The following is a 69,929-nucleotide window of genomic DNA, read 5'->3' as shown; positions in this document are numbered from 1 at the left end:
ATGAAGCAGATGGCGGCCCATGACGTGGGTGGACCGCATCCAATCAGTCGAAGGCAGACCGACCTCCCCGCGAGCGAGAGGAGGTTCTGCCGGCGTGTGGATGGTCTCTGGAGCCTGTCTGCAGCATTGGCTTCTACTGCTTCGCCAGAAGACTGACCTCAAACTAAAACTGCAACCCTGTCCTGAGTCTCTGCGCCCGCTGCCCCCTTTCGACTCTGGACCTGCCAAGCCGCCATGATGGCCCGACTCAGTGCCTTAAGGTAAGTGTCTTTCTGCAGATGCGTATCCTGTCGGCTCTGTCGCTCTGCGCACGCTGACCGCCGGCTGCGGGGACGCTGCCCGCAGGTGCTCGTCCACACCTGGTAGTTCCAGGCCCTGCCCAGCCTCTTCCGCACGATGCCATTTAGGACAGAGCCCAGAATTCAGAGAAGCCCTCAATTAACCCATCCTGGGAAGATACCTCGCCATCAGAAAGGCTCCAGCATGGAGCCCAAGCAAGTCCACACACGTCCTGGCCCCATGCCGGGGTCTGGGCCGGCCGTTGCTCCGTGTGTGTTGGCTTCCTTCTGTGAGGACCCGGCCGCCCACCCTGGGTGGGGGGGGCGTCATAGAGGCCATAAAACAGTAGAAAACCCACGTGAGCCGCTGCCCGCCGCCCGCCACGACAGGGCAGGATGGGGCGGGGTGGCTGGGAGGGGGTGAGGGCCCCCCCCGCCTTCAGCATCCTGGCTCCTGCGCGCGCTCACCTGGCCGGGAGCCAGTCCTGTGGAGTCCGAGGGGGCGGCCCCTGCCGGCTCTCACCTGATGAGATGTGTGGTTTCTGACCTTGAATTCATCCTCGGGGGCCTTCCAGCTCCAGACACGCGAGGAGGTGCATGACCCGGGAAATCCCTCCGGCTGAAAAGGAATGGAATTACTGGGTAAAAGAGGGAAAGTCCTTTTCAATCTGTAGCTGACTCATAAACACCAGGCCGGCTGTCACAGGACTAGTGAGGGGCCCTGGTGACGGCTGTGAAGGGCAATGGTCAGGGCTGCACCACCCTTGACCCCAGACTCCCAGCAGCTGTTTCTCCTTCCCGGGACACGTCGCACTGAAAGAAAACCACAGGAAAGCGGACACGCGTGCACATAGACCTCAGTAACGGCACAAGCCGACCACCCTGCTACAACTAGCCCTCAGATCGAGACATAGAACATTCGGCACCAGAGGAACGCCCGCTTCTAGTTGCTGTCCCTCGCCGCCCCTGAGGCCCCGCTCTCCCCATTTCTCCAACCGAATGAGTCCTGTTGCCAAGGGTCACACGAACGCCCTCACACACTATGTATCTCTTGTGTCCTTTTGCTCCAGGGTCCTTTCCATCCGAGTGGGTTCCACCCACATTGTGCAGGTGACAGGGGTCCACTCACGGCTCTGCCACACCGCATCCCATTGGGTGGATGTACCACCGTGTCCTCGTGCATTCTGGGACTTTGGTTCTACGAGCTAAGTGGGAGGTGGGGCCGCATGGTGGGTGGTTAGAGCCGAGCCTCCTAAAGGCTGCATCCCCTCAGTGAGGGGGGTCCAGGGAAGCCCCCCCATCGTCTGAAGGAGGGAGCAAGGAAACATTCTTCCTGAGTCTGAGCAGTGGGTGATTAGAATGTCTCCCCTGGAATTCCCTGGCGGTCCAGTGGTTAGGACTCTGCGCGTCCACTGCAGAGGGTGCCGGTTCGATCCCTGGTCAGGGAAGTTCCACATGCCACAAGGTGAGGCCAGAAAAAAAAAGAGAATGTCTCCCCTGACAAGTGACAATCCAGCCCCCCCACCCCTTACAGAGTTGGAAGCTCAAATTGACATTAATTTTATGGTCCAGAAAACCACAGGCTGAGAAAGTCATGGGGAGCGGCCTTGGATGGGGAACAGACAGGCGAGGCAAAGAGAGACTTCAGAGAGGACACGGCCTCTTCCGGGCCTTCAGGGCTCCTGCCGGAGTCCAGGTGACCCCAGTCCACGGCACAAAACCACAACACACGCGAGGAAGAGGCACCACAAGTGAGGAGCAGCAGACACACCCGACGGAGGCTCCCGGGAGGTCCCAAGAGAAAACACCACTGGAACAGCTCACGCACGGGGGCTTTACCCACAGGTCTTCCGCCGGCGGGGGGGGGGGGGCGCCTCCTTCCCTCAGGGTTTCAGGTAGACCCGGCAACACAGCTGCCTCTCTGCCCACAGGTACCTTCAACAGCTAAGATGAAGTGGACCGGTTTCTGGATGGGTGACCCACCAAGCTCACTGGGGAAGAAATAGATCATCTGAAGAGTCTTACATTTATCAAAGAAATTGAAATCGTAGTGAAAAAAAACCTGCCCTCACGTGCGAAAATACTCCACTCCAGATGGCGTCACGGGTGAATGAGACAAAAGCTTTAAGGGAGAAGTCGTGCAAATTTCATACACTAGTTTCCAAAAAAATATAAGAGGACAGGGCACTTCCCAACTCGTTTGGGAGACCGGCATTCTACTGATACCAAAACACATTTCAAGAAGAAAACCACAGAGCTGTGTTCATCACCTCAAAGTCAACCAAGTATTAGCGCATCAAATCCAGCTGTTTTATACATATAAATATATATGTAAGTATATGATTTATATTTTAGACACTATATATAATTATATGTATTGTAAATATAAAAATATGTGAGTTGGTGTGTGTGTTTTGTGGTAGAACAGAGAGAGGGAAGTAGAGAGTTTCACAGAAACTGAGTTAAAGATTAAATACAAGAAGCCCCGTCAAATATATATATATACACATACATACATATATATATAAATACGTATTATGTATAATATTTAAAATATATAAATATATTTATGTATAAAACATATATTTTAAGATTAAATACAGGGAATCCCCTTCAAATATATATATAAAATATACTATATATAATATTTAAAATCTAACATGTAAATACATTTATGTGTAAAACATACACTTTAAGATTAAATACAGGGAATCCCCTTCAAATATATATATAAAATATATGTTATGTATAATATTTAAAATCTAACATAAATATATTGATGTGTAAAACATACACTTCATATCTCTCATCCATCTATATCTGTGAACCTGCGTATCTATCTGTCGGTCCGTCCTCCAGCTACACCTGTCTATCTACCTGTCAGTCATCTACCTCCCGCCGGCCACCCGCATCCGCCTCCCGGTTCCCCCACACCAGGGCAGCCCGCCCACCCAACAGCCCGCCAACCAGAGCCGCAGTCCCACCACTGTCAACCAGGTGGCGTCTGAGGGCCGGCCACCGTCCCTCTTCCTTAAGGCCACTGTTCCACTTTTCCTTCTGCTATGTGACTCACCTTGTGGAGATTGTGGGGCATTTGAGGTTTTTCTCTAATGCACATTTTGTTTCATGCCCACGCCGGGCACTGGGAACACCAGCAATCAGACTGGAGTGAAGCTTTGGGGGAAAATCCAAGAGGCACCGGGGCTGCCTCGCTCTGTTCCCTGGCTTTGGGGATGGTGCCCCGAGGGTGTTCACGTCCCTCAGGACAGGAGTGCGGGGGGAGGGGGGCGGGGGGGGCGCACCCCACCAGTGACTTCCTAAGAGCTCCCCGCATGCTGGAAGGAGGGGACAGGCCCCCGCCCACCCTCAATCTTCCTCCTGGGATGAGAAGCTGGCATGGGGGACAGAACCAGCCTTGGGAATGAGCTGCTCCTGGCTCGACCCTCAGAAGTGCCGGGGCTGGCGAAAACCTAGTTCCTTCAACAGGAGAATTTTATCCTGTTTCTTTTGGTCGGTTGTTCGGAGACATTCTTGGATGTGGTTTTGTCAGTTACAATTAAAAGCTACTTTTTTTTTTTTTTTTTTTTCAGAAAACAAAACCAAAAACAAAGCATACAACACCAAGAGTGAACCCTAATGTACACTACGGACCTCGGGTCATGGTGCCATGTGCATGAAGGTCCATCAGTTGTAACAAACACACCATCCGGTGAGGGTGTCAGTCGTGGGAGCCTGTACACATCGGGGGAGAGGGTCTATAGGGAGTCTCTGCACTTTCCACCCAGTTTTGCTGTGAACTTAAAACTGCTCTAAAAAATAAAGTCTATTTTAGGGCTTCCCTGGTGGCGCAGTGGTTGAGAATCTGCCTGCCAATGCGGGGGGCACAGGTTCGAACCCTGGTCTAGGAAGATCCCACATGCCACGGAGCAACTAGGCCCGTGAGCCACAACTACTGAGCCTGCGCGTCTGGAGCCTGTGCTCCGCAACAGGAGAGGCCGCGATAGTGAGAGGCCCACATATCGCGATGAAGAGCGGCCCCCCCTTGCCACAACTAGAGAAAGCCCTCGCACAGAAACGAAGACCCAACACAGCCAAAAATAATAAATTAATTAATTTTAAAAAAATAAAGGCTATTTTAAAACAAATAAATAAATCAAGGCTATTTTTTAAAAAATAGCCTCAGAAAATGAAATGTTTAGGAATAAGTTGAATAAAACGCATACGGAACCTGTGTGCCAAAGCATTGATGAAGAAAACCAAGGAAGACTCAGTAAACACAGAGACGGCACTCATGGATTGAAGAGTAAAACAGCAAAGACATCAACTCTCCCCAAACTCATTTGCAAATTTAATGGGGTTCCATTAAAAATCTTAGCAGGATTTTTTGATAGAAACAAAATGAAATTTTGTCTGTTTGTGAAATTAGAAAGGCAAAAACATTAAAATTGCTGAAACAAATTTGAAAAAGAGAAATAAAGTTCGAGGCATGGTATTCCCTGACTTGAAGACTTATTGGCCTATTATGTGACTTTTACCACAATAAAAAAAAAAAAAAAAAAAAAAAAAAAAGACTTATTGGAAGGCTCCTGTCGTCTGGACAGTGTGTTGTCAGCAGAGGGCAGACATGTAGCTCTGTGGAAAAGCAGTGCCTCTGGACATAGGTGAATACAAATAAGACCAACTGATTTCTGTGAAGGTGCAAAGGTAACTAACTAGACAAGGGAGAGTCTTTTAAAATCACCAAAAATTCAAACATCACCAAAATTCAAAGACACTATTTAAACATCCACAAATAAAATATTTTATTTCTTTTTCAACAAATGGTGTTGGAACAATTGAAGAGCCATAGTTAAAAAAAAAAAAAAGAACCTTCACCTAATCCTCATACTTTGTACAAAATTAACTCTGGATCAATCACAAATCAAAATAACATTTAGAATAAAGCATAGGAGAAAGTCTCTGTGACCTTGAGTAATACAAACAAGTATATATTAGAGGTAAATAATAATGTATTTATTACAGTTTGGTGCAGGGTAAGGTCATAAAATCCTGTTAAACTTGCCAAGGAAGAAGGGAAAGCTTGACAGTGGGTGATGGTCGGTGGAGGAGAAGCAAGTGGAGGATCCCTTTGGAAGGGGCGTTTTTTTTTCTTGCGCCATTTTTCATCAAGTGTTTAGCCTTTGCGGGGTTTGTGATCATCTTTATTCAAATTTCGCTGCATTATAAAGCCACAGGGACATCCTGCTCTCAGCATGACAGCCAAGGGAGCTCTGCAGACCCACTCAAATGTGAGGCTGGAGAAAATGGGTTTTTAAAAACTGCAAATAGCCCTTCTCTGGAAATGACCCTGAGCCATTTCACTGAAGAAACATTTATTCCGTAGAATCTACCAGAACTAGGTAAGAGCTATGAGCGTCTGTGGCCTTTGAACGAAGGTGTGTGTCCTCCCTCCCCGCTCTGGCTCAGTAGGGCAGAAGCCCACCCCAGGCTGGGGAGCCACGCACACAGGGACCCCCGCTCCCGGCATCCAGCTGCCGGGCTATCTTCCCGGGAGGGCAGCGTGTCAGCGTCTGTCATCCTCCTCCCCAGAGATCTGTGTTTGGGGCTAAATACTGAGTGAGTGTGGCTGAGAGGTGGGGGCTCCCTGCTCTGGCTCAGACCCCCTCGTGGGAGCAGGCTGCACGTTGGGCTTAGAACACTGAGGATGCTGGTTCCCTGTTTCCCTTGCTCTGGCTTGTGGCAGGTGGGGTGGTCCACGCAGAGACCCGGAGCTGCTGTCCCCCAACCCACCGATCACGCATCTTCTAAAGTGGGGGTGAGACGCTGCGAGCCCTGGTTCCTGCCCCCAGCATCGGAACTGTGGCTCCGAGAGCTTTCCTGGGGGAGAAGCAGGCTGTAGAACCTGGGGCTCCCCATCCTCCTGCGAAGGAACTGACTTCTTTCACAGCAGAGTGTAGTCAAGCCCAAGGGTGCTCTCAGGACCCGTGGGAGGAGACTGATGGATTCTTTAGAGACATAGAGTAAGAGATCCAGAAAGAGAGGCAGCTGTTACGAACCTTCCTGGGGTCAGAACAAATCTCAGACACCTGTCCCAGCAGCAGAGAATAATCAGTCCTGCACTCAGCATCTTCCCTTGGTGACTGAGAGGACATGGACAGAAGCTAAGCAAGGATGTAGAAGACTTAGGGTCCAAGGGCACCCGTGACACATACACATTCGTTTTAAGTACACATGGACCGTTGACAAACCAAGACCACTTTCTGGGCCAGAACACAAGTGTCAACCAATTTTTAACGTTTCAAGTCATACAAAGTATGTTATCTGACCAGACGGAATTAAATTAGATATTAATAGTAGAAAGAAATCTTTACGATACCCATGTATTTGGAAACAAAATACCAAACTGCTAAACAATCCACAGATCAAAAGGGAAGTTGGAAGGTAAATTAGAAATTATTCCCAAAGAAAGAAAGTGAAGCATGTCACTTTTTGAATTTGTGTTTTCACAATTTAGAACGGTAATGTCCATATTAGAAAAGAAGTTCTCAGTGAAGGACCTCAGGGTCCACCTTAAGTAAGTAGAGAAAGAAGGAGTTAAAAACAGAAGAAAAATGTAAAAGATCATAGTGGAAATCAGTGAAAGAGAAAATAGAAAAGCAATAGGGAAAATCAATGAGAACAAAAGATGGTTCTTTGAGAAGAGGAACAGAATTGACAAACACTTGGGGTCTTCCCTGGTGGCGCAGTGGTTGAGAGTCTGCCTGCCGATGCAGGGGACACGGGCTCGTGCCCCGGTCCGGGAAGATCCCACATGCCGCGGGAGCGGCTGGGCCCGTGAGCCGTGGCCGCTGAGCCTGCGCGTCCGGAGCCTGTGCTCCGCAACGGGAGAGGCCACAACAGTGAGAGGCCCGCGTACTGCAAAAAAAAAAAAGAATTGACAAACACTTAGCCAGACTGACAAGAAAAAGAGAGAAAACAGAAATTACCAGGATCACACATGACAAAACCATAATCACTACATATTCCACAGATGTTAAAAGAACCGGAAGGGGATAATATGAACAGCTTTATGTCAAAACATTTGATAGTTTAGATAAAATGGACAAAATCTATGAATTACACAACCTTCCACAGCGCACTCAAGAAGAAATAGAGAATTAAATAACTTTGTATTTATTAAAGAAGTTAAATTTTGGCTTCAAAATAAAACAAAACGAATCAAAACAAAAAACTTCCCACAAAGAAAACTCCAGGCCCAGATGGCTTCATGGGTGAATTCTACCAAACACACAGAAAAGAAATAGTACGAATTCTACACAGATACTTCCAGAAAATTGAAGAGGAAGGAAATACTAAAATATACACAGAAATGTAAAAGACCTGGATTAAACAAAACAACTTAGGAAAAGAAGAGGACTTATACCACCTGACTTCAAGGCTTATTATAAATCTACAGAAATCACGATAAACCTGTGGTTCTCTGCTGGGCATGACGTTTTCACGAGGGACGTTTGCATTTGGCTGAACTGTGTCCCAAATCCCTGTGCTAGAGTCCTGACCCCCAGTACCCCAGAATGTGGCTGCGTTTGGAGGTGGGGCCTTTAAAGAGGAAATGAAGGTAAAATGAGGTCACTAGGGTGGGCCCTAACCCCACAGGACTGGTGTCCTTGTAAGAAGAGGAGGTCAGGACACAGACACACACAGAGGGACGACCCTGTGAGGACACAGGGACACAGGGAGGAGACGGCCGTCTACACGCCGAGGAGAGAGGCCTCAGGAGGGACCAACCCTGCCCACACCTGAATCTTGGATTCCAGCCTCCAGGACTGGAGACAGTGACTGTCTGCTGTTTAAGCCCCCTGGTCTGTGGGCCTTTGTTATGCCGGCCCTAGAAAATGAAGACAGCAATGTCTCAAGATGTTTTTGGTTGTTACATGGGGGTGTGGGTGGGGTTACGGGTCTTTGGCACCCAGTGGTCTGAAGCAAGGATGCTGCTAACACTTTACAATGCACAGGGAGCCCCCACGACAAAGAATTGTCTGGCCCAAATGATAATGGTGTCAAGGCTGAGAAACCGTGAGATTGATAAATAAATCAGGGAAAAGAAGTAGAGAGTCTAGAAATAGACCCACATACAAGTGGACAACTAATCTTACTTACCGTACACAGCAATTACTTCCAAATGAATCTTAGATCTAAATGTAAGATATAAGCGAAAATCTTTGTGACTTTGGGTTGGGCAAAAATGTCTTAGATATGACAGCAGTAAAAGAAAAAAAAATTGATAAGTTGGATTCCCTCAAAATTAAGAGATTCTGTATACAGAAAGTCATTGTTAAGAGAATAAATGAGAAGATAATCCAAGGATGGGAAGAAAATATTTGAACGCACATGTCTGATCAATGACTAGTATCCCGAATGTATCAAGAATTCTCAAAGCTGAGAAAAGAGCTAAATATCAAAAATGGACAAAAGATTGAAACAGACACTTCACCAAAGGATATATACAGACAGCAAGTAAGCACATGAAAAGATGCTCCACATCACACGTCATCAGGGAAATGCAAATTAAAACCTCAGTGAGATAACACTACGTACTTTTCAGAGTGGCTAGAATAAAAAAAATAACAGACCATCTCAGGTGCTGACAAAAATGGTAGCGACGGAAGCTTATACACTACTGGTTGCAATGCACAATGGGGCAGGCCCTTGGGGAGTGAGTTTGGTGGTTTCTTTTTCTTTTTTTAAATTAATTAATTTATTTTTGGCTGTGTTGGGTCTTTGTTGCTACGCACAGGCTTTCTCTACTTGCAGCAAGTGGGGGCTATTCTTCCTTGCGGTGCGCGGGCTTCTCACTGTGGTGGCTTCTCTTGTTGTGGAGCACGGGCTCTAGGTGTGTGGGCTTCAGTAGTTGTGGCACGTGGGCTCAGTAGTTGTGGCTCGCAGGCTGTAGAGCGCAGGCTCAGTAGTTGTGGCGCACAGGCTTAGTTGCTCTGCGGCATGTGGGATTTTCCCGGACCAGGGCTCGAACCCGTGTCCCTGCATTGACAGGCTGATTCTTAACCACTGTGCCACCAGGGAAGTCCCCGGTGATTTCTTATAAATTAAGCATGAACTTACCATACAACTCAGCAATTCTACTCAAAGTCATCTACTCAAGTGAAATAAAAAATCTGTGTTCACACAGAAACCTGTAGGTAAATGTTTTTGCTTTTTGGTTTACCTGGCCACGCGGCTTGTGGGATCTTAGTTCCCCATCCAGGGATTGAACCGGGGCCCCAGCGATGAACGTGCCGAGCGCTAACCACTGGATCACCAGGGAATTCCCTAAATGTTTTTTTGTAATCATGAAAAGCCAGAAACAGCCTAAACTGACCCTCATCTTGGGACTGGGCAAATGGGTATATCTCCATATTGGAACACGGCTTAACAACACAAAGAAGCAAACTCCCGTACGTGGAACAGTGTGAATGAATCTCAGGTGCGTCATTACCACTGAAAGAAGGTAGACTTGAAAGCATACATGTTGTGTGATTCCATGTATGTGGCATTCTGGAAATAGCAATATCATGGGAACAGAAAAAAGATCAGTGGTTGCCAGGGCTCGGCGGCTGAAGAGAGAGTTTGACTGCAAAATCGCATGGGGGAATTTTACTGTGATGGTGGAACTGTTCTATATCTTGATCTTGGTGGAGGTTATATGACGATACGTTTGTCAAAATTCAAAGAACTGTGAATTTTACTGCATCTTACTTATACCTCAACTTTTTGTTAATGGGGAAAAAAAAGTCCAATCCCAAGGGCACTCCCCTGGCTCCTGCCAGGACCTGCCAGCTGGTTCTTGAGATTCTGTAGGTGTGCAGTGTCTTTCCTGCCTTGGGCCCCATGTGTCCCAACTGGACTAGGTTGGGCAAGGCCTTGGGGGAACCCTTCTGCCGCCTTCTCCTGTGGGAGGAGAGCCAGGCCTCCCAGGACCTAGCCTGCCTGGGAATCCCAGTCATGGCGGAAGGCAGCCTGTAGCTTCAGGGCAAATGGGGTGTTGGATTTCAGAGCACAGCTGCTGGGGCCTTTGATCAATTACAGTCCCCCAAAGGAAGCCAACAAGTACACACAGGATTTGACATCACAATGAAGAAATTTTACCTAGAAGTCATATAAAGAGCCGGACACCGAATCGGTAAAATAAGTATTTTTTCAAGGACATATGATACATTAACAAAAGAGTGACCATAAAGTAAGTATGTAAACACTTCCAAAGGTTGAAATCATATACAGAATATTCTCTGCCCACAGTTCAATTATGCTAGAACTCCATGAAAGAAATTTAATTAGAATATTCAACTGATAGGATATTGAGAAACGTATTATAAACATAGTATGGTGGTTAAGATACAATGTTATAGGGGAAGTATTTTTATCTGAAGCTAATAGTGTCACTAATCCATTCGTAGGCTGAAAGTAGGAAATCGCTAATATTTAGCTGTTTTTACCATGAAAGCAGCAATTTCAAATGGTTCAATGAAATAAAATGAAAACAAGACAAGGAGATCAGTAAAGCAACGAAAGGAAAAAAAGTATGATTTAAATGCAAGGGTACCTGACCCAAGGCATTTTTTCCTGAAAATTCTGCCACTCGTGCAAAATCAGTAGACAAGATATTTCCATTAACTTTAATGTGAAAAACTATGATGTGTTTGGGTGTGGTATCATCACCCAAGATACCAAAACTACTTTAGGAAACTTGGTTTAATTGAACAATGAAGACAACTGGAAATGAATTCAGTTTGTGCATGAAATGTGACAAGGTTCATGTTTTCCTGTATTTTTTCTGCACCGTTTTCTTCAGCAATGTTTCAACCAATTTGTCACAGTTATCCTGCACTCAAACTGCTATTAAAAATAAAATGAGGGGGCTTCCCTGGTGGCGCCGTGGCTGAGAGGCCGCCTGCCGATGCGGGGGACGCGGGTTCGTACCCCGGTCCGGGAAGATCCCACATGACGCGGAGCGGCTGGGCCCGTGAGCCGTGGCCGCTGAGCCTGTGCGTCCGGAGCCTGCGCTCCGCAGCGGGAGAGGCCACAACAGCGAGAGGGAAGCGTATCGCATAAATAAATAAATAAATAAATAAATAAATAAAATGATAGCCCAGGAAGACAGCTGAAGGGCAAAATAGGAACTAAACATGAGAACATCTTTGAACACGTATATAATAGACGCGAGAGGTATAGAGCCTGCACCCTACCCTGTACCTCCCTCCTGCCTGGTGATTTGTGCCCAAAACAAAACATCGTGGGTTCATCCAAATGTGGTACACACTTCAAATTGTATGGTAATATTCTCTGATTAACACTGTGTGTGAGAGTTAAAAAAAAAGTGTCTTCATCTGAAACCGTAATGACGAAATATCGCTTCTCATATTTATTTATTTAGCATATTTGGGGAAGAAGAAGGTCAATACACTGAATGAAAAGAAAAGGTTGTTCTAAAGGTCGTACACACTCTCCATAGCCTTTATGGCAAAGCGTCATAAACCGAACAGTGGTTACATCTGTATTTGAAAACGAGAAAAGATAAAATAATAATAATTAAAAAGAGAAACGAGGAAAGATAAAAATGAACAAGTTAACACAGACACAGAAACGAACTTATGGCTACCAAAGGGGAAAGGGGGAGAGGGATTAATTAGGAGTTTGAGATCAACAGATACACGTTACTGTATGTAAAATAGATAAACAGGACCTACTGTATAGCACAGGGAACTATATTCAGTACTTATAATAGCCTATAATGGAAAAGAATTTGAAAAAGAATATATGTAAGTGAATCACTTTGCTTGGCACGACATTGCAAATCAACTATACTTCAGTAAAAAAAATCGAAACTAAAATTAACAAGTTAAGCATTTAGTGTGAGATACTGGAGATAGGAACAAATAAATAAGACAACAGGGCTTCCCTGGTGGCGCAGTGGTTGAGCGTCCGCCTGCCAATGCAGGGGACACAGGTTCGTGCCCCGGTCTGGGAAGATCCCACATGCCGCGGAGCGGCTGGGCCTGTGAGCCATGGCCGCTGAGCCTGTGCGTCCGGAGCCTGTGCAACGGGAGAGGCCCCAGCAGTGAGAGGCCCGCGTACCACAAAAAAAAAAAAATAAAAAAAAAAAAATAAAAAAAATAAGACAACAAATAAAATAGTAACTATTAAAGGAATTGAAAGGAAGCCTTCCTACTTAAAAAACTCTAGGGCCATGTGGCTTCACCAGCTGCCATGCCACAAAGACGACACAAATAAAAAAACTCTTGAAATAATTCAAGACTAACAGAACTTTGCCACCCAAACCTAATAAGGATGGTGGAGAAGGAGAACTTGCAAGTCTGTCACCCTCCTGAACATAAAGGCAAGGGAAAAAAATCACGGCAAGCAAAGCAGCGTTTTAAAGTAATAACACAGAATGGACATCTTAGATTTATTCCAGGTAGGCAAGGCTGCTTTACTATTGGCGGGAAACATCAAATAAAGTAATTTGCAACATTAAGGTATTAAAGGAGGAAAATCACATAATCAAGTCAAAGGAGAGGGCTTCTCTGGTGGTGCAGTGGTTAAGAATCCGCCTGCCGATGCAGGGGACACGGGTTTGAACCCTGGTCCGGGAAGATCCCACATGCCGCGGAGCAACTAAGCCCGTCCGCCACAACTACTGAGCCTGTGCTGTAGAGCCCGCGAGCCGCAACTATTGAGCCCACGTGCCGCAACTATTGGAGCCTGCACTCCTAGAGCCTGTGCTCCGCAACAAGAGAAGCCACCGCAATGAGAAACCCACGCACTGCAACGAAGAGTAGCCCCCGCTCGCCACAACTAGAGAAAACCCGTGCACAGCAATGAAGACCCAACGCAGCCAAAAAAACATCAAAGGAGAAACATTACTCAATAACATTCAATATCAATGTCATAAATTTGAGCCATTTCTGTTACAATGTGGGTTCATAAAATGCAAATCAGCTCAAAAGCAATTAGTAAATAAAGAAATGTCAGTGTGGCACAAGAATAGTGCCTGTTTAAAAGCCGCATGGCACAGGGAGATGAGCTCGGTGCTTTGTGACCTCCTGGAGGGTGGGAGGGAGGGAGACGCAAGAGGGAGGAGATATGGGGACATATGTGTATGTATAACTGATTCACTTTGTTATACAGCAGAAACCAACACACCATTGTAAAGCAATTATACCCCAATAAAGATGTTAAAAAAAAAAAGAATAATGCTTATTTAGACCCATTTTCCCCAGCATAGTAACGATTTTAAATGATTGAGGTGGGCATTTCTGTTACTGACCAAGGTTCTTGGCCTCCTTAATCAATAGAAATTGATCAGAGGCCAGACAAGAAATTCAGGCAAGGCTGTACTGGGGTCCCTGCTGCAGCAGTGTGGAGAGAAAACAAGTAACAGCTTCCCTTGCTGGCTCACTCCCCTAGGTGGGGCAAGCTGGCTCCTCATATGGGAGGCGGGTAGGGGTGTGCCCTGGGGTCGGGCTGGAGGGGTGACTTAGGGGGTTCGCCCAGTCTTTTGGTGGTGTTGTGTGCAGGGGGCATGCGCAGAACCCTGCTTCTGCTCCGGGCTCTTCAGAAGTGGCAGTTGGGGCCTTTGGTCTTTTTGTGTCTTGTTGTCCAGAATATGCCCCAGCTGTACATGCACGCAGTTATTTTTGGTCTCTTAGAGTTTCTTTGTATTCTGTCGCTCAAGGAGACATTTGTCCAGGTGCAAGCACGGCAGCAAATGGTCCCAGATCCCAGCTTGTCTCATTTTCACAGTCATAGAGGAAGTCTCGGGAAATATGAAGGCCTGAAGGAAAAGCTGACAGCCCTGGAGGAGATTCTCCTAACACAGGAGCTGACTGCCGAGAGCCAGGGCAGCGTCCACAGTGCTAAACTCTCTGGAGGAGCCAAAGCACAATGAAAACTCTGGGAAGACGCTTTCCCCCGTGTTGAAAAAAGGCTGAAAACGCCTGTGCTTTGGACCAGGTGTTAGAATTTGGTGAGCTCTGGAGTGAACGCCTTTAAGGACCCAGCTGTGGAACTAAGTATACTGGGCCAGAGCTGACGGCTTCCAGGGGATAAGCAGCTGAGGTGCTGGGTGACAGTGACGGTGGGCACTGGGCTTCGTGTTGTTCGGTCTTTGCTCGGGTCACAAGGCCGCATAGGTTTTGAGTTGTCTGCCCCCAGAATCCACTTTCCTGTTGGCTCGGTTATTCTAAAAAATATGCTTTGGCAGAGGGCAAAGTTGTTCATATTTATGGCATTATGGCCAAAATGTCAATATTAGCATATTATGAATCCCAGGGAAGCTCCTTAAACTAATGAAAGATTTCTACAAATACTGAGAGCAAATGTCATCCAAAATTATACAGCCGGAAAGATTTATCTTTGAGATGAGGATTACAGAAGGAAATCCTGCCCTCAGAGCCCCTATTTCACATTGTAACTGAAGTCCCAGAAAAATGTAGTTAAGTCAAGAAAAACAAATAAAATGTATGCGGATTAGAAAGGAAGAATTAAACCTGTAATTATTCAAATGATCACATGCTATGATTGTGTATGTGGAAAATCCAGAACTTAACAAAAATATCATGAAAATAAAAACACTTATGGTAAAAGGACGCCCATCCGTCTTTAAAAGTTAATTGCAAAAACAAAAACACAAAAAACAAAAGTCAACTGCATTTCTTTACATCAGCAATAAACATTTAGAAAAGAAACGATTTCAAACTGTAACATATACAACAAAAATCAGTGATCTGGAAATAAATCTAAGAAATTCTGTGTAAGACCTCTACACAGAAAACTATGGAGTCGGAGGCTTCCCTGGTGGCGCAGTGGTTAAGAGTCTGCCTGCCAATGCAGGGGACACAGGTTCGAGCCCTGGTCCGGGAAGATCCCACATGCCTCAGAGCAGCTAAGCCCGTGTGCCACAGCTACTGAGCCTGTGCTCTAGAGCCCGTGAGCCACGACTACTGAGTCTGCGTGCCACAACTACTGAAGCTCGCGTGCCTGGAGCCTGTGCTCCACAGCAAGAGAAGCCACCGCAATGAGAAGCCTTCACACTGCAACGAAGAGTAGCCCCTGCTCGCTGCAACTAGCAAAAGAAAGCCCATGTGCAGCAACGAAGATCCAACACAGCCAAATATAAATAAATATATTTTAAAAAAAAACAAAGAGCAAAGGCGCCCCAAAATCAAGCGATGATGGGCCAGGCACTGAAGCCAGGGCACTGGGAATGAACTAGGTGGGATCGCAGACACGTGTTAAAACAACTGCTGTAAACATGTGAGAGAGAACAGAGGAGGACATGACGAAATGGACGAGAAGACAAAGAATCTCCCCAGAAAGCTGGAATCTACAAAAAATCCAATAAACCTTCTTGAACTGAAAATACTATAACTGAAACAAAAAAAATGCATCATATGTGCTGAATCCCAGCCTGGACACAACAGAAGACAGAGTTCGTGAATTCCAAAAAGGTGAATAGAATATAGAAAAACAAGGCACCGAGAGAAAAATGTAAAAGTCAGAAAAGAGCAGACTGTAGAATTGGGAAGAAATCCGATGTTTAACATGCACGAGATTGAAGTCCCAGAACAGAGGGGAGTGAGACTGGGGCAGAGGCGAGATGGAGAGGAGGCGGTGGGTCTTTTCCAAAACGGATGAAAGACCTCAAACCACAGTGTCGAGACCCAAGAGGGAACCCAGGACCACGAATTTAGAGTCACAGCGGCAGCACCTCTGACAGCCAGAGCCTCAGGGTCAAACTGCTGAAAACCAGAACCTTAAATGTAGCCAGAAAAAAGGACATTCTTTCTGTATGGGAAGAAATGCTCCCTTTGCCCCTGATGCAAGGGTGTCAGGGGAGGATCTCCAGGGAGTCCCATGACCCCAGCCTCACACTGTCCACAGAGATTAATTCAAGATTAATTCAATTGATTCAAGATCCTAGACCCACAAGCAAAAGAAGAACAAGAAGCTATTACAGCAAAACAAAGAGAAAAACTTCAGGACTTTGGAGTGAAGAAAAAGTTAAAAATCGGCAGGACGTTCATCACAGTGACAAAAACATTAATCCTACAAGAAAAAAATGATAAACGGGACTTGAAAAATAATAACTTAGGTTTATCAAAGATCATGTTCAGAGGTTGACAAGGCAAGCTGCAAAGTGCAAATATTTGTATCTGTTCCTTCGTTCTCCCGGCTCCTCAGTCTTCTGTTACTCCCATGACCTTGATACTTCTGAAGGTCACAGGACAGCTACATTTTTAATGTCCCTCAATCTGGGTCTGCCTGGTGCTCGGTTATGTGTTTCTGGCGGTGTTTCAGTCAGCTCGGGCTGGCCCAGAGCTTCTGAAGCCCTTGTGATTTCCTAAGAGATACAAGCCCAGGAGCTTCTTTTGTTCTAACATGTGGTTTTGACCCCATTACCAAGCTTCTAAATCCCTTGGGATTTCCTGGGGGCGATAGGAGTGTCCTTTGTTGTAACAGGTGACTCTGGGTGGGCTTCTGGGTGGCGCTGGTCACCAAAAGACCAAGCAGTGATTAGAAGCTTGGAATTTTAAGAGGGGAGCAGTCTGGAGACTGAGTTAATGATTGATCATGCCATGTGGTGAAGCCTCCCTAAAATCCCAGAAGTATGAGGTTTGGAGAGCTGCTGGGTTGGTGAACAGGTGGAGGTGCTCGTTGGGAGGTGCACACACAGAGGGCATGGGAGCGCCACGACTCTTCCCCACACCTTGCCTCGCGCAGCCCTCCATGAGGAGGTTGGCCTGTATCCTTTATCACACCCTTTCATAATAAACTGGTAAGCAGAAAACTGGTTTCTTGGGTTACGACGTGAGCTGCTCTAGCAAACTAACCGAACCCAAGGAGGGGGTTCATAGGAACCTCTGATTTGTAGCCAGTCGGTCAGAGGCAGAGACGACACCTGGAGTTTGCCATGGGTGTCTGAAGTGGGACAGTCTTGCGGGACCGAGCCCTTCATCCGTGGGATCGGTGCTGTCTCTGTGTAGACAGTGTCAGAAGTGAGTTAAAGTGTCGGAACCCCAGCCGGTGCCACGCAATTGCTTCACGTGGGAAAAACGCCCACATGTCCCATGTCAGGAGTGTTGTGAGTGTGGGAATCGTATGAAAGCAAAGGGGACTCACAGGACAAGTGCAGGTTTTCTTTCCAGGCTGCAGTAGAAGAACACTGCAGACCGGGCAGCTCAAACAGCGGACAATTATTCTCACGGTTCTGGAGGCTGGTGGTCTGGGATCAAGGTGCCGCCAGTTTGGTTCCTGATGAGACCCTGTCCCACTGTGTCCTCACATGGAGGAGAGGGGGCCCTGCTCTCTTCCTTTTCTCATAAGGGCACTAGTCCCCCACGGGGTCCCACCCTCGGGACCTCATCTGACTCTCATCACGTCGGGGCATTGGAATTTGGGAGGCACAGGCAGACAGTCCACAGCAGGAGGGATACACACGAGTGAGGCTGAGTTAGGCTGTTCCTCGTGCATCCTCTCGGGTGGTAGACAATTCTGATATATCCCCTTCCCAATGATGTCCACTGGGTCATTAGATCGAGTAGGACCTGCAGAGTTCTCCACCCGTGACATTACTCAGTTTTCCCTCTGTAATTATAATTATTCTTCAGGATGGTTCTTTGAAACCAAAGATCCCAGTGTCCATTGAACCTCCAGCTGATTTATTTACTAATCTCAGTACGGACTCATGGTTTCCTATTTTATTCAAAGGATTATAATTGTTACTAATATTGTCTACTTTGATCCTCAAATTGTCCTGGATTTGGGAGGGGGTCCTGCACACTTTGGACACATCCTCCTCAATCCTTTAGCCCTTCTTGCTTCCTGGCGCAAGCTGGTCCAGGTCAGCCCTGGGCGTTCCCTGGAATCAGCCGTTTCCCAGGGAGCCCTGGGTCTTGTAGGTCAGCGGTCCCCAACCTTTTCGGCACCAGGGACTGGTTTCGTGGCAGACAATTTTTCCACAGGCTGGGGGTGGAGGTGTTTTCGGGATGATTCGAGCACATTACATGTATAGTGCACTTTATCTCTATTATTATTACATTGGGATATATAATGAAATAATTACACAACTCACCACAATGCAGAATCAGCGGGAGCCCTGAGCTTGTTTTCACTTGCCGCTCACTGATAGGGTTTCGATGGGAGTCTGCAAGCAGTGGATTTATTACGGTCTCTGTGCAGCCACACCTCTCTGCTGATGATGATCTGTATCTGCAGCCGCTCCCCAGCGCCAGCGTCAGCACCTCAGCTGGTTCTCACAAGGAGCGCGCAACCTGGATCCCTCGCATGCGCTGTTCACAGTAGGGCTCGCGCTCCTGTGAGAATCTAACGCCGCCGCTGATCTGACAGGAGGCGGAGCTCAGGCGGTGATGTGAGCGATGGGGAGCGGCTGTAAGTACACATGGAGCTTCGCTCGCTCGCCTGCCGTGCGGCCTGGCTCCTAACAGGCCACGGACTGGTACCGGTCTGTGGCCCGGGGGTTGGGGACCCCTGTTGTAGGTGGTGAAGTGTCACTGGGCACTGGATGAGCTTTTGCTACTGGGATGTTGCAGACCCTCTCAGCGGAGAGAGCCAGAGGACACGCATCCTCCTCCAATGCCACCGAGCACCCCGGGTGCACCCCCATTTTATCCCTTTCCACATTTCCCACCCTCCTCACCAACACCTGACTCCGGTCCGCTGTGATATATTTGCTAATCTGACCAGTTCCCTTGTCTGTCACCAACCTCCCGTCATCACTACTGTCCCTCCGCATGAAGATGCCCTTCTCAACCCCCCACGTGGTCCCTTCCTCACCCACCTTGGAGCTGGCCCCCCTCCTCCCCAACACCCCCAGCTGGGTGCCCCTCTTACTTCTCTCTGTGTGTTTTCATTCACAGTAAAAATGAACCATCTCCTGCTCACCTGTTTCGCTTCCCGCTAGCATCTTCCTTCCAGAGACACTCTATTCTGTGCATTGCGGTTATTTATGAATAAATACCAGGATAAACTCCCCAGGGGAATTACTTGAGTCCAAACAGAACTGTGCACATTTACCCTTTTTATTTTCATATGTATATGAAAATATATGTTAATAGACATTTATTTCCCACTGATGACGTTTATGAATAATACTGCTATAAATATACATTTGTATAAACACATATATACGTATATTTATACAGAAAAAAATTATGTATACTTATAAATAAATATATATATCATACAGAAAACTTCATAAGGCATAGTTGTACCATCTTTTATAAAGCATATACTTGTGTACCCACCACCACCATCAAGAAATAGAACCTTAGGGGCTTCCCTGGTGGCGCAGTGGTTGAGAGTCCGCCTGCCGATGCAGGGGACGCGGGTTTGTGCCCCGGTCCAGGAAGATCCCACATGGCGCGGAGCGGCTGGGCCCGTGAGCCACGGCCGCTGAGCCTGCGGGTCAGGAGCCTGTGCTCCGCAACAGGAGAGGCCACAACAGTGAGAGGCCCGCGTACCACAAAAAAAAAAAAAAAAAAAAAAAAAAAGCACTAGAAGCTTCTCAGCGCAGGTGTCACCCATGTGTGCCTTGACTTGTCAAATGTATCAAAGCGTTTTTTTTTCAAGTTTTATTGACACATAATTGCATACAGCACTCTATAATTTTAAGATGGACACTGTAAAGATTTGACTTACATACATCATGAAATGATGACCGCAAAAGTTTAGTCAACATCCGTCATCTCATGTAGATGCAGCATTAAAGAAATAGAAAAAGAAATTTTTCCTTGTGATGAGAACTCTTAGGATTTACTTCTTAACTTTTGTATATGAAGTACAGCAGTGTTCATTATCTTTTGTTTTTTGTGGGTTTTTTTGTTGTTTTTGCGGTACGCGGGCCTCTCACAGTTGTGGCCTCTCCCGTTGCGGAGCACAAGCTCAGCGGCCATGGCTCACGGGCCCAGCCGCTCCGCGGCATGTGGGGTCTTCCCGGACCGGGGCACGGACCCGCGTCCCCTGCATCGGCAGGCGGGCTCTCAACCACTGCGCCACCAGGGAAGCCCCGGTGTTCATTATCTTTACCATGTACATTACATCCCTAGGACTTATCTGTTTTATCACGGGAAGTTTGTACCTTTTGATTTGCCAGCATCCAATTCCCCTCCCCCTTCCCCTGCCTCTGGTAGCCAATACCTGATCTCTTTTTCTATGAGTTTGTTTTTGAAGTATAATTGATTTACAACACTCTATTAGTTCTTTTTTTTTTTTTTAACATCTTTATTGGAGTATAATTGCTTTACAATGGTGTGTTAGTTTCTGCTTTATAACAAAGTGAATCAGTTATACATATACCTATGTCCCCATATCTCTTCCCTCTTGCGTCTCCCTCCCTCCCACCCTCCCTATCCCACCCCTTTAGGTGGTCACAAAGCACCGAGCTGATCTCCCTGTGCTATGCGGCTGCTTCCCACTAGCTATCTATTTTACGTTTGGTAGTGTATATATGTCCATGCCACTCTCTCACTTTGTCCCAGTTTACCCTTCCCCCTCCCGGTATCCTCAAGTCCATTCTCTAGTAGGTCTGTGTCTTTATTCCTGTCTTGCCCCTAGGTTCTTCAGAACTTTTTTTCCCCCCATATATGTGTGTTAGCATACGGTATTTGATTTTTTCTTTCTGACTTACTTCACTCTGTATGACAGACTCTAGGTCCATCCACCTCACTACAAATAACTCAATTCCATTTCTTTTTATGGCTGAGTAATATTCCATTGTATATATATGACACATCTTTATCCATTCACCTGTTGATGGACACTTAGGTTGCTTCCATGTCCTTGCTATTGTAAATGGAGCTGCAGTGAACATTTTGGTACATGACTCTTTTTGAATTATGGTTTTCTCAGGGTATACGCCCAGTAGTGGGATTGCTGGGTCATATGGTAGTTCTATTTTTAGTTTTTTAAGGAACTTCCATACTGTTCTCCATAGTGGCTGTATCAATTTACATTCCCACCAGCAGTGTATAAAGTTTCCCTTTTCTCCATGTCCTCACCAACACTTGTTATTTGTAGACTTTCTGATGATGGCCATACTGACGGGTGTGAGGTGATGTCTCATTGTGGTTTTAATTTGCATTTCTCTAATAATTAATAATGTTGAGCATCTTTTTATGTGCCTGCTGGCCATCTGTATCTTCTTTGGAAAAATCAAGTTTTCTGCCCGTTTTCTGATTGGATTGTTTTTTTTCTTTTTCTTTTTTTTTTTGATATTGAGTTGTGTTGGCTGTTTATATATTTTGGATATTAACCTCTTGTTGGTCACATCATTTGTAAATATTTTTTCCCAGTCTGTAGGCTGTCTTTTTGTTCTGTCAATGGTTTCCTTTATTGTACAAAAGCCCTTATGTTTAATTAGGTTCCATTTGTTTATTTTTGCTTTTGTTTCCCTTGTCTGAGGAGACAGATCCAAAAAAATATTGCTACAATTTATATCAAAGAGTGTTCTGCCTATGTTTTCTTCTAGGTGTTTTATGGTTTCTGGTCTTACATTTAGGTCCTTAATCCATTTTGAATGTATTTTTGTATATGGTGTAAGAAAATGTTCTAATTTCATTCTTTTGCATGAAGTTGTCCAGTTTTCCCAACACCATTTATTGAAGAGACTATCTTTTCTGCATTGTATATTCTTGCCTCCTTTGTCATAGATTAGTTGACTATGCAAGTGTAGGTTTATTTGGGGGCTCTTTATTCTGTTCCACTGATTTATGTGTCTGTTTTTGTGTCAGTACCACATTGTTTTGATGACTATAGCTTTGTACTATAGTCTGAAGTCAGGGAGTGTGATTCCTCCAGCTCTGTTCTTTCTCAAGATTGTTTTGGCTATTCAGAGTCTTTTGTGTTTCCATACAAAATTTAAAATTATTTGTTCTAGTTCTGTGAAAAATGCCATTGCATTGAATCTGTAGATTGCCTTGGGTAGTATGGTAATTTTAACTGTATTAATTCTTACAATTTATGAGTATGGTATATCTTTCCATCTATTTGTGTCATCTTCAATTTCTGTCTTCAGTGTCTTATAGTTTTCTGAGTACAGGTCTTTTACCTCCTTAGGTAGGTTTATTCCTAGGTATTTTATTCTTTTTGACATGATAGTAAATTCCAAGGCAGAACATTCTTTGACATAAATCATAGCAATATTTTTTTGGATCTGTCCCCTTAGGCAAGGGAAACAAAAGCAAATTATTTCCTTAATTTCTCTTTCTGATCTTTCATTGTTAGTGTATAGAAATGCCACAGATTTCTGTATATTAATTTTGTACCCTGCAACTTTACTGAATTCACTGATGAGCTCCAGCAGTTTTCTGGCAGCATCTTTAGGATTTTCTCTGTATAGCATCATGTCATCTGCAGACAATGACAGTTTTACTTCTTCCTTTCCAACTTGGACTCCTTTAATTTCTTTTTCTTGTCTGATTGCTGTGTCTAAGTCTTCCAATACTATGTTGAATAAAAGTGGTGAGAGTGGGCATCCTTGTCTTGTTCCTGATCTTAGAGGGAAAGCTTTCAGCTTTTCACCATTGGATATGATGTTAGCTATGGTCTTGTCATATATGACCTTTATTATGTTGAGGTATGGTCCCTCTATACCTACTCTGTGGAGAGTTTTTATTATAAATGAATGTTGAATTTTGTCAAAAGCCTTTCCTGCATCTACTGAGCTGATTGTATGATTTTTATCCTTCATTCTGTTAATGTGGTGTATCACATTGATTGATTTGAGGATATTGAAAAATCCTTGCATCCCTGGGATAAATCCCACTTGATTACTGTGTATGATCCTTTTACTTACTGTTGAATTCAGTTTGCTAATATTTTGTTGAGGATTTTTTTGTATCTGTGTTAATCAGTGATATTGGCCTGTAATTTTCCCTTTTTTGTGTGTGATCTCTTTGTCTGGTTTTGGTATCAGTGTGATGGTGATCTTGTAGAGTGAGTTTGGGAATGTTACTTCCTTTGCGATTTTTTGGAGTAGTTTCAGAAGGAGAGGTGTTAACTCTTCTCTAAATGTTTGATAGAATTTGCCTGTGAAGCTATCAGGTCCTGGACTTTTGTTTGTTGGGAGTTTTGAAATCACAGATTCCATTCAGTACTTGTGATTGGTCTGTTCATATTTTCTGTTTCTTCCTGGTTCAGTCTTGGGAGATTGTACCTAAGAATTTGTCCATTTCTTTCAGGTTGTCCATTTGACTGGCATATACTTCCTCTTAGCTGTCTCTTATGATGTTTTGTATTTCTGTGGTGTTGGTTATAACTTTTCCTTTTTCATTTCTTATTTTATTGATTTGCTACCCCTACTGTGATGTGTGGGGATTTGTCACTATTTGGGCTTCAGTGTTCTTGAATTTGTGGCCTAATTGATTCCATCTTCTTTTCTCCACGCCCCTCTGGCAGCCCTCTCAGGAGCACATCTTTCTGTCCTGGAAATCAGCCTTGAGACTCCCTTTAGGGGTCCCAGCCTCATCAGGTGGCATTAGGTGGCAGGGGTGGGGGAGGGGATGCTGTGCCTCTTCTGACTCAGAAAAGCCCCCCATACCTGTCCCTGCTGTCCTCCCACCCACAGGTCACGTGCAGAGGACCAAGTCTCGTGGGCTTGGGGTTTGTGGCAGTCAGGGACCTGCCCCTCCCCTCGTGCCCCCATCTGAGCCGGTGGTCACTATTCTGTGTGAGGGGGAGCAGTCGGGTGACACCCTGAGCTCTGCACCCCTGCGGGGGAGGTGAGAGCACACGACTGAGAAAGAATATTCTGTGGGTTTCCAAAGCCTGCAGAGTCAGGCTGGAGTGGGCAGTGGCTTTGCGAGTGGATGGGCCCTGGGGAATTCTGGGGGGGCTGTGGTGAAGGCAAGGGGCTGGGCTGTCTGCACAGCGGCACCCCACCCCAGCACACACATGCCTGCAGGCGGAGGCACACACACTCACACATGCAAACGTGCCCACAGGTGCACACTCAGACGCACGCACACACGGCCAGTCTCGCCCTTTAGACCCGCCCCCCATTCAGCTACTTGGTCCCGATTCTTTTAGATTGGACTCTGGGCTGGGGGGTCCCAAGGACAGTGGCCAGGCCAGCCAGGGCAGCACGAGGGAGAGGGGAGGGCAGGGAATGTCACCTGATGCCCCCAAAGATGCAGAAAACTAGGGGGCACGTCCAGGAGGGACGGGAAGAGAGTGAGCGACGACGATTCATTCGTACGTATTTATTATTTACTGCAAACTGAAAATCAAATAAAAATGGGGAGGGGAGAGCGCAGGGGGCACAGGGCCGGAAGGAAGGTCAGGGAAGAGACCAGAGAGGCAAAGACACAGGCCTGGAAGCCAGAGACCAAGGCACAGCCCGTGCGGCCTGTTGCCTGTGAGGGCGAGGGGCCCACCTGACCCACCACGGTCATCGTGCCGGGGATGACCGCCCCTCTCCGGAGGCTGACGGTGCGAGGCCGGCACCTCTGGGGGCCGCGTGCCCCACGCTGCCCAGGACCGGATACGAGCATCCGTGAGCTGAGGGCGCCTTTGCTGGCTGCAGGGCGACTGTGCCGTTTCTCCAACAGGAGCCCGACGCCTCCGCCGCACGGGCACCGCCAGGGAGAAGCAGGCGGAGGCAGACCTAATGTGGATGTCCTTCCTCCTGGGAGCCGTCCCCGGCAGCCAGCCAGCCAGCCGCGGGCATCGAAGGTGGAAGAAAGATGAGCAAAGGAAACATTTCCCCTCCACTTTCAGCACCCCCGCCGGGCACCAGAAAGCGCTAGGACGCCAGGGCGGCCCAGGCTGACCTCAAGAACAGCGGCTCCCGTGAACCTCAGGTGCCTGGGGAGCCCGTCGGGGTGCGGGGCGGGGACTCTCTCCCGCGACCGGCCGCAGCCCCTCCCATCACTCCTCGTCCCATTCCCGGCTCCTCCAGGGACCCACGGGCTGTGGTGGGCGCCTACCTGGGCCTGACCGCAGAAGTGTTGAGAACGCCCGTGACTGAGATGCAGTGGGTCTGTCACGGTGTCCGGTTGCTCAGCCCCACCGCCAATTGCCCTCCCGGCTCCAGCCCTCCACGGAGGCCACCTGGAAGGCTGGCTGCTCCCTTCCAAGGGGTGGCCGCGATTCAACTCCCTACGACCTTGCAGGGCCCCTGACTGCCCCTTCTACCCCAATCCACCACTGCCCGGGGTCAGGGGTCAGCAGCACCGGGTCCCTGCCTTCTCCCCCGTCCTGGGGGGAGTTCGTGAGTCCCACTCACTCACCCCATCTCTGCCCCCATCCACCCAGGCTGCACCCGCTTTGCTTGAAGCTTCCTGACCCAGCTCGAGTCTCCACTCTGAGCCCTGGGCCATATCCACGGGCGTGCAGCCAGTACCCAGGTTCTTGATATTCTCACCTGGGAAACACTTCTCCAGGCCCAGAACCGCTGCTGCTGTGACCCGCCCCCCGCCTTGAGTCCCCATCCCTCCCGGCAGTGGACCCCCCAGGATTCTAGTCCCTGAGCCCCTCAGCCTGCTCCTGTCCTCCCCAACCAAACACCAGCCTGTGTCCTGTTCCAACACCCACCTCCTGGACACCTCTCCCAGCCCCCGGCGTGGGGGCTCCCTCTCTCTAGGGCACCACGTGAGGCGGCCACTGAGCCCACCACTCGTGCCATTAGACGGGCAGCCACCCAACCCAGCTGGCCCACACCTCTCCAGAGACCCACGGCCCATCCTGAAGATTTGCCTTCCCAGAGGACTCCAGGGGAGGGCCCCTCTCTCCCAGGAGGTCCGAGGGGAGCCCCCACATCCACACGACAACAACCATCGCCCCAGCGATGGAAGATGTCTGTCTGCACACAACCTCCTCTGTTTCCTAGACCGGCTGCATCCCTCACGGTGAGGCCCCGGCTGGCTCTGGGGTTCCTCCACCTGCTGCCCGCTCTGCAGCTCCTGGGCTGAATCGGGCGGGCCTCCTCCGTCCGGTCCCCCGGGGCCTGCACTTCTCCTGTCCTAGGACTCTTCAGACTTGCTCTCAGAGGCTGATGCACCCTGCCGGGCTGTGAGCAGAGCCCATCTCTGTAGCAGCATCGCTGCCCTGGTTCCCCGCACGTGCCGCCTGCACCGATCTTGATACTGAAACAGCAACCTCCAGCGGATGCCTCGTTTTCCCCTCTGGTGAACCTCATGGCGCCTCTGAGAAATGGGAGAACCACATCCCCTACTTCGCGGATGAGGAAACGGAGGAAGCTGCCCAGGTCCCAGGTCCCCAAGGTAGACTGGGATTGGCCAGGGCACTGCCATAGCCGCCTGGGGCGCCCTCCTGGTGCCCACCCCCCTTCCCTCCTCTCCAAGGAGGCTGCCAGATCCTCGTGGGGACTCGTGTTAGGAGCACAGTTCACCAAAAGCCCCCTCAGTCCCGTAATGCACAGTGAACAGAAGAGACCACCCGGATCATGGGGCGAACTTCCCCTGGAAGAGTCAGCTGGATGCAGCACTTGGGGCCCAGGACCCCCAGGCAGTGATTGAGTGGGGTTCCCAAAGCCTCCAAATCCCGCCCCCCGCACGCCCTCCACCCCGAGCCCTGCCCAAGTGGGGGACAGCAGGCTGGGCCAGAGCTGGGCAGGTATTTTATTGGAAGTTCAGATACAAGAGCTCTGAGCAGGGTCACGGCTTGGAGGAGGTGGCGTCAGGGAGGAGAGAGTCAGTCCCCAGACGCTGGCGGCCACCTGATCCCGGGTAGCTCCCACAAAAGCCCTTCTTGCTGGGTGTCAGGTCTGAGGGGCCCCAGGAGCCTGGGCGGGGGCACAGACAGGCAGGGAGGGCAGCCGCTGGAAGCCAAGGTGCAGCAGCACAGGAAGAAACCCACGGGCCCCCCCCGAAACAGGAGGAGGGCCGGGAGGCAGAGAGGGTGGGCTGGCACGGAACTCACTGTCCCCCTGCCTCGCTGCCGGGTTCCCAGCTGCAGGGGGCGGCCGGCTCCGCCCCCGCCGCAGGGCATCCGGCTTTTCCTCAGCCACGAAACGAACCCATCTCAGAGCTTCATCTCCAGGCTGGCGGTGCCTGTCGGGGCCTCAGTAGTCGGTGAGTGGGTACCGCAGGAAGATGAAGACGAGGATGATGCAGGAGGCCGCCAGGGCAGAGCTGGTGATGTTGAACAGCCGAGCGGTCTTGGCGTCCTCCACTGCCCCGTTCAGGTCGTTGAGAAGTTTCTTGTCCCGAACCTGAAGCCAGAAGGAGGAGGTGAGACCGGCAGCCAGCGCCGGGGGGTGGACACAGGCAGGGGCCAGGCGAGAGGGCATGAGGGCAGAGGGCCCCTGAGACTGTAGCCCCAAGCCAGTGTCCGTTGCCGATTCCCGATTCCTGACAACCGTGCGGGGCTGCTGCACCGCGATGTCCTTGCTGGGTGGAAACGTGCCCTGGATTATGGGGCATCAGGTCGGAAACTTACTTTCAAACAGTTTACAAAATAAATAATATGTATTTACGGAGAGAGAGAAGAAAAGGTGAATATGGTAAACTTAACACTGAGATGTCTGGATGAAGGGTATATAGGAATACTTTGTATCTTTTTTATTTTTTTGCAACTTTTCTATAAATCTAAAACTATATAAAATAAAATGGATTGTTAATACTGTATTATATACTTGAAAGTTGCTAAGAGAGTGGATCCTCGGTGTTCCTTACCACCACCAAAAAAAAAAAGATAATTATGTAAGGTGAGTATTAACTAACCCCATTGTGGAAATCATTTCGTGGTACACCTTAAGCATATACAATGTTGTAGGTTGATTATATCTCAATGACGCTGGGAAAATAAAAAAATAAAAGAGGAAGCCGGTCTCAGAGAGTTACGTGATTGGACGATGGGGCAATACACGTGTGTCCTAATCTGATTGGTCCCACCTCATTTAAAATTGACTGGGATTCCCTGGGAATACACACTATGCTTGGACGGGAGGCAGCCCTGGGGTCCCTGCAACGGGATATTAAAGTGAAGGGAGCGGTTGGAGCCCAGTAAGTCCTGGGGAGATGGTGGACAGCGGTGGACCCATTTCCAAGATCCTCTGGCTGTGAAGAGGTGTCCCTGGGGAGCATGTCCCCTCATCCAGGCTAGGTCTGAGGAATCCCCTCTCCCACAGAGTCCAGAGAAGAGCAGGTCTGAGCATACTGCAAACAGAGAGCAAAGCCTGGGAGGAGGAGAAGAGGAAGCGGAGAGATGAGAGAGGCGGGGAGAGAAAGTCTCTGCATCAGCAGATTGGTGGGTAAATGGATGTACGGATGGACGTGTGGACAAAAGGCAGGGGGCTGGGTTGGGCAGATAGAGGACACTGATGTCTGGCTGCCCGGAGGGTGGGTTACGCAGATGGACGGGAGAATAGATGGGTAGTTAACGCGGTGAGGACACAGATGTGGTGGGAGTGTGGCTGGGTGGATGGATGGACGAGGCGAATGGTGGAAGGAACAGAGGGAGAGGAGAGAAGAAAGAAGACAGAGGTGACTGTCTGGCAGTGGATGGAGGGGGTGAGGAAGGGAAAGAGGAGATGGAGTGGAGTGGAGCTGGGGGACAAGTTGGAGGGACTGGGGAAGGGGTGGAAGATTGGGTGACTTAAGACAGATTGTATAGAATGGAGAGGTAGAGGGAGGAAAAGAAGCTGGCCTTGAGGAACTAGGGAAGGGAAAGAGAAAAGAAGAAAAGTCTATGCCCTTGTGGAACTTTTATTCTAGTGGTTTTGGAGAGAGCCCACATCTTCACTGAGTTTTATCTTCCGTTGTGAGAACAGGACGTCTCACCCACTTATTTAGGTCTTATTTGACGTCGTCATTCAAATAAATTTTGTAATTCTCTCCAGAAGGAAGAGCTATTACATCTTTTGTTAGACTTGGTCTGTTTATTTTGGTTGTCGTATTGTAAGTGATGTCTAAGATTACATTGCTAACTGATTTTTGCTGGTGTATAAAAGCTCAACTTCTATAGACTGATTTTGTATCCAGCTAAACTATCGTATTAATTATGATAACAGACCAAGTTTTCTATGTAATGAATCATATCTACCGTAAATAACAGTTCTATTTCTTCCTTCAGGTCTTTATTCTTAGACTCTGTAGCACAGTGGTTGAGTACAGATGCCTGGATTTGAATCCCAGTTTCGCCAGTCACCACATAACCTTAGCAAGTATTCTCGTCTGTAACAGGAAGGTAACAATAGTACCTACGGCATAGGGCTGTTGAAAGGAATTGGTGGATGCAAAGCATTAGCATAGTGTCTGGTCCAAAGCAAGCTCTTATATAATGGAAGCAAAGGCTTCGGAACGATGCTGACTAGCAATGACGTAACAGGCAGCCTACTCTCGGTCTTAATTGTAAAGCTCACGACTGAGATTGCTGTATTTTTAAAAATCCCCATGAGATAAACATATTTTTCCTCTAATTCATTAACTAGTAAATTATATTCATTGATTTTTTTCCCCCTCATGTTGAAACAAGGCTGATTTATTTAAAAATAAACAATTGGTCATGACTTCCTTGTTGGTTAGTGGAATGAGGAAAGGAAGGATAGAGATGGACGTTGGAAGTGGATGGCTGAGTAACCCATCCATTCAGTTGTAAAGGAGATCAGGGAAGAGGAGAACTGGACAGGTGATTTGATGATGGGAAGGCAGGTGGATGATGAGAAGGAGGGAGATATGAACGTCCCATGCTGGATGCATGGGACGCACAGAGATACGGACCTAGGAATGGATGCTGGATGGAAGGGATGGTTGGATGGATACACGGGTGTTTGCCAGAAGCGAAGGACTGGTACACAGATGGATACGTGAAACATGCTCCACAGGTAGGACAGGCAAGTAGATCAATATCTGAGAATGGGTGCTGAATGGATGGAGCAGGCTAGATGGACACATAAAGGTGTGCCAGGTGGGCAGGACAGGTAGACAGATGGATATACGAAATTACATTGCATGATGGGAACAGGTACCTAGGTGGTTACAGGAAGGTATACTGGATGGGCGGGACAGGCTGGTAGATGAATTTATGAACATACGCTGGATAATCTGGACAGGTGGATACATGAGTATATGTTGGATGGGTAGGACAGGTGGCTAGATGGGTTTAGAAATAAATGCTGAATTGTTGGCATAGGCAGGTAAGATGGATGTGTGAATGTGTGCTGAAGTGGTGGGAAAGGTGCATATGGGGACATATAAAAGTGTGCCAAATGGATGGAATGGAGGATAGATGGGTATATGAATGTGTGTTGGGTGAATGGGATGGGTAGATAATTGGAGAGGAGGGAGGGTTGTTGGGTAGATTATAGTATAGACCAATGCAGGGTAGGTGAATAGGTTCATTAACTCAGCCAAGCAATATTCAGTGCCTGCTCTGTGTAGTTGCTCTTCTAGGTCCCAAGTATACAGCAGGGAAAAAAACAAAGTCCCCTGTCCTCATGGAGCTTACATTTAAGGACACATTTAAGGGAGAGGACATGGAAAGTAAACGCAATAAATAAGTAAAATGTATAGGGTATTAAATGTGCTAAAAAGAAAGCTGAGGAGGACAGAGAGCGGAGAGCATTGTGGGGGGTATGACTCTAGCTGGGTGCTCAGGAAAGAACACGTGGAGCACGGACATTTGAGTAAAGCCCGGAAGAGTGTGACAGACTCGGTCATGTGTTTATCTGCAGGGAAAGCACGTCTCAGGGCACGAAGCTCTGAGGTGGGGATGAACCTGTGTTCTGAGGAATAAGCAGAGGCCAGCGTGGGGAGAGCAGAACCCAGAGGGGAAGGGGAGTGCGACTTACGGTCAGAGAGGAAATAGGCAAGAAGCAGGTTGTGTGGGACTTTGTAGGCGCTTTTTAGCAGAAAAAACAAGGGCAGAGGCTCCGGCGTGTTTTAACCTGGTAATTCTGGATGCTGTGTAGAGAACAGGTTGAAGGGGCAGAGGCTGGACAAAGCAGAGGAGAGGCCGACAGCCCAGGTGAGTGGTCAGGGTGGGTTGCAGCAGGGCAGTGGTCGTGAAGGTGGTAGGAACTGACCTTTTTCTGGATCTATTTTGAAGATACAGCTGACAGTATTTACTGGGATCAGATGTGGAGTGTGATAAAAAAAGAAAGGAATTTGAGATGATTTCAAGGCTTTTTGATTTGATCTACTGAAATCAGGGAGCTGTAGGAGACTCCAGGAGGAGTAAGTTTCTACACGGTGCAGTAGTTGGGCTTCTGACATGTTTAGCTAGAAATGTCTTCTAGACGTAGAGCTGGACATTTTGAGCAGGTAGGTTTTCTATGAGTCTAGAGTTCAGGGATGAGGTCTAGGGCAGAGATACAAATTGGAGGAGCATTTGAGCTTAAAGACGCTACTTGGAGCCATGAGGCTGGGTGAGAGCACCAAGGGAGAGAGTGTAGGCAAGAGATGAAGAGGACCAGGGACTGAGCCCCAGAGCATCCCAACGTTGAAAGATCTGGAAAGCAAGAGGTATCCAGGGAAGGAGGCCGAGAAGGGCAGTCTAAAAAGCAGAAGGAAGGCAAAGGGAAGGAAAGGATGGTGGGTGGGGGTGAAATGACGTGAAAGGAGGAGGAGTAAACACGGAGGAATGGAATGGATAAATGGATGCAGGGCAGGTGGGTGAAGAGGTGGCTGGGTGATGTTGGGTGGAAAGAAAAGAAAAGGAGGAAGACAGGTGAGTGAACAGACTGATGGTTGGATAGTTGGGTGAGTCAGTCAAAGAAAGGAAAGGAAGAAAAATGGGAGGATGTGCAGATGGATGGACAGTTCTTTTATGAACGTGTATCTTCATGGGATGACAGACTGATAGCGTGTGAAGGCAAGGGAGGGAGGATGGGTCGATGGGTGTACAGATGAATGGATACCAGCTCAACACCTGATTACACGAATGGATATAATAAATAATTGGAAGAACGGGGTAGAGGAAAGAAAGGGAGGGATAATATATAAATGGATGAATGGGCAACTTAATTTAGAGGTGAATGAAGGGGAAGCAGGAATAAATGAAAGGAAAAGATGGAGAGACGGAAACGTATTGATGGTTGACGGATGATTGGCTGGATGGTGGGTGGGTGGATGCATGGTTGTGAGAAGGAGAAAGGAAAGAGAGAAGAGGGGCTGATGAATAGAAGTTTTAATGAATGATTGATTAGCTATATAGATAGAAGGAGTTGGTAGAAGAATGGAGAATAGTACAAAGGAAGGCTGTATGGTTGGGTGGATGGATGAGTAAACCGAGAGATGGATAGAAAGTGCAGGAAAACGGACAGAGAGAGGACGAGATGAGAGGATGAATGGACAGAAGGGGGATGACCACAGGAAGAAGAGTGCAGTGATTCAAAAAGGGTCCGAGAAAGGAACTTGATGGAGACCTCAAGGCAGTTACTTTGTATCACTGTGCCTCTGTTTCCTCATCTGTAAAACCAGGATATTAATTGCAGCTATTCATAGGGTTTTGTTATCATTAAGTAAAATGCTGCATCTAATTAAATAATTAGAAGCTCTTAGAAAGGTGCCTAGAATATACTCAATAATTAAGAGCTCAATAATTAATTGTTGTTTTATGGTTATTGTTATTTGCTGGCTTGTTGTTACTATCGCTATTACTATGAATGAGTAAAAGGGGGGAAACAGATGAATCCAGGGAAGAAAAAAAGACTAGATGGAGAGCTGGGTGGATGGATAGATGAAGAGTTATGGATGAGGTTGGTGGATAAACCGTGGAAGGAAAGGAAGAAAAAAAAAGACAGATGGGGGCTTCCCCGGTGGCGCAGTGGTTGAGAGTTCGCCTGCCGATGCAGGGGACGCGGGTCCGTGCCCCGGTCCGGGAAGATCCCACGTGCCGCGGAGCGGCTGGGCCCGTGAGCCATGGCCGCTGAGCCTGCGCCGCAACGGGAGAGGCCACAGCAGTGAGAGGCCCGTGTAACGCAAAAGAAAAAAGAAAAAAAAAAAAAAGACAGATGATGAAACGAGTAGAAACATGAATTTTGTAAATAAGTGAAAGAGTGGATAAAGGGATGGCTGACAGTATGGAAGTGAAATTCCGGAAGGAAAGAAGATGAACAGATGAATTTTTGGAGACAAAGTGGATGGGCCGGTAGCTGAAAGGGTGGAACCATGAGTGCATGCATTGGTGGGTGGACAAGGTGAGTGAGGGTCTTTTCCTCACAAACCCGCCCCTCCTGCAGCCTCCTTCCTCATCTATAAATGGCACCTCCCTTCTTTCAACTGCTCAGATGAGTATCCTTGGAGTAATCTTTGGATCTTCTCTACTTTCCCTCACCTTATGTCCAATCCATCAGGATACTCTGCTGACTTTTCTTTCAAAATATAGGACCAGTTTTAACTCTCCACTCCCACCCTCTGAACCAAGACTTGACTCAGTGAACCGCTTTCGGTTTGTCTCCCAACTCCCCAACCCCTTTCATCTTTATAGCCGATTCTTCACTAGTAGTAAGAGCAACCTTTTAAAATGTAAGTCACGTGGGGACTTCCCCGGAGGTCCAGTGGTTAGGACTCCACGCTTCCTTCCACTGCAGCGGGCGTGGGTTCAACCCCTGGTCGGGGGACTAAGATCCCGCATGCCTCATGGCATGGCCAAAAAAAAAGAAGAAAAAAAGTAAGTCACATAATATTGACTCTTTGTTTAACATTCCTCAAAGTTTTCACTTAAAGCAAAACAAAATCCTAACTGTGGCAGACAAGATGTACGTGGCCTGGCCCCTCCCCCACCTCTCTGGACCCATCTCCTATGCTCACCCCATTCTAGCCACATTGGTCCCTGAACCTGACTTTGCCGCGGGGCTTTTGCAATATCTGATCCCTTTTCCTGGAATATGCTTATTCAGAGAGATGCATTTATGGCTACTGCGTGCGTTAATTCAGGTTTACACTCAAATAGCATCTCGACAAAGAGGCCTTCCTTGCCTCTACATAAGAGAGCACCGCACATCTCCCTCACCATGCTTCATGTGCTCTTCAGAGCTGACATCACCATCTGACATGCATAAGTGTTACTTTTATTTTTGTCTGACACCCCACCAAAATGTAAGCGCCTCATGGGCAGGGGTCGTGTGTCGCTTGTCACTTACTAGGCATTAGAATTGCGTGTGAGACAAATGCGTGAAGAGTGGAAGGATGTTGGGAAGTTGGAATGAACTGAAGACTAGGTCATTGACTAGAGAGTTTAATGAATAGATATGATGGTTACACACAAGGGAGGGAGGGAAGGAGAGGAAGAGGCGACGGGTATGGTAATCAAAGTGAGGGAAGACAATAAATATACAGATGGAGGGGAAACGGATGGATGGATGTAGGTGAGGAAAGACAGGAGGGAAGAAAAGAGGAGATTAAACAAATCCACAAAGGTGTGTGGGTAAACTAGATAGAAAGAGATGGATGGATGGATTCAGTGGATAGGTGTGTGGGAGGGGATAGCTGAAGGAATTGGGTTACGGAGTGTGGATAGAGGAATTGATAGGAGGCTAGAAGTATGTGTGGGGTGAGCAAATGGGTAGAAGAAAAGAAAAAAGGGAAAAGGAAAGGTGAGGATGTGTATGTATGGATGAATGGATGGATGCTTGGATGAACTAACTAGTAATGTACATTGATGGGTAAAAGTGATGGAAGAAGGAATGAGTGGATACAAGGAGGAAACAGGGTATATGGGGTACATGGAGTAGGAGATAGACAGTTGGGTAAATGAGAAAAAGAATGAGAAAGTTGAGAAGAGAGGGGAGATGAATTATCTTCATGAATCACTAGATTAATTGGTGGATGGGTAATTAAAGTGAGTAAGGGAAGAAAGGAGGGAACAGGAAATAGAAGGTGGGAAGATGGTTAGAGAGATGTACAACGGGAAAAGGATGGATGTTTAAATAAAGTTGGTGGATATGTGTATTGATGGACAGATGACTGGGTAGAATCATACACAGGGCAAGTGAATGGGTAGAAGTAATGGGAGGTAACGATGGACATGGAGGATGGATGTAGGAAAGAACGATAAAAACAATAAAAGAAACGACTATGGGCATGGCGCTATGCTAACAGCATTACACGGCATTAACTCAGTTAATCCTCAGCAACACCCTGAGGTAGGTACAACCCCATTTTTACGAGGAGGAAAATAAGGCACGGATAGATGTAATACCAACTTAAGGTCCCAGGACTCAAACCTATGCTGTAAACCAGAGCGACCATGAACACTGGGCGTATGGCTATGTGGTACACACAGAAGGTGGAAGAGGTGGGTAGGAGGGAGAGAAGATAGAAGAATGGATAAACAGAGTAGGTGGGTAGTTAGATGGATGAACCATTGGAGAGGAAATAATTGGAAGAAGAGGGGAGAAGGGAAGAAGGGAGGAAGAAGATATATATAAAAAGACCAGTGGGAGGGTGGAAAGACGAATGGGTAGGTGGATGTGCTGGGTATGGATGAATGACTTGGTGTATTGATGGACAGTATTCTGGGATGGACTGAGAAAGTAAAGGGGATCAGGAGTGAGGGTGGGAGAAAAGTTAAGTGAATAAATGAATGGAAAGATAGGTGAAAGTATGAATAGATTCATGGTGAGGAAATGGGTGTGTTAGCACGTAGGTGGACGGATGAATGAAATCAACGGATATAGTGAGCACAGATAGATGAAAGGATGGGTGGATGGATGGGTGGGTGGATGGATGGATGGATGGACGGACGGACAGGCGGGTGGATGGATGGATGGATGGATGTGAGGATGAATGGGTGGGTGGGTGGATAGATGGATGGATAGGAGGATGAGTGGATGGGTGGGTGGATGGGTGGATGGATGGACGGATGTGAGGATGAGTGGATGGGTGGGTGGGTGGGTGGATGGATGGATGGATGTGAGGATGAGTGGATGGGTGGGTGGGTGGGTGGATGGATGGATGATGGATGTATGTATAGATGTAGGTACATATGTATGAATGGATGGATGGATGATATTCAGAAAGGAGGGAGTGGGCAAGTATGTATATACAGAAACAGACACAGTATCCTTCCCACTAATCTATTCTTTCTGACTTCCCTGTCACCCAGAAGTCTCCAGCCCGTGTCCTCATTGCAATCTGCTGCTGCTCTCTGCCACCATCCCCGCCCTGGTTCACGCCATGTGCCCTCTCGCCTGGACCACCACACCGGACCCTCACTCCTGCCTGCCTCTGGGCTTGTCTCATCCCCTCCCTCCACCCTGGCTGCAGAGTTCACAGCTCTGATCACCTTTCCCTTCCGTGTCCCCCATACCCTTCCCATGGAACTCCAAGTCTTTCACTGCACGGCCTCAGTCTGCCTTTCCTGGACCATCTTCTGCTCCCCACAGAGGATGGGGCCCTGCTGCTCCCGACTGCCCGACCCTCGTGTCTTAGTTTATGGACTCCTGTCCCCTCACCCACCCTTCAAGGCCCGGGGAAAAATGCTGCCTCCCCTAGAAGTGTCCGGGGCTGACCCCAACCTCACGCCCAAGCTGCGACTGAAGTGTTCTTCTCCTGAAACGTTCGGTGCGTATGCATCTTTCCATGCACCCTCTGTCCATCCACCCATTCCTCCAGCATCCTTTGCCCCCCAACTTGGTCAGCCCTGCCTTGGGTCAGGGGTGGGCAGCTGTGGTCAGTGCGGGGGCTCTCTGATGGGGAGGAAGGTTCGGCCAGAGGGAGGCAGCAGAGCCTTTGGGGGTGGGGGCAACCCGGGCCTCACAAAGGCCCCAGGCTGGGGGCAGCCAGGCGCACCCAGGGAGCTCGCTTAGGGAAGGGGTTAAAAGTGGGTCATGCGGGGCCTTGAATGCCAAGATGAGGAGGCTGGACTTCTCCAGACCGAGAAAGGGGAGCCGGGGGCCGTGGTGAGCACCTCATGCAGACTGCACGGACGGAGACCTGGCCTTCTGTGTCGGTGCCATCCCCAGACACCAGGCCGAGCCCACGAGGGTGCCCCTGGGGGCGGGGCGTGTGGGGACAGACGGGGACAGCTAGGGACACAGCGCTTCTTTCTCACCCGAAGGCCAGCCTCCGCCCTGCTTCTGTGCTTATTTGAATGTTGTTTTGTTTTGCTGTGTTTTGTGAACGGATGAGGAAATGGGCTCAGTGAAGCGAGATCACATGCGGGGAATTAGCCAAGGCCTCCTGACCCCAAGGCCATCAGGTGCCCTTGGAAGTGCCCAGGACGGCTGCAAACGATGTAGGGTGCAGCAGCCCAGGAGACGTACAGCTGGACGGACAGATGGACGAATTCCCAGGCGTGGGAGCCTGTGCCAGCCAGGTCTGTCCTCCCCTCTGCCCTGGACAGAGGCAGCTCACCTTGCTCACCCCTCCCAGGGAAGCCCCAAGCCTTTCTGCCCTTGCTAACGCCCAGGAAGGATGTGAGGGAGCAGCCGGGCTGCAGGCACAGTGAATCCCCTTCTGTCTCTAGAAGCACCAACTCCCACCCCGCACTGCAGAGCGGATCCTGAACCATTCAGAAATCTGTGACCTACCTACAACCCGCAGCAGATGGGCCTGCCCTGTGCCAGCCAGCTGCCCACGGGAGCACACGCAGCCGGACCCAGGTCCACAGGCTACTCGTGGGGCCAGGCAAGAGGGCCCAGGGAGGCAGAGCTGAGGCTGGCCTGGGGGCTTCACCCCCAATTCCCAGGGACCCCTGCACGCACACACAATACACACAATTACACACATGCATGCTGACACCTATGCATGCACAATTATACACAAGCACACCCACACCCCTGTACGCACGCTCACACCGACACACGCAGTTACAAATGCACTCACGCCTGCACGGCTCACGCACGCACACACACGCTCACACCTGTATGCACACACACTCGTGCACACTCAGTGGACACGGTGTCCACGCGGAGCCCAGGGCTGGGTACACAGGCCTGGATTTGAAGGCGGTGGGTGATCGTGATGCCAATGATGAGTCAGGAGGACAAGAAGACCAGGTGGCCAGAGCGTGTGATGCCAGGGCAGGGGGCTCCGTGCTCAGAGGCGCACAGAGGCAGAGCTGTCCCAGCACCTTCCCCCAGGCTAGCCTCTCGGGCCCAGCCCCTCCTCGGCCTCCAGCAACCCCCACCCCCACCCCGCCCCGTGTTCTGCCCCCGCCCCGCTGGGCAGCTGCCATCAGTGAAATGCGCCAGGCCTTGGACACTCAGATCAGGGCTCGGGAAAAGTGATGATCTGGCGAGACGTGAGCCAGGCCCTTCCGGGGTGGTGGGAAGGCAGCGAGGCCCTGAGTCTACCCCTCCCTTCCTGCTGGTTGGGCTCCAGCAGCCCCAGGCTCTTGGGTCCTTACACACCTGCATGGATCTCCCGACCCCAAGACCCCAAGCGCAAGTCAATCGCAGCTCCCCTCCTGTCACCTCAGTCCATTTCTCTCCACTTTGCCCCCACCCCGGGGGGGATGGGGTCCTGTCTGCCTGGGACACTGCTGTGCTCCCAGCCAGCTCCTCTCACAGCAGCAAGGGGCTTCTGAAAGCTGTATACACTCAGGGCGTGGAGTCAGGGTGTATGGGACACCCTCACACCTCCCTCCCCCGGGCTCCTGGCTCCCACAGAGCCTCCCCCCGGGACGGACCATCTAGAAACCGTGTGTGAGGGGAGGCAGAGCAGTGGCTGCGGGTCAGCACCCCCGTCTGTCTGTCACGGCCTCCCTCTGAGTGCCTGCCTGGCATCAGGTTCCCTGCAAGGGGCTTGGACAAGAAGGTCTCCAGCAGTGACGTCACCCCTCCTCCTGTCAACAGGGGAAGGATTCCAAGGCCTCTTCATCTCCCTGCTGGCTCCATCCCTACGCCTAGGGACAGCTTCACCCAGGCCTAATTCCCACGTCCCCCGCCCAGGGGACAGGACACCGAGTCCCAGGTCCCCACCCCACAGACCAAACTCGCTGTGCACAGACCCTGGCCCTGAGGACCCCGAGCCCCGACAAGACACCCTGGAAGGTTCCCCAGCTCAGGTCAGGACGGGCTGGCTCTCCCTGCCAGCCCCGAGCTGGCTGCCATCCGTGTCTCGCTGGGTCCCCCACCATCCTTCTATCCCTCAGCCGCTCCACTGCACCTGCTGCACCCATGGGCTTCTCTGCGAGGGAGGGGGCAGAGTGATGCTGCCAGCACCCGCGTCTCCTGCTCCCCCTGCCCCCCCGCTTCATCCCCGCGCCCGCTCACTTTGAGGGAGTAGGCCAGGGCGATGAAACCCAGGCAGCAGAAATTGAGGTAGACGAAGTTGAAGATGGACCACAGGTAGTAGTCGTTCACCTCCGCGGTGTCGGGATAGACCTCGATGACCGCCGTGGGGTTCGTCATGGTCTTCTTCTCTGCTAGGTGCTTGCAGGCCTGGGGGGCGCTGGTGGCCCGCACGCTGTCTGTCCTGCTGCTCTTAGACTCCATGGGGAACAGCGTGGGTGCCATGGGGGGTGAGGCTGAGGGCTCAGGCCCGGGGGCCACTGGAGCCTGCAGGGCGGGGGGCTTGGACACGCAGGCGAAGCAGCCCTTGGGCGAACCCGCCGGGGGCCTCGGGATCCAGAAGGCCCCGTCCAGGGGAACTCGGGCTTCCTGGGTGCCGTCCGTGGTGCTGGCCGGGGCTCCCAGCGGGGCTGGGCACTGGCTGGAGCCCTGGGCCTGCAGGGAGGGGGAGAGGAAGGATGAGCCGGGTCCGGACCACCCTATTGGGCCCACCCTGGCACCCTGCGGTGTCTCTCCTTTGGCCCCATAAACAGCCCCCCAGGACAATCCCCACCCGCCGCAGATGCCGAAGCCCTCACAGCAGCCTTGGCAGGGACGTCGGGGGCTTTTCGTCACTTCGCCATCTGCGCACAAATAGTCACCCACTGACACACAGCAGCAGCGCTCCCCCCAGCATCCCGACTGGCACACTCTTGCGGTAAACAGAGCAACCAGCACCCCCAGACAGCCCGGCACACACAGGACACGCAGAACCACAATGACACAGCCTCAGTCACTCTTTGGCGGAAGGAGGAGAGCTCCCCGGAGCACCTGCGCGCTGGCTCCCGCTGTCACATCGGACACAAACGCCAGCACCACCACCCGGCTCCCCAGACCCCGGCACACGCCGAGCGCTCAGAGACGCCGCCAGGTAAACAACCCCGCACTGTGACACTCACACCGCGACACAGGCCCCGACACGATCCCCCGAGGATGAACACGGCGGCCGCTGGGGCTCCGAACCCGCGCGCATCGCCCCCTCACACCCCGGCCCCGAGCGGCGCCCGGACCCCAAGAGCGCGCACTCGCCGCGGGCCACTCGCCCCGTGCCGGGGACGGACGCACAGTGACACTCTGCGAAACGAACACTCTCCGACGAGGCACCCGCGCCCCGCGCCGCCCCGGGGGTCCGCAGCCGAGGCCCCGCGGCCCCGCAGGCCCCCAGCCTGACCCGGGTCTGCCGCAGCCGCCCGGACGGCGCGCCCTCACCTACTGGCGAATCCTCGGCGGCCTGGCCCGACCCAGCGCCGCGCTCCGCGCGTCCTTCCGCCGTCCCGCGGGTGTCTGGCTGTCCCGCCGCTCCGCGTCCCAGCGGCCCGACCTCGGCGCGGGAAGCGCGCGGGGTGGCGGCGGGGAGGGGCGCGGGGTGGCGGCGCTGCCTCCGCAGCGCCAGGCCGGCCGCCGGCTGCAGCCCAAGCCTGACTCACGTTGGCGGCGGCGGCGGCGGCGGCGGCGGCGGCGGGCGCAGCCACCTCCCCGCCCCCTCCCGCCGGCTGGGTGGGGGCAGCGGGTGCCGGCCGGAAGCGGCGACCCTCGGGGTGGCAGAGCCGACCAGGCACGGGTTCCGCTGCAGCGCCAGACCCCGGTGCCCGCGCCACCCGCGTCTCCTGGACACCGCCCCCTGCGCCCTCCCTCTTGCTGAGCCCCCAGCCCCTCGCTGAGTCTTCGCACCTGTCTCCCCAGGGGAGAGCCCCTTCCTCCTTCTGTGCTCCCCCTCCGCTCCCCCCGCAGCTCCCAGGACCGTGTCAGAGCCCCTTCCCCTTGGGTGCTGCCCCTTCTCCGCCCGTTGAGTTTCCTGCTCCCCCCGGCTCTGTCCGCACCTCAGTCCTGGCCCTCCACCCACCCCGCAGTGCCAGGCCCGGTGGGTGTCTGAGCCTCTCCAAGCCACTCCACCCGCAGAGCCTAGGTGCCTCCTCCAGTCTGTCCTCACCAAGCGGGTCCTCATGCCTAGCCCGGCCCCTGTCTGCTCTCCTGTCCCCGCACGACCCTAGACCCTATCCGAGCCCCCTCCAGGGCCTCTGTCCTCCTTGAGTCTCTGGCCCCTCCCAGACCCCAGACCCCAGCTGCAGTGTCTCCCTGAGCAGGGTGCACCTCCCCAGGTCCCCACCGGAGTGCCCAGCTCTGCGCAATCCCATCCCTGGCTGAGGCCCCGCCCCCAGGCCGCCCTCACAGCCCTGTCCTTCCTGATCCCACCCCCGTTGGAGTTCCTGCCCCCATACTTTCCCCAAATCGGACTCACGGGCGCCCAGCTCAGAGCCCCTGAGCTCCACGCTCGATAACGTGGCTGCCCGCCAAAGTCCAGTCTTGAAGACTGTGACCCGTCACCTGTTGGAACCCTTTGCCCCTGGGACCAGGTGTCCTTCTCCAAGCCCCTATGACAGCGGTCTCCTTGGAGTCCAGGCCACTCACCTGCCCATGCCTCTCTGCAAGCCCGGCCCGTCTCACCCTGTGGATGCTCTGTCCCCCAAGTCCCTCCCCCACCCCCGGCCTCAGCCTGCCAGCCCCCGTCTACCCCACCTTGCTTTCATTATCTCTTTGACACTTGCCCCCAAGTGGCTTCCCCTTCCTGCAAAAGTCCCAAGGATACCCTCTGCCACGGAGAAACCCCAGTCCCCCTGCTGCGCCCTGAGTCCCCACTTCACTGTGCAGTGGCCCTCTCTGAGCCCATGGGTCCTCTTCACCCATCTGCCGGGCCCCATGGAGCCCAGAACCTCCAACACCGCCACCCCCTGAAGCTGCCCTTCTGTGTGGCGGCCTGTTCCCTCCCTCGCCTCCCTCGAACCCCTGTTCTCCCCCCAGGCTGTGCTCTGAGCCCTTTCTCCCGTGAAGCCCCGCTCTGCTCTGACCCTCTCAACCGGCCTCCCTTCCCTCCACGACCCTCTCTCCTCCCAGCCTGGGTCCTTCTCAGGGATCCCTTCTCCTCGGAGTGCTGGCCTCCTTGTGCCGGGCCCTCTCTGAACACTTCTCTCCCCAGTTTCTGTGCGCTCTGAGCCTGAGCCCTTCTCTGCACCCCGGTCCCTGGACACGTCCCACTCCCGCTCCAGGCCCCTCCCCTGCCCCGCCCCCACCCCCTGGCTGACCCTGGTACAGCCTCTTTCGGGGCTGGTCAGGAACCCCGCAGCGCAAGAGCTGGCTTTAAGGATGTGGATAAAACCGTCTTCAAGCGGGTGGGGTTCCCGAGCAAAGCTGACCCCGCCCTGACCACACCCGCAGCAGGGCCCAGGCCCAGGGCCCACAGGTCTCTGAGGGCAGATGGGGACTGCGGGGAACCGGGGCTCAGTCTCCCTCATCCAAACCCCACTGCCCCTTTCCCAAGGGCCTGGCCTGCGGGCACCAGACCTCAGTCGGGCTGAGTCTGACCTAAGGGGCCCTCCCAGGCTTGTGAGTGGCCTGTGAACTAGGCCACCTGGTGTCCCCTGGGCCAGGCGCTGCCCAGGGCTGTACACGCTGCTGTAAGCGGCCCACGGGCTGGTCTGCCCTCGCGTCCAGCTGGCCCTCAGGCAGCAGGAGAGGGCGCCTGGCCCACAGGAGCCTGCTGCAGGCCGCTGGGAAGGGGCTGGACTCAGGTGGGCTCCAGAGAGCTCAGCCCGAGGCTGGGTGTCCTCCAGGCGGGAAGCGCCCACCGGGGCCCACTGGGCTGGTGCCGAGCAGGGCTGAGCCAGCCAGGACGAGAGCCAGTGTTTGGAGTGTCCGAACGCCAGGCCCTGTGCTGGGGTCCTCATCGTGTCCATCAGGCCCAGTGCGAAGAGGTCCCTGTTGTCACCCTCCTTCCCTAGACAGAGACTCCAGGCTCTGGATCCGGTCACAGAAGCTGGGTCTGAGCCCAGAGTCAGACTGCAGGGTCCGGGAGAATCCCGGCCGGCTGAATGGGTCCTCCGGGGGGGCAGCGCAGGGCGGCTGCACTGGCCCGACTCTGGGCAGGACCTCAACGCCCTGATGGTCTGGGCTAGGGGCTGGGGGCTCGGCCTGCACTAACCTACACAGTGTCCAGGGGTCTGGGGCGTCCCGCCACGCTCGTCCCCGTGTTCCAGAAGGGAGGACCCTCCAGCCGTGGGTCACGGTGAGCAGGGCGGGTGGAGCAGGGGCCCGTGAGTCGGTGAGCCCCTGCTGGCCTCGGGTGGTGGGAGGCCGAGGGGGACAGAGTGGAGAGCAGGCCCCGGATGGTCAACGGGCAGGGGGTGAGGGGAGGGGTGCGTCGTCCCTGGCAGCCCTGTCCTGCGGGCCTCCCAGGCACCAGCGTTGATTGGGCTCCCCAGAAACCCTGCAGCCCTGCAGAGCTCTGCCGGCTCCCAGCTCGAGTTTCAGGTGCAGAGAACACCGGGCACGTGTTCACGATTCTCGTAATTCTGGAAGGCGCTTGCTAGGGCTCAGCTCTGGGGTACAGCCCCTGGGCCCCCTGGGCCCCCTGGGGCCAGGTCAGTGACAGCCACAGCCCTGCTGGCTGAGAAGGCACCAGGATAGCGACGAATGTCACACCAGCCAGACCCCTACACCTGCAGGGGGTGGGTTCCAAGGAGTCATCCGGAGTTACCCATTCCTGAAGAATCTGCCCACCACCAAGTGCTCACAAACTCCTATTCATCCCTCAAACCCCCCCCCCGGCTGTGCAGCTGCTTCTGACCACCCCCGCCTACCCCCACCAAACAGGCCAGACCAGCCAGGAAGTCACTGTGGCCTGAGGGGATTCCTAACTTGGATCCTTGCAAACCCAGGACCCCAGGCTGGCCTGCTCCAGCATCGGCATGGCTCACGTAGAGGTACGGCTTCCAGGGGCTGGTGAGGAGGCCCAGATGAGGTAGGCTGCCCGGGTGCCACCAGCCGCATCAGGCCTCTTTCCTAGGCTGGAATCACGTGTGCAGGGGGATCAGGGAACACTGCGGGGCCCCACTGCTGGTGGCACATTCTCCAAGTAAACATGGAGGACACTCACCTGGACCTGAAAATCACGCCTCTGTGAAGGTACTCTCACAAGAAGCCCTGCGCTTGGCCGCACCCCGCTGACCACTGCTCCAGGCCCCATAAGAGCCAGTCCCCCACCAGCGGTGCCTCGGCCACGAGGCTGGGCAGGGGGCGAAAGTCTCGGGGTCTGGGTCTGTGAGCCAGGCCCAGGGCAACCCCAGAGGTGCACCCTAGCGTAGCTGGGTCAGCCCTCCCTCTGAAGTGACAGCAGGGCATCAGCCACACCAGCTCCTTCCCCACCACCCTCCCCACCAAGCACAAAACACGCCAACACACAGTAAGAGGCCTAGACAAATTTTATTTTCATGCCAACTTTGCTCCCGGCAACTCAAGAAGGGGGCAGCTGCAGGGAAGGCCGGCACCAGCCCCCTCCCCTCCTACCCCACCCCCAGGCCAGAGAACGCCCTCCACGATGGAGTCAAGACCCAGGATGACCCCACCGAGGTCTCACAGGACTAGCTTTTGTCCCCTGCCACCCCTGCCAGCTCCTTCCAGCTCATCCTCAGGCCTCAGCTGGCCCCTTCCTCGCGGGGTCTAGGGCAGACGGGTGGGGGCCGCAGTGCAGGGTGCCGGGCCCCAAGCTGCACGGAGGAGCGACTAAGTGCAGTCTGGTGCTGGACGGTGCTGGGTGGCCAGGCCCCCGAGGTGCAGGCTGGGGAGGGAACTACCCCGGGGCTGGGGGTCCTAGGATGCACAGCTGCCCCGCGGGCTAGGTCTTCCAAGTTAGAGAAAGGAGCCTGTGCACCACAGCCACCCACTGGCTCTGCCCCCGGCCCGCCCCTCCAGCAGACAGACAGACAGACAGACAGACAAGCAGGCAGCTTTTCCGAAACCAGGGAGGGGGAAACCACAGAACGGAACCCGGGCGGCCTCCAGAGAGCTGTGCTGTGAGTGCGAGTGTGAGTGTGTGGCGGGGTGGGGTGGCCGGGAGGGCAGGGGTGAGGCCTTCTCCTCCTCGACCCTCCTCCGGACTCTGCCCGCGGGCGGGGAGCCAGCTACGGCCTGGCAGCCTCAGCCAGGCCCACCCGGTTCTGGTCGCGGTCGAACACAGCGTAGTAGCGGCCAATGAACACGTCGCCCAGGATCCAGAGCGGCCCGCCGGGTGGGGGGATGTCCATGCCCATGAAGCCGCTGAGGCACATGGTCTTCCCAGCCTGCGACACCTGGGACGGCCGACGAAGGTCACCACCCAGGCCGCGCCCTTGGGTGTGCTCCGCCCCATGCCCCCCAGTCCCCAGCTCACCTTGAGCGTGTAGTCCTCTGGGGACAGCGTGTAGTCTTTAGCCCCCAGCTTCACGGTGACCTTGGGCAGGCTGGACACCTTCTCGCAGGGGATCATGTACTAAGGGGGGACGAGAAGACGCCGCATGTACGGGGGGAGGGGCACGGCGGCCTGGGGTGCCCGTCCTCCCCACCGGCCCCGCCGGCCGCTCACCTCGCCCTGGATCAGCGGCACGGCCCCGATGGCTTTCTGCAGCTCCCGCACCTCCGCCACGGGGCCCACGATGAGGGAGGTGCCCGTGTCCACGATGGCCTCACAGCCCCCCTTACACAAGGTCAGGCTGCTGCCCACGTCTACCCTGCAGCGGAGGTGGTGTGAGTCCCCTCCCAGGGCCACCTGGAGACCCCGCCCCCACTGCAGGACTCAGCCCAGCAGAGTTGGGTGGGAGGGGAGGGGAGGTGGCTGGAGAAGCCAAGAGCAGGGTTAACAGTCCCCTAGGCAGCCTGTGGACGAGGGGACACTGGCTGGAGCCCGGGTACGAGAGCTCGGCTGGGCACCGGAAGGTGGCCAGAGCACCTAGGGCTGGCGGGACACAGGGTCCAGGCCCACCCTGCCCGGCCCCCCTCCACCCCAACAAGGCCCTGCTGAGTGCGAGGCCGGGGGCAGGGTCCCCGCAAGCCATGCCCCCTGGGGAGCCAAGGGAGGGGCCCCACCTAATACTCACTGGTCCATGTGGACCTGCCAGTAGGCCATGCGTGTGACGTTGTGGTAGATCAGCGAGCCTTTGTAGTACTTGGGGTCAGTGCCACCCAGCATGAGCTCACCCCCGGGCTGTGCATTTGGGTCCCTGGGGGGGAAGGAGGGAGGGAGTCTGCTGCCCTGCCCACCCCTGCACCAGGCGTCCAGCCTGAGGACTGGGTGGACAGGCACAGGCTGGGACCAGGTCAGAAATCAGGGATGGGAGGATCGATCTCAGAAGGTGCCCCAGAGCAGGACTCTTCCTGGGTGGGCAGGGGTGGAAGTATCCGGAAGGGGGGAGGGGCTCTGATCCTACAACCAGTGTGGACCGCAGGCCAAGCCCCATCCTGAGCAGAAGAGATCCTGCTTGGGCCTCTGGGCTCCTGGTCTGCCAGCTGAGGACGGCCAGGGTCAGGCCAGCAGGCAGATGGGAACACGAATGCTAACAGCTCCAGGATCAGGGACCTTACCTGCCTGGAAGAAAAACCAAGGGTTTCCAGGAGGTGCCGGCAACCCTGAGAGAAGCTGAGCCAGCTGTTCCTGCCCCAGGCCCTTTGCACCTGCTGCTCCCGAGGATGTCCTCCATCCAGATCCTTCCATGACTCACTCCCCCTTCGGATCTCAGCTTTTGACTCTCCCCGCCTCTTATTTACACTTATATGTGCTCAGCATCGTCTGCCCGGCTGTCTCCAGCACTCAGAAACGCCTTGCTGAACTTGTCCTTCCGCCACCACTGTGGCCTCCACCTCCTGTCACCTCCAAAACCCATTGTGTGGAAAGCAGATCTCACCTCCAGTGCCCCTCCGCACCCTCAGCCCTGCCCTTGCAAGCCATCCGCCCCCACCCACTTCCTGCCTCAGCCCATCACCCGGGGAGTCATAGCGCCGGGCCACCCGTCCCCAATCCCAGGCCTGGCCGATCTCCCGGGTCCGCTGCACCTCGTCTGCCTCCCCTGGACCCGAGAACTCAGGGGGAACGGCCCCACCTGTTCACCTGCACCCCAGCATCTAGCAGGTGGCTTGGCCCCAAGTGGCTGCTGAGTATTTGCCACTGACCTAGCAAAGGATAGAAGGCAGTTTCCATACAGAGGCCAGGCCGAGGGGTCTGGGCTGGAATTCCGCCAGTAACGCCCGGGGTCAGACCCAGGGGGGCGGGGGGGGCGCACGTAGGGCTCGGTGACCACGAGCAGGGCTCAGGGCAGCGGCCACCCGGCCCACGCCCTGCCCACAGCCTCACCCTCAGCACAGCTGCATCCCCCTCCCGTCTGGGGCTCCCTCACAAGGCCCGCGGCACTGTCGTCCTGGGAAGAGGCCGGAACTGGAAGAGTGAGACCCCTTCCCAAGGACCCCCTCCCCAGCAGCACCCCTGGGGAGGCCTCCCACATGACATCGCCCCAAGCCCTCCCCGAGGTCACCCCCGCAGGAAAACCCTGGCCCTCTTGCCTCCAGAACTCCTGTCACAGATTGAGGCTCGTGGCCTGGTCCCCTGTGGGCCGAAAATGACCCGGGGGCTAAGACCACATCTGCCCATCACCAGGCCCGGGAATGGTGGGCAGACTGACGTGCGGGGGAACCCTGCCAAGACCCCGGCCCAGCTCTGGCTCTCCAAGATCCCAGACCCCGGTGAAACACAGCCTTCTGGAGGGGCTGCCTGTCCGTCTGCGAGAGGGCGCCAACCCACCCTGCAGTCGGAGGTCAGGAGCTGTGACCCAGCGCCTGGCAGGGGGCCACGGGGAGGGCCAGCGTGACAGGGACTCGCCCTGCCCCACCTGTTCAGGTAGAAGGAGAAGATGTTCTTGTCCACCAGCTTCTGCTGCATCAGGTTGTCGAAGACGGGCAGCACGCCGTTCACGGAGATGCGGGGGTAGGCCATGCCCAGGATGCCATCGAACTTGGCTGCGATGAAGGTGATGCCCGGCTGCTTGGTGGCCTCCCCGAAGGTCTGCCTCTCCACCTTGATGCTGCCCAGGCTCGACAACCCTGATTTACAGGGCACCTGAGGGCCACGGCGGGGGGGGAGGAGTCAGTGGACCACGTGGACCGCCAAGCCCAACACTGGACCCTGGGCGGCCCATCACCTCCCATCCCTGCGAGGGCAGCCGCGGCTACAAAACCCAGCTCAGTCGGTGCCTGTCAGGTAGCACACAGGAGACTCAAGAAGGGCAGAGGACCCAGAAGAAAGGGCTGGCAACCCCGGCCGGACACAGGTGGGGACGACAGGGGTGCGGGGCCCACACTCTGGCAGGAGTATTTCAAGGATAGACGCAAACGGAGGGAGTAGGGAGGGTGGGGTCGTGAGCTCAGGCTTTCCACCCACAGCTCTCCCTTCTGGCCTGTTCCTGCCCTTGGGGAACCCGTGACCCGACCCAGGACTCAAGGCCACACGTCCCCCCTGCCCCCCCACCCCACCCCCCCGCCCCCGCCACCAGGAGCTGCAGATAAAGACGACACAGGGCACAGGATGTGGGAAGAAACGGCTGTTTGGGCATGAACCCAAGAGGGGAACGTGCTGGGAGACATCCCATCTCAGGCCCAGAGAGAACCTGGCGGAGGGGCCCCTGCAGATAAACCTGGGCAGGCAGATAAGGAGGGGGAGGGGTGGCCCACAGGGAACCACAGTGCCCCTGACCCTCCCCCCACGCCTCTGCCATTCCCCCATCCAAGTACTGCCGTACGCGGCCTTCCCGGGGCTGGGGGCTGCGAGGGGACCATCTTCTGCTTTGCTCCTCTTCCTCTACAAGTCCCAACCCGGGCCCCTCCTGCGGCCTGGCCCCAGCAGCTCCACCCCAGAGCTCGTGAGAGGCGCAGGGGCACGGGCAGAGCCCACAAGGGCCCCTCAGCCCTCCACGGGGGAGGCGGGCACATCCTGCAGGCGCCCCCTGCCCCCCAGCAACCCCGGCTGCTGCCCACTCCCGCCCAGCATTCTCTGCAGGTGCCCCTCTGCCAGCAGCTCCGGCTGCAGGAACCCCGGCCATGCCTGACCCCATCACCCAACGGCATCTCAAAGCCAGCACGTCAGCACGGGACCCCATCTTCCCACTGGCTCTTCCACTCGGCTCTGTGGCCAGGGGCCTCACCACTCATCACCCACGGGGGTCCTGGTCCCAGATCCCTGCCCGGCGCTCTTACACCTGTGCCTCAGTGGCTCTCTGCCCACTTTCCCTTCCGATCTCCCAGCTGTCACCCAGCCCGCACGCGCGACCACGTCCACCCCGTCCCCGTCCCACTACCACTTCCTCGCCACCAACCACATTGAGCTGCCCCACCTCTGGGCCTTTGCTCAAGCTGAACCCCCAGGCCCCTCGCTCAGCTGACCACTGCTCGCCTCCCGAACTAAAGAGCCCCTCTGAGGAGCTGGCACAGACCCCTGCCCTGGGGTTCAGAGGGCGAACCCCCTCCATGGGGAGTGGCCCAGAGACGGACTCACCGACACGGTGTCCTGGCTCAGGTACCCGGACAGGCTGCCTGAGCCGTAGTGGATGTCGAAGCATGTGCCGTTCTTCACGTACGTGCTGGACTTGCCACTGTTGTACTTGTGGTGGGTCCCTGCACCGGCCGGGAGCCCGTCAGGCTGCCCACCAGGCCACGACCAGACCCGTTGGGCACCCCCACTGCCTGCTGCAGCCCGTCCACCAACCACCCTCCCAACTCGCTCCATCCTTGGCTCCCACGGTCCCAGCCCAGATGCGAGCAAGGGTGGAGACCCCAGCGAGGGAAGCCTGTCTGGTGTGGCCGAGAGATGGGAGCTGTGAGCTGCCCACAAGAGGTGCCAGGACAGGACCACCAGAGGTCTGCGCCTGCCCACCGCTACGCCCCAGGACTGGAGGAGGTGGGCTGAGGCTGGACAGCCGAGCCCTAGCGCCCGCGGGGACAGCTCATGCGGGAGAGGGATGGAGAGCTGCATGCCCCTCCCCAGGGCCCCTACCCTCCCGCGTCCATGGCAGGCAGGGGCTGGGCCCGGCCCTTGGTCTCCCTCTGGCCACCAGGGAGAGGCATGGGACAGGCTGACTTACAGCAGGCGATGTCCAGCAGTTTGCAGTGGATAGACGGGACCCACAGATTGGAAGAGCCGGTGTCGAAGACCACCGTGAAGCACTGCGGGGGCGTCCCGATGCCTATCTCCCCATAGTACTGGGCCTGGGTGGGAGGTAGGGTCTGTCAGGGCTAGGGCAAGGGGCACCCTCACCTCCCCACGGGGCCCAGAGAAGGCCCGGGCCAGGGGAGGGGCCCAGGGTCAGATGTGCTGCTTCGGCTGCCCACCCCCACCTGCCCTTCCCGAGCCCTCGGTCCTGGTACCCATGGGCACTTCAGGTTCCAGGGCCCCTGGGGACCACCCCGCCCCTGCCTGACCATGTGAGCTGGGGGACGACCACCCCATGTGAAAGACCCAAAACCAGCAGTGGAGTCAGTGTCGCGAGAGGGTTGAAATGCCTGCCTGAAGACCCTCTGTGATTCACGGGTCCAGGACCCCAGGAGGGAAGGTCTCCTCCCAGCGTGAGGGTCAAGTCAGGGCCTGACTCTGGGGCCTCAGGTTCCACGGGGCCAAGCCTGGAGGGCCCCCAGGCAGAGGGATCTAGGTGGCCGAGGGTGCAGGCTGAATCCCTCACTGCCAGCCACGCTGCCTTCACTGCTCTGGGCCTCAGTGTTCCCACCTGCATACAGGGTAGCAGAGGCTGCCCCGGGGGAGGCCCAGGTGCTGACCAAGGGCTCAGGTGAGCATGAAGGGGTCACGTGACCCTTGGGCCTCCCAGGGAAACCCCGTCTTTGGCGCTCTCGCAGGTCAGAGAACGTGGGCGTTTTTGTCTGGAGTCATCTGGGCCTTGCCTCCTGGGCACTCCCTTCCCCAGTTGCTGCAGGATTCTGGCTCCGACCCCTCCAATGCTGACTCATGACCCGACAGAAGTGGCCAGACTTGGGGGAGGGGGGGGACGGGGGTCAGAGAATGACTCAGCAAATCTCCGTTGTGTGTATGTGTGTGTGAATGTATGTGTATATATGCGTGCATGTGTGCGTGCGTGTGTGTGCGTGCGTGTGTGTGCGCGCTGGGGGGACAGGAACCAGGAATTGGTCCGTCAGGCCCCAGGCAGACGGCCCCTCTGACCAGCCTGATCACATGACTGTGAGGCCACAGCTTCCTGGCACGGCTGGGGCTCCAACCAGGCAGGACAGAGGGCAAGGCCACCCGTCCCAACCCTAAGTGGACCAGAGGATGGATGGCAGCAAGGAGCTGGCTCCCCAAGACCCCGGGGGCGGGGGGTGCAAAGAGGATGTCACCTGGGCAGCCCCAGAGGTACCAGGCTAGGGCCCAGGACCTGGCCTCAGCTTGCTGTTTGGCTTCCAGAATGTTCCACCTCTGAGCCTGTTTCCCCCTCAACGGGCAGTGGGCATAAGGGCTGGCCGCTGACCGAAGAGGAAGGTAGGGCCCAGGGACTGGGCCACAGGTTGCCCCCACCCCAGGCCTTCCAGCAGAATAGGCAAGAGCACAGAAGCTCCAGGGCAGTCAGTGCCACCTGGGCACACAGGCGATCCAAGCTCAGGGACCCCCCAGGTCCCCACCCACAGACTCTCGGGCAGGCCTGGGCCCGATCCTGGGCTCCTCCGTGCCGTGCCCAGCGCCCTCATCCGTAAAGGCTGACGCAGCTCCCCCCAGGATGACCGCCAGGATGAAGACGCCGGCCCAGCTCTGAGCTGACGGGGGTCGGCACGTGGGGGAGACGTCAGGGAGGTGCCAGGGCCGCGCAAGTCAACCCTCTCAGTCCCCCGGGACGAGGACCAGGTCGGGCAGGGGAGCCGGGGAGGACGCGGGAGGTCAGAGCCCTCAGTCTGGAGGGGGTTGTGGGCAGCACCCATGGCGAAGGGCATGGCTCAGAAGCCCCTCCCCCATACCATGCAGCCGAAGCCCCCAAAACCACTGGGGCTGAGAACACGAGTATTTCACCCAAATCCACGCTGGCTCACAGAACTTGTCTTAAGAGCCAGCCCCTGTCTACAACCGTGTCCGTAGTCAACCCGCTCCCCCAGCCCCTGGCCGCACCACCCCCCCACCAAAACTCACGTCCATGTAGTTCTTGAGAATCTCAGGAATGGGCCCCTTGGTCACAGTGGTCACCCCCTGGGAGTATTTTGAAATGGGGCCCTTGGCGATCAGGTCTTCCATGGGGCCCCCCATTTCCGACATGGTCCGGCGGATGGATGTGAACTTGTGCAGTGGAATCCTGTCAAGACAGGGGTCCGGGCTCGTCAGGGCCGGCTGGCTGCCACCCCACCTGGAGGCTCCCACACCCACATCCAAGCTGGAGGCCCAACCGCCCCCCCAGACACCTGCACCCCACTGTCCCTACTCTGGGCCCTCTCTGGTCTCTTCTGACCAGTGCGGGCTATGAGGGTGTCGGTGGTCACCTGTCACGTCTGCCCAAAGCCCTCTGTGGAGTCCCATTTGCCTGGCCCTCTGGCCCAACCTGCCACTCTCCACGCAGACCCCACGTTGAGATGGTCCCAGTTTACCCATCTGAGTTATGGGGTGGCCACCTCCTGCCTGTGAGATGGGACTTCCAGGCCACCCCCTCCGAGAAGCCCTTCTTGCCCACCCCCAGTCCCCCTCACATGACCTCGTTTCCTTGCAGTCCTCACCCCAGGCCGCACTGAGCCCAGCGGCTCTCTCCCCACACAGGCAGAAAGGGGGCAAGGTTGGCGCCTGGACCCTGGAGGCGGGGGCTTCCAGGCCTGCCTTCCTCCACGCAAGCCCCAGTGCACCCTTCCCAGCACACACGCCAGCCTGGGTGGCCCACCCAGCAGGAGGGAGCAGGGGGTTCTGTCAGCAGGGAGTAGAGTGAGGGGCCCTTCTCCATCCCCAGCTCCCCAGGGGTCTGAACCCACCCCAGGAGGTGGGAGAGGAGAGCCACCAGACCAAACAGAGCTACTGGATGAAATGTCTTCCCAGCCCTGGGGATCTTCGAGTTCAAGGTCACAGCTGGTTCTTCCTAGCAGGCCAAGGGTGTGCTCCAGGAAGATGGAACTTCCACCTCTTGCCTAAGAGCGGATAGGCTGGAAAAGCCTGAGGTTCCTGCCTGGGGGCAGGGAGGGAGGGACACGCCCTCCAGCAACTAAGGAAACAGGTGCCATTGGTCCCATAGGGCTGGGAGATGTGAAGGACTGGGGTTCAGCTGCCCTGCCAAGAGGCCGCAGGCTTCCTTCTCCACTGCCGTCCACCCCCGGGGGAGGGCCTAGGGGTGAGGCCAGAGCAGGCTCAGGCCTGCAGGAGCTCTGCCACAGCTGCTCCAGCTGGGACTACTCGCCCCCAGGCCACAGCGCACACAGGCGCCCACTCAAGAGCCCACAGAAGCCAGCCCTTCAGCAAGGCTCGGTCCGCTCTGGCCCCAGCCAGCTCCTGCAGCCCTGAGACCTCACCCACCTGCCCACAGGCAAAGGCCCACAACAGAGGTGGAAGCATGCCTGCCCCTGCTGAACACAAAGGCCCCGCGGGGGGTGGGGGGGGCAAGGGTAGGGGCAGGAAGGGGTGGGCACACCGCACCCCTCCCCTGCTGGGCAAGCAGGCTGCCTTGCAAGGCCGGGAGGGTGGGGGGACCCTCCGCCTAGCTGACACAGCCCTGGACCAGGACTGATAGTCCGTGGAATCACTGGGCCCAGTGGAGCCCCCAAGCCTGAGGAGGGAATGGTCCTTACCGGGGGCAGCTGGTGTTGCTGCGACAAAGCCCCAGCCCCAGGGTGGGGGGAGCCGCCCACAGCCTGGTGCCAGCTGGGCCGTTCTCCCGACCCACTCCTTAGGCCGACTCCCTCTGGACTCCGGGACGTGTGGGTCTCCTGGTGTCCAGAGGGTCTCCCAGCCGACCCAGGACCTATGGTAAGATCTCATGGGACACACCAGGTGGGACCACAACCAGTTCACATCTAGTTAAGTTCACATTTTCCCAGGCAGGAAAATGACTTGCCCAGGCTCAGCGGGCTCCTGGGCCTACCCCTCGGTTTCCCGACTTCCACCCGAGAGCGGGCCCTGAGTACAGGCTCCCACCCTACCTGTCCTGGGGACGCTGGGTCGGCTCCCAGTCACAGCCGCCCTCCCTCCTGCTTCCTCCGGTCCCCCCAAGGCCGACCCCATGGTGGTAGAGAGGAAGGGTCGCGGGGCTGACGGGGGCTCTGGGCGAGCCCCGCACCTGCAGAGGTCCCCCCGCCCGGCCCGAGGGTGGACCCTGCAGTAGTCCGCGGGGGCGGCAGAGCCGCATCCCGCGCGGGGCGCTCAGCCGGTGCCCGGGAATCACCGGGGCGCGCGAGCTGCGGGGCTCACCTGACGAGCGCGGCGGCGGGCGCGGCCAGCAGGCCGAGGGCGAGCAGCAGCAGCAGGCAGGGGGTCTGCATGGCGGCGGCGACCCGGTCGGAGCGGACGGCCCGAGAGGTCGCGCGCTTATAGCCGGGATGACGGCGCAGTCGGGCCGGGTCAGCTGACCGGCTTGTTTGCACCCCGGCTGATCACGTGAGCCGCCGGCGGCGGCGCGGGGGCGGGGCCGGGGCGGGGCCGGGGCGGGGCGACCCCGGGCCCGGAGCAGGCTCTCCGGCTCGGGCCCGCGCACGGCGGGCGGGGGTGCCCTCGCCGCCCGTTCCACTCGGGCCCCAACCTGACCCCCCCCCCGAGCATTACCGAGACCCGGCCGGGGCAGAAGGGGACGGGGCCTGGGACCACCCGCCTGGACACCTTAACCGGGCGAGGTCCCCGGAGCCGCGGCTCCTTCCCCGCCCCAGGCGCGCGGTTGTGCAGGGCTCCCTGCTCCATCCTCCCCCTCCCCCTGCTCCCTCCAGGGGCGCCCCTGTCCCTCCCACTCTTCCTTCACCCTGGGAATCTCCCAGGTACCCCCTCTGGAAGCTCCAGCCACCCTCATCCTCCCTCTCCAGGTGTCCACAGCCTTCCCACCCCCCAGTACCCCTCCCCAGAGCAGTACCTGGCCTGGCCCTGCCCGGGTCACCCTGGGCCCTCCTTCCTGTGTAACCCGGCACCGCACCGTCCCCACCAGGCCCAAAATCTCAAAGGATGCTGTGGCGGGGTGGCGGGGGGGGGGGGGGGGGGGGAAGGGGGCGGGAAGGGAAGGAGGTCTCGGCCGCAGGCACTCCCGATCAGTTTTTACGAGCCTCAGGGTTAGGAGAGTCCCTTGCTCTGGCCAGTGCTCAGCCCTGACTGAAGCCACAGTGACCCGGTCAGCATCCATTCCTTCCTGCCCAGCCTGCTACCCAAGGAGAGGGCCAGATCCATCCCTCCACCCTCAGTCCCAGCCAGAGGAGGGGTGGGGGTTATAGAGGAAAGAATTTGGACAGGTCATTTCAGAGAACGTCATGTCAAGAAGGAAATTAAGCAGGAGAATGTGCTAGGGAGTGACCGCTGTGGGGGGCGGGCCTCCCTGAGGAGGTGACATTTGTGCAGGGTGTGAACAGTGAGGAACCTTCACAAGGGGACTCGCCCAGGGCACTTTTTCGTGAGTGGTCCTCCCAGCTCCCCCACTTAAAGGGGGGCAAACAGGTTCTGTGGCTCACAGAATTCCCGTCTTTTCTGTAACCACTAAATAAATCAGAACCCTGACCTCGGCCACCATCACCGCCTCCACGCTGGTCAGCCTGATGGCTACAGGTAGGTGAGTGACACCTGCCTCGCCCTACCTCCGTACCCAGCCGTCACATAAATACTAGGTTCCCTGCTGTGGTTCTAGATATGAGGACTAAAGCCGGGAGCAAAGCAGGCACACATCCTTGCCCTCGGAGCCTGGCCCCGCGCCCTCGGGTCCAAGGCTGTCCTCCGTGCAGGCCCAGAAGTGGGGCCCTTGCACCAGGCGTTATCCCCTCCCTCGCGGCAGGCCAGTGTCTTGGAGAGGTCAGCCAGGTCCTGGGTGGGCTGGAGTCTGGTATACAGTGGAGGGGGTCCCAGCTGGTGTCCCCTGGGTCACCGTGCTGGTCCTGATGTCCAGTGGGGACATGATAGCGTGTACCTGTGGTGCTCAGAGACAGACATCTGAGAAAACACACGTTCAGAGTGTCCTACCTGCTTCTTCTTCAGGGGCATTTCTGAGGCCCCTGGGGGGTCTGGGCAGGAGGCAGCGTGGATGATCGGAGGGGCCAGAAGCTTGACACGGCAGCCAGTTGTGTCTGGCCCGAGCTGGTGGGAGCCAAGCTGACATCCTTGGTTTTCCCTGAAGGCGGCAGGGGGCTGCTGAGAAGGGACCCTCTGCTGGCCCAAAGGGTGGAGAGGCCCTCACCCCCTGCAGAGGCCGCCTGTCCATTTATTACAGAGCAGAGATGCTCTCTGTGCTGGTCCCCAGCCCAACCCTTGATGCTCCAGGAGGGAGAGCCCAGGCCCAGATGTGTGTGTGGGGGGGGGGGGGTGTCCTGCCCAGGTGAGTCGAGAAGAGTAGCCCCTTCTGGGGGCTCCTCCCTTTGACCTCCACCTCCCTTTGACCTCCGCTCGGCATCTCGTGGGTCAGGCCCTCTGGGACCCTGTGCATCCGTTTTCCCCTCCCAACACGTGCTTGTGGGGCACCAACCGCATGCCAGGGGAGCTCTGGGCGCTGTGGAAATCATGGGAACAAAACAGGATCCCTGCCTTTGTGGAGTTTATACTCCAGGCAGGGGAGACAGAAGATAAAAAGGCTGCTTACACAGGTCACTGTAAGGAGATGATGAAGGGAAGGTCGGGGCAGGGGAGGGACAGCAAGTGACAGGAAGCGGGTGTCGCAATCGGAGAAGCCTCGTGCAAGCACGTTAAGTCAGCTGAGAACAGGCAGAGTGGGCGGAAGAGATGAGATCAGGGGTCAGAGCGGAGCTTCCCTGCCAGGTCCCTCGGATGTCCAGTCACCGAGAGGACCCTGGGTGGGATGAGCTGGAGGGTTCTGAGCACCACACTCTGGCCGCCCTGCAGAGCAAGGCGAGGGAGGAAGGGCGACAGTAGATGAGCTGGGAGGCTGGGGCCACCATCCACGTGGGGGCTGAGGTGGCCTGTACTGGGGCGGTGGCCAAGGAGGCCGTGAGAAGCAGCTGGATTCGGGATGCACTTTTGAGGCAGAGCCTGTGGGCTATCCTGATGGCTCGGGAAAATGGTGTGCAGTGGAGGGATTAACACTGACGCAGGTGTGTGCAGAGTGGCCGGAAGGATGGCATGTTAGCGGCCAAGATGGGGACGGATGCGGGAGGAGGGACGGGGGGGGAGACGGGGAGCTCCGTTTCAGATGTTTGTGACATTGGCATGATGCCCGGGGGACATGCAGTGGCACTGCTGAGTGGCTGCAGCTACTGGGCTTGGGAGTTGAGGAGAGAGATCCAAGCTGAGACAGAAACTTGAGCGTCATCAATACTCAGCACTTTCTAAACGGTGAGATCAGACGCTAGGAGAGTTGCCTGAGGGCTCCCAGCTTTATGTGGTTAGAGAATTGAGGGGGAACCAGCAAAGGAGACTCAGGAGCAGCTGGGGACAGGAGGAGTGCCTGGATGCCAAGTAAAAAGTACAAGGAGGGTTGTGGCCCACCTGTGGGCCGGGGGCAGGATGGGACTCTGCACCGGCCACGGGACTTAGTGACTTGGCCTGGAGGAGAGCAGTTTCACTGAAGTGGCCGCAGTGATGTTTGAGAGAGAGCAGCTCTTGTGAAGACCCGGTGATTGAGACAGTGTGGTATTGATGCAAAGATAGGCAAATAGATGGGGGAGCTGAACGAAGGAGAGCCCTGCATGAAGCGCAGGGGGGAAGGCTCTCTTCTCAATGGACGTGCAGCGGGATGGGAGGGCCTCGATCCCTCCCTCACACCACACACAGCTGTCAAAATTCCAGGTGGGTTAGGAAGATGGTAAATTCCCTAGGTCAGTTAGATCCATGGTAAATGCATCAGGGGGAAAACGACAAAGGAGGCCGCCTTCATGATCTTGAAACCAACAAAGATTTGTTTTTTAAATAGGAAATGCACAAAACCCACCAAATCTGTGAAAAAGACAGACAGGATTAGGAGAATGAGAAAAGAGAGAAGGCATCCAAAATACGTGGAAACTCTTGAAACCCAACAGTCAGCAAGTGCTCAGGATCAGACGCCCCAGCAAAGGAGACGTCCAGAGGACGGAGAAGCCCGTGGAGAGACGTTCACGTCAGCAGGGAAATGCACGTTAAAATGGCAACCGGAGGGACTTCCCTGGTGGTCCAGTGGTTAAGAATCCGCCCTCAGATGCAGGGGTCAGGTTCAATCTCTGGTCCGGGAACTAAGATCTCACACGCCGCGACTAAGCCCACGTGCGCTAGAGCCCACACGCCACAACTAGAGAGAAACCCACGCGCTGCCACTAAGACCCGAGGCAGCCAAATAAATAAATTAATTTATAAAAACCAAACAGAAAGCCATCAACCAGATACCTCTACACACCATCAGAGCGGCCAAGACCTGGACGCTGACAGCGCCAGGTACCGGTGAGGGTGTGAAACAGCAGGAACTCGCATCCATCACTGGTGGGAACGCAAATGGTGCAGTCATTTTAAAGGAAGACGGTTGGGTGGTTTCTTAAAAAACTAAACCTGCTCTTCCTATATGATCCAGCAGCTGCGCTCCTTGGTATTTACACAGAGGAGCGAAACACTTCTGTCCACACAAAAACCCGCACACAGATGTTTATAGCAGCTTTTTGCATAATTGCCAAATCTGGAAACAACCAAAATGCCCTTCAGTAGGTGGATGGATTGATACACTGTGGTCCATCCAGACAATGGAATATTGTTCAGCGCTAAAGAGAAATGAGCTATCAAGCCATGAAAAGACGCAGAGGAAACATAGAGGCATATCTGTAAGTGAAAGGAGGTAATCTGAAAAGACCACACACTCTGTGATTCCAACTGTGTGACATTCTGGAAAAGGCAAAACCATGGAGACAGTAAAAGAATCAGTAGTAAAAGAACCGGGGGTTGGAGGAGGGGAGGAGGGTCAATGGGCAGACTCAGTACAGCCGTTATCACAGCGGTTAAGAGACTCTACGTATGATGCTACAAGTGTAGATACAGGACGTTATGGGTTTCTCAAAACCCATAGAATGTACAACACAAGGAGTGAAACTTAATGTCACTCCTTGTGACATTAATGTTAATGTCACTCCTTGTGACTCCTTGTGACATTAATGTTAATAACGATGTATCAATAATAATGTATCAATATCAATAATGTCTAATAATAATGTATCAATATTGGCTCATTGATTTTAGCAAATGTATCACTAATGCAAGATGTTAATAATAGTGGACACGTGTGTGTGTGTGTGTGTGTGTGCGTGTGGGGGGGGAGGTGAGTTTATGGGAACTCTGTACTCTGCCAATTTTTCTGTGTATGTAAAACTGTTCTAAAAAATAAAGTATTAATAGAAAAAAGGGCATCAATCTCTCTCAGGGGAAAAGTGATAAATTGGTCTATATCAAGATTGATAACTTCTGTTTCTCACAAAACACCGTGTTAAGAGAGTGAAGAGGCAAGCCACAGAGAGGGAAAAACTGTTTTCATTACACAAATCTGACGAGCAACTAGCATCTGAAATATAAAAGGAGCGGCAAACCCATAAAAAGGCAAAACCTAACAGAGCAAAGCAAACCAGGAGAATGATTTACTAGACGCTTCGCACACAGGCAAAGGGAACCAGGTGCCCAAGAGATGGGAAAAGCGCTTATCTTCCTTTGTCATCAGGAAGGTGCCAGTCAGATCCCAGGTAGGGACCTTACACACCCCCCAGAGTGGCTCCAGTGGAAACACCGGATTAGCTAAGCGTGGCTGAGACGTGGGGCAGACGGACGTGCCAGGGAACGGGGACCGGCCCTTGGAGGGCCATGTAGTCCCGTCCACTGGAGCTGGTCCCCAGCTGTCCTGGTCAGCGGTGCACATCCTGGCTATCGAGGCAGGTGGAGAACGTGACACCATAGCCCCACGAGGAAAGCCCCGCGGCCCCGAGACTGGAGGGGGTGGGTGCTCCATGGCACAGCTACACGCCCGGAGGCCACAGCCTGCAGGGCGAACGGTAACCACAGGCCATGCGGTGGACCCTGCAGATGCGGGGTGGGGCTGCGGCAGGGCCCCTGGTCCTGCTGTCCTCACCTCCCTCCCATCAGTTTGCAAGGTGAAGGGTGGGGGCTGCAGACGGGCAGTGGGCTCTCTCTGCCCTGGTCTCCCTGCCCCAGGCTCGGGTCTGGCCCGAGGCTTGGAGCCCCCAGCCCTGTGTGAAGCTCTGAGCCTGCTGCTCCCTGGCGCCTGGAGGGAAGGAGGGATGAGGCCCCTGTGAGCCCAGCAGCTGAGAGGGACGGAGAAGGGCAGAGTCGGCAAGGTGCTCCCGGATGCGGCCAGAAGTGGTTCGTCACCAGGTCCTCCCTTAGGTGGGTGGAGGTGCGGCTGGGCTGCTGGGTCACGCCTCCCCCTGTCCTCACTGCCCTGCCCACCTCTAGGGCCTGAGTCACGCTGCCCTCAGGCCCCCAGAGCTGGGCCACCCTGGCCCCAGGAGGAAGGGGAGGGTGCAGCCCCTGGGGCCCCAGCCATAGGCTCCGGCTAGTAGTGGTGCCGGAGGGAGGGAATTAGCTTCAGATCAGCTGATCTTGGCCAGGGACCCACTGGTGGGGGAAGGGTGGGAGCTGTGAGTGGTTGGCAAAGTTAGGGCAGAGGAGGGGGTACCCGGGCACAGGTGGAGGATGGGTGGGTACATGCTTGGGCACAGGTAGAGGATCAAGGGGGGTCCATGCCCAGGAACAGGTGGAGGATGGGGGGGTCTATGCCCAGGAACAGGTGGAGGATGGGGGGGTCCATGCCCAGGAACAGGTGGAGGATGGGGGGGTCCATGCCCAGAAACAGGTGGAGGATGGGGGGGTCCATGCCCAGGAACAGGTGGAGGATGGGGGGGTCCATGCCCAGGAACAGGTGGAGGATGGGGGGGTCCATGCCCAGAAACAGGTGGAGGATGGGGGGGTCCATGCCCAGGAACAGGTGGAGGATGGGGGGGTCCATGCCCAGGAACAGGTGGAGGATGGGGGGGTCCATGCCCAGGAACAGGTGGAGGATGGGGGGGTCCATGCCCAGGAACAGGTGGAGGATGGGGGGGTCCATGCCCAGGAACAGGTGGAGGATGGGGGGGTCCATGCCCAGGAACAGGTGGAGGATGGGGGGGTCCATGCCCAGGAACAGGTGGAGGATGGGGGGGTCCATGCCCAGGAACAGGTGGAGGATGGGGGGGTCCATGCCCAGGAACAGGTGGAGGATGGGGGGGTCCATGCCCAGGAACAGGTGGAGGATGGGGGGGTACATGCTTGGGCACAGGTGCTCACATTTACCCCTGGTCCAGGGCCTAGGAATCCTGGGTGCCCTGCAGGGCAGGGACCTGGCACGGCTGAAGTGCCCTCGTCCACCCTGACGCCCGGACAGGGTCATTCAGTGCCTCCTTCACTGGCCTCTGCCCCCTGCACCTTAGTCCAGTTCTCAGCACGATGGGGTGAAACAGCTTCCAGGGCCCACAGTGGCTAAACGTTACCCTGTGAGTCCCCTCCCAGTGGGCTCCTGCTACGGCCCGCACCCCAGCCATGAGCATCCCCCAGTTCTGAGCCCAGCACGGGGCCTGGTTCTAGACCAGCAAGGAGCTGTGGGTGAGGCCTGCCTGCATGGGCAGGCGTCTTTGGGGTGTCCAGATGGGCCCGTGCTACCAAGGATCGTGTGTGCATGAACGCTAGTTGGTTGACTGTGCTGAGCTTTGCGAAGTCCCAGATTCTGAGATGGAGACAATGCCCAGTGGTCTCTCAGGCCCTCAGTCCAGGCACTGGTGAAAAGGAGATCAGGGTCCCAGTGGCTCACAAGCCCTCTGGAGAAGGCATCCCAGCCCCAAGGGTTGAGCCCTGAGCCATGGCCTTCCTCCATCATGGTTTCTCTGGGGAGGTGGGATGGGGGGGCTGGTAGCCACACGGGGCCCTTGGGACCCCAGGAGCCAACATGTCAGGGACCTGCCTGGGCAGAGTGCAGAGCCTGCTGTGGCTGGTGTCTGGAGTGACGGCACACTGACTCACCTCCCCCCTGTCCCCCCCAGCCCCGTTTGGTCAGGGACCCCTCCCCTCGTTCTCTAACAGAACCCACCTCACTCCCAGGTGCCAGCCTCTGAGCTGCATGCTGGGGACAAAGAAGACAGAAGCAGACCTGCCTTCCTGGGGCAGCTAGACCCAAACCAAGTCCTCAAGCAGTGCATGGCCTGGCCACAGGCTATGGCTGGTACTGAGGGGATGGCTGCGGTAAGGTGGCAACCACCATATGCCCTCCTGAACGGTGAATGGGAGCTGGACCGGGACAATGTGGGCCGTGGGTTGCGGGGGAAGAGGGCCTTTGGAGCTTGGGGAGCAGCGTGTGCAAAGAGCCTGGGTGGGGGGCTTCCCTGGTGGCGCAGTGGTTAGGAATCCACCTGCCAGTGCACGGGACATGGGCTCGAGCCCCGGTCCAGGAGGATCCCACATGCCGTGGAGCAACTAAGCCCACGAGCCACAACTACTGAGCCTGTAAGCCACAACTACTGAGCCCACAAGCCACAGCTACTGAGCCCGTGAGCCACAACTACTGAGCCCATGCACCACAACTACTGAGCCTGCGCTCTACAGCCCGCGAGCCACAGCTACTGAGCCCGTGAGCCACAACTACTGAGCCTGCGCTCTACAGCCCGCGAGCCACAGCTACTGAGCCCGTGAGCCACAACTACTGAGGCCGTGAGCCACAACTACTGAGCCTGCGCTCTACAGCCCATGAGCTACAACTACTGAGCCCGTGCGCCACAACTACTGAGCCTGGGCTCTACAGCCTGCGAGCCACAACTACTGAGCCTGCAAACCACAACTACTGAGCCCGTGAGCCACAGCTACTGAAGCCCGCACGCCTAGAGCCCGTGCTCCACAACAAGAGAAGCCTCCACAGTGAGAAGCCCACGCACCGCAACTAAGAGTAGCCCCCGCTCGCCACAACTAGAGAAAAGCCCGCACGCAGCAGCAAAGACCCAACATAGTGGGGGTGGGGGGGGAAAGCCTGGGTGGGATGGAGAGCAGTGAGCTCTAGGGATGCAGAGAAGCCCCCGACGGGAGGCGGGGAGAGTGGGGGTGTGGGCAGAGGGATGATGGGCTGTCTGGTCAGGCGGTGTTCCCAGTGGGAGCTCGGCCAGACTGTGGGAGGCCCCGGAGCAAGAGCCTTGCCTTCATTCACGGGGCGACGAGCACCCACGGAACAGTGGGAATCTGCCGTGCGGACCCCATGAGGCCGGCTCCCGAGACAGGCCTGAAGCCGTGAGAGCAGTGAGGACGTGCAAAGAGCAGAGGGCCCGGGAGTGACCTGGCCACCAGCTCCTGCATGTGACGGTGGCCTGGGGGTTCTCCAGGCGGAGGGGATGGATCTGACTAGGATGGTGGCCTTAGGAAGGGGACAAAGGGACTGACAACAGATACCGGGAGTGGTGGACGCAGGAGGGTGAGGAAGAGGGGGCAGGCTGCACTGACTGTTGCCCTGTCTGCTCCTGAAAATAAGGGCACCCCTGGTTCTGGCGAGAGGCACTGGGGAAGTGTTCCCTGTCAGTGTCCGGCGGCTGCTGTGACAGCCGCACACCCAGCACAGAGTCATTCCCCACCGCTCACAAGACCTGAAGTCTGAACTCAGCCACGATGGGCGCAAGTCAGAGTGCTGCAGGGCTGGTTCCTTCTGGAGAATCCAGGGGAGCATCTGTTCCCGCCACTTCCAGCTTCTGGAGACGCCGCATCCTGGACTCGCGGTCCTTCCTCCATCCTCAGAGCCACTGGTGCAGCCTCTCCCTTCTCTCTCTTATAAAGACCCCCGTGATGACATTGGGCCCACCTGGGGACCCCAGGACCATGTCGCATCTCAAGATCTTCCACTCGCTCACAACCTGTGGAGTCCCCTTTGCCGTAGAAGTCACGCATTCACGGGTTTGGGGGACTGGGAGGGGCCGTTATTCTACCCCCCACACTGTCATTTGTTGAAAAGGGGAACATCGGGCTTCCCTGGTGGTCCAGTGGTTAAGACTCCGTACTCCCAATGCAGGAGGTGAGGGTTTGATCCCTGGTCTGGGAACCAAGATTCCACATGCCACGTGGTGGCCAAAAAAAAAAAAAAAAGAAAGAAAGGAAGAGAGGAAGGAAGGAAGGAAGAAAGAAAGAAAACGGGAACGTTAAAGTGGTGGCGAGGAGTTCAGTTTGGGGCCCAGAGGGTGTGCGGTACCGGTGGGCTGGTCCTGCCAGGACAGGCATCCCCGAGGCTCGTGGACATGTGGGGCAAGTCCAGAGCAAGGCCGGGAGAGGCGCGGAGCTGCGGCGGTCAGCCGGCAGGGGGGCTGGTGGAGCAGGACAGTGAGAGTAAGCGGGCAGGTGAGGGGGTGCGGGACGGATGCCCCGGAGAGGGTAAGTGGGATGGGCGGGTGGCTGGACCTGGGAGGCTTGCAGGGCTGTGGGGCGGGTTGGTGCAGCTGGGATGGTGGTCGCACTGCTCTGCCCAGGTCTGCTGGGCCGGGCTGGGCCGGCCGGCTTGCTTGTTTTTCGGTGCCGGCTTTGTGAGTGTCGGGAAGAATTGTCTGCGGCTTCCCCGGAGCACTCTCGGGTCCTCCACGTGGCCTGCAGAACAAAGGTGTGGCTTGTGCCTTGGCAGCTGGAGGCCGATGGAGCAGGGGCGCACCACCCAAAGCTCTGCATTCACATCCACCCCCAGATGTGGCCAGGGACCCGCCGCCAGGCAGCTGACCTCCATCTACAGCCACGTGCTGGGCCAGCTGCTCCCAGGGAAGGCGCGCCTCCCAACAAGAAGGGGGCCCAGGCCGTCTTGCCTCGATGCGCCCCAATCCACCCCAAGATGTCCTTAGAGCAGAGCAAGGGGCATGCCCACATGGCTGTCCTCCTGAGGGCAGGGCCATGGTGACCCCGTCATGACCTCCCAGGTGTGGGTGCACAGGTGGGTGGGAGCCCATTGCAGTGGAGCCCAGGCATCGGCTCACCGTCCAGTCCCAGGGCTGGTCCTTCTTCCGGAACAGAGCTTATCGCTCTTCCCGCAGCTCCCACCCACCCTCCGCCCACAGCCGGCAGTGCAGGGCCGGTTCCCAGGGGTGGGCAGGTGGCTGGCGGTCAATGCCCGCCTGCTCTCGGGACACCAGCTTCTCTGCAGCACCCAGCCCCTCCCAGGCAGCCTGACAGACGGGTCTGGGGCTGCAACACCCACTGTCTTTGGAGCAGTGACTCAGCAGAGCAGGGAAGGTGGGGTGGGGGGAGGCCTGTGTCCCGTGAACAATGCCCTGATTCTTCTGAGACCCGGCTTGGATTCTGTGGTAGCCAGTGCACGGACTGAGGGGCGGGAGGGATGGGCCTCGGCCCACCTGGAGGCAAATACTGAGGCCTCGACTTTCAATCCTGGAGGGACCGGGAGCCTCGGACTCAGACGCCCCCCGCCCCCCGACTCTGTGAGTGACCCAGGGCTGTCCCCTGCACTTCCCTCATTCACTACCAGCAGGGAGCATGGCCCTGGGGCAGACTTCTCCCCAGTGGCGAGCCCGCAGCCCTCTGGGGTGGGTTCTTCAGCTGCCCCATGCCTCAGTCTCTTGTCTGTAAGGTGGGGTCGTGGAATCTCTCCCGCAGGGAGAGCGCACAGGGGCGGGTGTGTGGGGCAGGGCAGCCAGTGCTCAGGTGCACCCCGCCCCCTCTCCGTCCCGCTGGGCTGCTCAGCTGCCACTGCAGAAGCCCCAGGGGCTTTGCCTTCTCTGCTCACAGACTCCCAGGCTGAAGGAAGGACCGCAGAGGTGGGAGGGGCGTGGGGCCTGGGCTGGAGTGCTCAGGGTCTCCGAGGCAGGGCTCCAGTGTTGTGGGGACTTCGCGGGGCCGAGAAGCAGAGGGAACTGGGTGCAGCCCGGTGGGGTCAGGGGGGAGAGGAGGGAAGAGGCCGGCATGGGGCTGGGAGGCAGTGGATGGGCTGGCCGAGGGGAAGAGAGAAGGGGTCAAGGACACCTCCAAGAAAACGCGGCCACAAGAGGAGCACGTCCGAGGGGCAGGCTGAGACGCTGCTAGGGCCCCAGCAGGGGCTGAAGGGCAGCAGGATACAGGGTCTGGAAGCCAAGAGCAGGAGGTGGCCACCATGGAGCCGGCCGTTGGCCTGAGCGATGCTCTGATGCCTCCAGAGGGTGAGGCTGGGACCCTCCGCCAGAGGCAGCCCTCGTGGCCCTGGGGACTTGCCGGGGCAGCTCGAGTGGTCCGGTGGGGAGAGGAGATGCTGAGGTTGTGGTCCATCCCGGGGAGAGTGGCTACAAGGGAGGGGAGGGGGCAATGGCCAGGAAGTGTCCTCTGGGAGAGCCCTTCAGGGACGACGGCCTCTCTGCCGGCTTGGCCACAGGCAGCTGGAGGCCACTCCTCCCCCAGAGCCTGCACCGAGTGCCCTCGGGGCCCCAGGCCTGCTAACCCTGGGCACATGACAGTGGCGGGGGAGGCTTTTTGCACGAGGATCGGCCCCGCCGGCAGCTTCCTTCCCTTTCTGGCTGGGGTTCCTGCTGTCTGTGTCGGGAGCCGCGGGAAGCTGCCTTGGCCTCAGGTTCCGTCCACTCCATCCCCAGGGGAGGAAGCCCCGCTTCTCAGCGCAGCTGCCCACGCAGCACACAGGCCTGGTCTCTCGGGTGGACAGAGGCTCTCGGAGGCCCTTCCAAAGCGGCCACTGCCCGTGGGTCCTGCAGCTCCTGCCAGGACCCCCTGCCCTGCATGTGGTGCCCCTCCTCCCCCCGGCTTAGACCACATCAGGGGCAGCACCTCGGCCTGGGTCATCCCCCTCCCGGGGTGCAGACAACACGTGGGCACCCAGACACGGGAGCTGTTATTACCCTGGGGGCGGGGGGTGGGGGGCAGCAGGCCGGTGGTTTCCAGGGGGTGGGACTCCTGCCAGGGACTCATGCTGACAACACGGGAGGCCTGGGGGCACGAGGGAGGGCGGTCAGGAGACCAAGCTGAGAATGGGGTCCCAGCACACGGCAGGGAGGTGCGGGGGTGCCAGAAGCACCTGCCTGCAGACTGGTGACCAGCACCAGCAGCCCGCACATCCCTGCACCTGGCTTCACCCACAAGCCCTTCCTCACCCTGTCAGGGTGACAGTCTGGGTCGCCCCCCAGAAACTGTAGACCCTTCTTCCCGTGTCCACGGGAAAAGAGCCCCCTCCTCTGTGGCCTGGACAGGGTCCCTGGCAGGCAGAGGGCTTGGGTGCCCACTCCGAGCTCCCCGATGGCAGGGTACTCTTCCAGCCCACCCTCCACCCCCTCCACCCCTGCTCTCAACCGGCCAATGGCTCCCATCTGGGCCCAAGCACACCATGGAGCCCTCAGCTACACACTACTAAGGCTCCCCCCTGCCCCCCAGGAGAAGAAGCATTACCCCAAGCCCCGGACAGACCTGCTAGGTGGTGAGCAGAGCCCAGGCTTCGAGCTCCAGCGAGACTGCCGCTGTGCCCCGTCCCAGCTCTGGGGGTTCTGCCCCACCTCTCTCCCACCTTCCTCCACCCCCTCCCGCCACTGAATCCTTTTATCCTCGTGCCAGGTTGAATAGTATCCCCCAGGGAGATCCACGTCTGTGAGGGTTAATTTCATGTGTCAACCTGACTGGGCCATGGGGGTCCCAGATGTTCGGTCAAACACAAGTCTGGGTGTGTCTGGGAGGGTGTTTCTGGATGAGATGAACGTCCGAATCGGTGGACTCGGTAAAGCAGATGCTGGGACTTAGCCTCCATAATCACGTGATCAACACCTCATAAGACAGGAAGGTGGGGTAAGGTAAATAGACATGCTGTTGGTCCTGTTCCTCTGGAGAGCTCTGATTAATACAGCATCCGAGCCCCCAGAACGTGTGGATATGTGACTTCACGTGGCAAAGGGACTTTGCAGATATAATTAAGGGAAGTATCTCAAGCTGGGGCGATTCCCCTGGATTATTGGGGTGGCCCCCAAATGTGGTCACGAGGGTCCTGAGAAGAGGGAGGCAGGAGGGTCAGAGTCCGAGAGCGTCTGGAAGACTCGACGCTGCCACCTCTGAAGAGAGGCATCATCTCACCTCGCTCCGAGAGGCGGAGCCGCGATTCCATTTCACAGGTGTTGGAAATTTCACCCTGCAGGCCTGCAAGCCCTGTACTTGCACGGCCTCGAGGCCCAAGAAAGAGCCCGGAGTCAGCGACAGAGACAGCGACGGTTTAATGGACGGGGGATCTTCCACATCCGAAGTGGGGTCCTGGAGCGACACCCCACCGTGCGTGGTAGACGGCGGGCAGGACGTGGTGGGGAGGTTACTGGCTATGGGGGAGATTGACGTCAGTTTGCCTCATGGATTACAGGGAAACCAACAGAGGGGCATGCCCCTCACTGCCCCTCTGATAAACTGTCATAGTGGAGATAGCTCTGATCTGAAGATTGTAACAGTCGTCACTAGCTGCGGCCCGGGGGGCAAGTATGTAGGCATAGATTAGGCTCTGTGACTAAGAGGGAAGGTGAGTCAGGTGAGTGGGGTGTAGGTGAGGCGGGGACTGGTCCAGCAGGAATGTACAGAGAGCCAGAGAGCAGCCACCTTGGGTGACCTGACCGCACTCCAGGAGACAAGACAGCGGCTTGGACAGGTCGAGGGAGCAGCTGTTAAGAAGTGGAGTCAGGCTTTTAATGCCAGGGTCTGGCTCCCAAGACTGAGCTCCCACCCACCACCCGAGGGGTACAGGCAGGACGGCCCCAGCAGTCTGCCTGGCCTCCCCGCCCTCCCCTACCGCTGCAGGCCAGGGACAAAGGGTGGGGCACCATCCCCCTCCTGCCACCGTCCCCGCATCAGAAGCAGCCTCCCAGGGTCAGCGGGCCCTTCCCACGCCTTACTCGGACAGACCCACGTTTTTGTTTTATCAGCTTTATACCCCTTGGTGATGGAGGCCAAGAACACTCAGAGGTTTGTTCAGAAAAGCAGAGTATGGGTCAGCCGAGGTCACTGTGACAAAGGCCCACAGCCCGGGCAGCTTAAACAGCAGACGTTTATGTCCCCAGTCGTGGAGGCTGGAATCCGAGACGCAGGTGTGGGCAGGGCTGGGTCCTCCTGAGGCCTCTCTCCTCGGCGTGTAGACGGCCGTCCCCTCCCTGTGTCCTCACGGGGTCGTCCCTCCGTGTGTGTCTGTGTCCTGACCTCCTCTTCTTATAAGGACCCCAGTCCTGTGGGGTTAGGACCCACCCCAGTGACCTCATTTTACCGTCATCACCTCGTTAAAGGCCCAGCTCCAATACAGCCACATTCAGAGGTGCTGGGGGTCAGGACTTCAAAGTGTGAATTTTGGGGACACAGTTCAGCCGGTCGTAGGCAGCATCCCTCTGCTCTCCCTCCGTTTTCCCATCCCTCGACACCCCATTCTGTCTTTCAGCAGATTCTTTCTACGCTCACCTCCACATTTCTAAATAAATGCCTTATTTCTAAATAGCAGCTCTTCCTA

The 69,929-nt window shown here is 55.2% G+C and overlaps 2 protein-coding genes across 4 annotated transcripts; both read right to left on the bottom strand.

Annotated features, from left to right (window-relative positions):
• Positions 1-27,068: 27,068 nt before the first annotated feature.
• On the bottom strand, positions 27,069-41,473 carry IFITM10 (interferon induced transmembrane protein 10). The gene is made up of 4 exons (XM_032641236.1): positions 41,459-41,473; positions 40,430-40,933; positions 39,472-39,924; positions 27,069-27,522 (listed from the first exon to the last, which is right to left on the bottom strand). The coding sequence occupies exons 1-4, from the start codon at positions 41,471-41,473 to the stop codon at positions 27,373-27,375; spliced, it is 1,122 nt and encodes a 373-aa protein (XP_032497127.1). The 3' UTR covers positions 27,069-27,372.
• Positions 41,474-45,210: 3,737 nt separating this feature from the next.
• CTSD (cathepsin D) lies at positions 45,211-54,917 on the bottom strand. Of its 3 annotated transcripts, XM_032640606.1 has the most exons (9): positions 54,749-54,917; positions 52,502-52,661; positions 50,460-50,583; positions 49,874-49,992; positions 48,216-48,442; positions 46,434-46,556; positions 45,923-46,067; positions 45,731-45,829; positions 45,211-45,650 (listed from the first exon to the last, which is right to left on the bottom strand). In XM_032640606.1, the coding sequence occupies exons 1-9, from the start codon at positions 54,817-54,819 to the stop codon at positions 45,483-45,485; spliced, it is 1,236 nt and encodes a 411-aa protein (XP_032496497.1). In that variant the 5' UTR covers positions 54,820-54,917; the 3' UTR covers positions 45,211-45,482. The 3 variants fall into 3 exon arrangements, with proteins under 3 accessions (XP_032496497.1, XP_032496498.1, XP_032496499.1); XM_032640607.1 differs by lacking the exon at positions 49,874-49,992 and having other exon boundaries at positions 48,216-48,342; positions 54,749-54,910; XM_032640608.1 differs by lacking the exons at positions 49,874-49,992; positions 50,460-50,583 and having other exon boundaries at positions 54,749-54,908.
• Positions 54,918-69,929: the final 15,012 nt, after the last annotated feature.

The sequence above is a fragment of the Phocoena sinus genome, chromosome 8 (assembly GCF_008692025.1).
Source record: "Phocoena sinus isolate mPhoSin1 chromosome 8, mPhoSin1.pri, whole genome shotgun sequence".
In the NCBI taxonomy this organism is placed as follows: Eukaryota; Metazoa; Chordata; class Mammalia; order Artiodactyla; family Phocoenidae; genus Phocoena; species Phocoena sinus.
The sequence above is the reverse complement of the archived record's forward strand: the minus strand, read 5'-3'. Positions and strand labels throughout refer to the sequence as shown.

Coding starts and splice junctions, on each gene's coding strand:
- IFITM10 (XM_032641236.1), bottom strand. Junction 39,925..40,429: donor GTGTCGGGGCCTGTGTCGCG/GTGTGAGTGTCA, acceptor CCCTCCCTGCAG/GCCCAGGGCTCCAGCCAGTG. Junction 27,523..39,471: donor CCCTGGCCTACTCCCTCAAA/GTGAGCGGGCGC, acceptor TTCTGGCTTCAG/GTTCGGGACAAGAAACTTCT.
- CTSD (XM_032640606.1), bottom strand. CDS start 54,819: ATGCAGACCCCCTGCCTGCTGCTGCTGCTCGCCCTCGGCCTGCTGGCC. Junction 48,443..49,873: donor TGAGCCAGGACACCGTGTCG/GTGAGTCCGTCT, acceptor CGTGGCCCTCAG/GTGCCCTGTAAATCAGGGTT. Junction 45,830..45,922: donor TGCCGCTGATCCAGGGCGAG/GTGAGCGGCCGG, acceptor GTCCCCCCTTAG/TACATGATCCCCTGCGAGAA.